The sequence below is a fragment of the Ruditapes philippinarum genome, unplaced genomic scaffold, assembly GCF_026571515.1.
Source record: "Ruditapes philippinarum isolate M1 unplaced genomic scaffold, ASM2657151v2 ctg925_1_1_1_1, whole genome shotgun sequence".
In the NCBI taxonomy this organism is placed as follows: domain Eukaryota; kingdom Metazoa; phylum Mollusca; class Bivalvia; order Venerida; family Veneridae; genus Ruditapes; species Ruditapes philippinarum.
The window spans coordinates 8,124-80,212 of NW_026855000.1; the positions used below are offsets into that span (position 1 = coordinate 8,124).

Below are 72,089 nucleotides of genomic sequence, written 5' to 3' on the forward strand. Positions count from 1 at the left end.
AATATGGTGGACTAATCATTTTGTCAATATTTCAGATTTTTTCATTACTACATTCGGATTGTTATTCATGCAAATTTTGAAGACATACATGTAAACTGTCAATATTAAATGAAATGCCAAAAAGTTCATCATATAAGGATAAGGTATGACGACTGCTCATTATAAGATCACAAAACCATTTTGCAACTGACGATTACTTATCATAATGAATGTATTCTAGGACTGTTTATCATGCCAGCATAAATACTTTGTCATTAATTATATCATTGAATGATGAAAACAACTACAAGTTATGCAACAATTTATTTCACCATAAACATATTTACATATAACATAATTGAGATCAATAAAAAGTACTGTTTTGTCATGAATATCAATAGTCAAGCTTTATGCACAAAAGTTGTCTTCGCTGGAATGAAATCACGGAAATAGAATTCAAAAAAATATTCCTATTTGAATTGTAATAGTCATTACTCGTCGCTGACTTTGACAGCTTCAAATATCTATTTAAGCTCTTATTTTTTTATTTATTTTTTTTTTTGTAAATTTTTGATGTTTTACATATATTACTAGAGTACATTAAATTTGTAATTGTATTTATAATTAACATCATATCTACATATTGGACCACTTTCTGTCTTTACAAATAAAATTTTTGTGACATACCAGTATGGAGCAATTCAGCCTCTACCCTCAGAACATAAATTAATATGTTCTGAGCAGCATTAGCTAAATCACTGTTGTGCCAACTTAGCGTGCCTGTCCAAATATGTGTCTATACTGTTGCAAGTTAAAGCTTGTCGTACTTTATAGTTCCACACTCATAGATAATTCATCGGCATTTCAATCCCATTTTATAAAGTGGCGATCTTTAATGAGATACTTTATCTAACTATATTCATAGTAAATTAAATTTTATTTGTAAATTGTATATCTTTTATGAATTTGAATATCGCAGTGCGAACTTTACCAGCTATTTCAAACGGCAGATCCAAGAGTATTTTTTTATTTATTGATACTATTCCAAGTTTTAGTAAGCATGATTCCAATTCTTTGCGTTGCACGGAATGACACAATTTTTTCAAGTTGCATAATCTTATCGATCAGTCAAGCTCATTTTTATTTTTCTCCATGATGCATATAATGGTCTCATTGGCCTCCCGTGCATCAAAATTGTATCATCACAAAAATCGACTCGCATACATATTTAGTATCATTCAGTGAATTACTGAATTCAAAATTTATAGGTAACCTTTTGGTTGATAGTAACATTTAAGGACATGAATAGTGACATGTCCGGGGTCCGTACTCTCAGTGCCTGAAAGGGCGGATGGACCCTCATTAAGCCTAGAATACATACATACATACCGGTCGGTCTATTTACCCCAAGACACCCCAAGACTACCCCAAGACACCCCAAGACTACCCCAAGACACCTCAAGACTACCCCAAGACAATCCCAAGACTACCCCAAGACACCCCAAGACTACCCCAAGACACCCCAAAACTACCCCAAAACTACCCCAAGACACCCCAAGAATACCTCAAGACACCCAAAGAATACCCCAAGACACCCAAAGACTACCCCAAGACACTATGTTTAACTGATATGTAATTACGATCTTATTTTACATTGTTCACGGGAGGTAACTATGCGATTCACAAGTACATATAATAAGTAACAATTGAAATGAGAATTTCAGAAAATATGGAATTCGGTACAGATGATGAAAAAGCCCTTACTAAGGCAATTAAAGAAGTGTTTCCATCAGCTGATAGATATTTGTGTACCAAGCATCTAAAAGACAATGTTAAACATTACCTTCAAAACAAAATCGGCGTTGAAATTAAACAAAAAAACATATTAATGAATGATTTGTTTGGTAGCGGGGGCTTGATAGATGCAGACTCCATTTTGGATTTTGAAACTAAGGCCTCAGAGTTTGAGGAAAAAATTGACAAAGAACGATTCACTAAAAACGTATTTCTGTAATAACCTTAAACCAAGACTGTTAGAATTTGTCTTCAAACCGAGTCGAAAAACAAATGGCTTTAAGAATTGGACAAACAACAACGCAGGGTGTCTTGGGGTGTCTTGGGGTAGTCTTGGGGTGTCTTGTGATAGTCTTGGGGTAGTCTTAGGGTGTCTTGGGATAGTCTTGGGGTGTCTTGGGGTAGTCTTAGGGTGTCTTGGGATAGTCTTGGGGTGTCTTAGGGTGTCTTGGATAGTCTTATATATAATACTATTTCACGTTTAAAATACATCGACCTCGCTTTGAGGCTTTGCCTTTTTCATATTAAACTAAATCAGCTGCTGATATAAAATATCTCAAGTAATAAGTTCGGTTATCAGCTGTAATAAAAAAAATATTTTCTTACGATACGCGCAAAACGATTAATAATATTAGAGGTATTAAACCTCAATTTCACATGAAAGTTTTACAGTGTGTAGTTCTAACAGCCACCGTTTTAAATTCGTAAATATTAAATATAGACGTTTTGTATATTTGTTGTTATTAATAAGGTAATGTTTTAAGTGATTTGTATATAGAATTATCCATAAAACCTTTATACATAAAATGGCAATCGTTTCGATTATAGAAATGACAGAGAGGCAGGACATTTAATATTTTGGGTGCTTTTCGGACAAAGAACATTTCGGATATGATGATTAATTCGAGGTAGGACAAAAGCCCCCCCCCCGGACGAACCCCCCCCCCCCGTCTAAAAATGACAAGGTGGACAAAAGCCCCCCCCATGAATTTTCCACATAGGACAAAAGCCCCCCCCCATAAAAAGTAAAGGTAGGACAAAGATTCCCCCCCCCCCCAAAAAAAAAATACAGTAATATGGTGTAAATGAATTAATGAAAATGAATGAATTTGTTTTAATGTTTATTGATAATGTATATATTTACTTTTTTATGGGGGGGCTTTTGTCCTATGTGAAAATTCATGGGGGGGCTTTTGTCCACCTTGTCATTTTTAGACAGGGGGCTTTCTTCGGGGGGGGGGGGGGAGGGGGAGGGCTTTTGTCCGTATCCCGATAATTCACAAATGCTATAATTAACTACATGATACTAAATCTAAAAGGAACATCACTAAACTGTTGTCATTATCAATTTCACTGCAATAATGTGTTTCATCATGTAACAGGTCTTTCTGCTGGCAGTTCACAGAGATAGATTTATAATTATAGACTTTTAGTGATATGAAAGTAGAAATAGAAATATCCTGGAGTGATCAGTTTTTCTATGCTGGGCCATAAAAAATTGTTTTACCTGTGACATATCAAATCACATTATAGTACTATACAACCTGTTTTATCTAACTAACTTAGCCCTAACCTTTATAACATAGATACATTAAAGCTGCTATTTCAGTTTATTTTTATCAGGGCAGCCATAGTTTCAATCCACCTGGAAGCGGCTTAACACACAGCACTGAAGTATTTAGGCATTATCAGTGACTTACACTCTAAATGCATGAGTACATCTTAGTTTATGTAACCAATAAAACTGTGCTATGTGTTGTTGCGGAATTTTATTTCAAATGGTAGTGTGATACCCTCACTAACTAGTCCAAATATTTAGATGTAACCGCAGATTTGAAGCTATTTTTAGTCCTCTACCGGTTTAACCGGAGGGGACTTTAGGTTTACCCTCCGTCCGTCTGTCTGTCTATCTGTCAGTCCGTCCACAAAACTGGATCCCTCGATACGCAAAAGTACTATAAGTTCTTTATTTCTTAAGATGTTTACTTCGAACTTTAAATATAATTTTCTGGTCATCAACCACATCATCTTTGACATGGTTTACAACTCTAGCACAAAAATTATCAGAATTACCTCCCTTGAACTTAGAATTTTTATGAAAAAAATGTTGTCTTTTTTAATAACTTCTTTATTTCTTAATGTATCTACTTCAAACTTCATAGATATGTTTCTAATTATCACTCAACATTTGTGAGAATGTTAAATACTCTAGCAAGACTATTTCTAGAATTATGTCCCCCTTGAACTTAGATTTTTTTCGAGAAATTGGTATTGTTTACTCCAACTTCTTCATTCCTTATAGGATTTACTTTAAAATCCCACATCATAATAATATGACAAGGTTTATAAATCTAGATCCAGATTTCCAGAATTATCTCCTTCTTAAACTTTGATTTTTTCTTATTTATTCTTTAACTTTGTTATTTCTTCATGGATTTTCTTCAAGTTCAAAATTCAAAACATTCATTATCAACACCTACATTATATTTTTGTTTTTAATTTTCATCTTTGTTACTTACTATACATTATCAGTCTATAGTTAATGCTATATTTGAAAAAAGTTATTTTTTTTACTTATCTTCTTTGTGACTATAAATGGTATCTTTAAACTTAAAGTAAAACTCACATCAATGTTCATAAATCTAGCATTGTTATTTCAAGAGTTATCTCCTCTTGAAAAGTTTAAGAATTTTGTACTAAAATATGTTGTATTTTGGTAACAGTGATGTTTAAAAAAAAACAACTTAAGAGTCTCCTTCAGTCTGTCTGTCTGTCTGTTCATAAAAACTGTTTTTTGAGATCACTTTTAAAGATTTTTTCCAACAAATTTACATGGGTCAAATCCGCTTGGCATTTTCCTATAAACGTCAAACTGTAAAAAAAGAAAATGCGATGTCTTTCAATGAAGGACTACTCCCTAACTAGAGACAAAAAGACCAAAAATTAATATCAAGCTTTATAAATTATATCGATATCAAATTTGAGGATGAAAACATTTATTATGGACAATAATTTAGAAATTTTAGGTTGCGTCCCCCCCCCCCCAAAAAAAAAAAATCAAACAAAAAAATCCTGTTTAGTGTTTTCTCTATGTCAAAAATTTTGGGGGTCTTATTTGACCTTTTTGTTAAAAAATCGAGGGATATTTACAAATAAAAAGGGTCATGAAAATATATTTTCAAATTAAACAATAACTTCACTTAAACTTAATATAGGCAAAAATGTACAAGGTATTGTGAGTCCTGTGCAGCCTTATGCTGATATGATGCAACATGCCTTTTAAATGTCGAAACTCTAAAATTTGTGCATCCCGATGTGAATGGATGGTCTTTATTTTCAGTAATACAAACTGTGCAAGTCATTTTATTACCGTCATAACGCAATTAAAAATTGCTTTCAAGTCACTCTGTACGAAAAACTCGCTTCGGAGCATTATCATTTTGCTTGGATTACTCAGTTGTTTCAGCATTTGCCGATTGATTTGGTTGGGAAACCTCATTTTGTATAGGCCCAGAGTTGTTTAAGGTAGATTCTGTCGCCCCATCAACGTTAACATTGTCTTTATTGAAGAATGAAGTCAATCTTCGCTGCTTTTTTTCGAAGCAGACATTGTGAATTTACCAGGATAATGACATCACAATCTGAAGCATCTGAGTGCTTTTAACATGTAATAATCACTAAAGCGTCTTAAGATAAATCATGTGACCGATCAGCTGATGAAAATCATGCTATTTATAGGAAAAATATATACTACGACGTTCGCAAAAATATGCGTCACTGAAAATGCATGGCAATAATATTACCGCATTAATTGCAAAAGAACTGCGTCAAAAAAGCAGAAAAACTCTCTAAAGAAAACACTGCTTGTTACTATTCATATAGTAACTCAAGAAATATAGTGATATACATGTATGCAGCAAAATCAGCCATTTATGATAATCACATATAAGAATTACCACATATAACATGCAATCTTGAATCTTTTTACTTTTCTTCTATCTTAGTTAATTTTTACATGTTTGATTTTAAAAAATAAATAAATAATTTAGCTCATGTGAAGGCATGGGTCATCAATCTTTAGTGCCCTGGCCTTTAACATGTGTGCCCTGCCCTGTTTTCATGCTAGATAAAAAAGTAAACATTGCTTGAATATTTGATTATTTGTTTTGCCAACTCATAAACATTTACATGTAACTTGTCTCTGAAATTTATTTAATTTCACATTAAGTGTAAGAAATATTTGCTTGCGATTTTTATTATGCCCCCACAATGTGGGAGCATATAGCGTTGCACTTGTCCGTCCGTCCGTCCGTCTGTCCGTACGTCCCGAAATCTTGTGAACGCAACTCCTCTTAAACCAGATGGCAGATTTTGCTTAAACTTACAGGATGAACAACCTTAATGTGTAGATCGGTAGTAAAGGAAGCAATTTTCGCTGCGACCAATTTAACAAATTATGGCCCTTTGTTGATTTTTCACTAGATTACTATGTAGAAATTTTGTGAACGCAACTCCTCTTAAACCAGATGGCAGATTTGCTTAAACTTCCAGGGATGAACAACCTTAATGTGTAGATGGTAGTAAAGGAAGGAATTTTGCTGCGACAAATTTAACAGATTATGGCCCTTTGTTGATTTTTTCACTATATACTATGTAGAAATTTTGTGAACGCAACTCCTCTTAAACCGGATGGCAATTTGCTTAAACTTACAGGGATGAACAACCTTCAGGTGTAGATGGCAGTAAAGGAAGGAATTTTTGCTCGACCAAATTTTACAGAATTATGGCCCTTTGTTTGATTTTTCACTATATACTATGTAGAAATTTTGTGAATGCAACTCCTCTTAAACCGGATGGCAGATTTTGCTTAAACTTCCAGGGATGAACAACCTTTATGTGTAGATTGTAGTAAAGAAAGGAATTTTTGCTGCAACCAAATTTAACAGAATTATGGCCCTTTTTTGATTTTTTCATTATATACAAATTTAACAGAATTATGGCCCTTTGTTGATTTTTAGTTTTCAACTTGTGGCACATGTAGTCCAAAAAATATTTGACCTAGAGTCATAAGATTGACAGAACAGTGGCGTGTGGGGGCATCCGTGTCCTATGGACACATTTCTAGTTGACCAAACATTGTTCAGCTCTTTTCTCATTATAAGATGTGCATTGGTTTTAATTTTTCTAATTTTTATGCCCCCACAATGTGGGAGCATATAGCGTTGCACTTGTCCGTCCGTCCGTCAGTCCGTCCGTCCGTACGTCCCGAAATCTTGTGAACGCAACTCCTCTTAAACCGGATGGCAGATTTTGCTTAAACTTACAGGGATGAACAACCTTAATGTGTAGATGGTAGTAAAGGAAGGAATTTTCGCTGCGACCACATTTAACAGAATTATGGCCCTTTGTTGATTTTTTCACTATATACTATTTAGAAATTTTGTGAACGCAACTCCTCTTAAACCGGATGGCAGATTTTGATTAAACTTACAGAGATAAACAACCTTAATGTGTAGATGGCAGTCAAGGAAGGATTTTTTGCTGCGACCAAATTTAACAGAATTATGGCTCTTTGTTGATTTTTTCACTATATACTATGTAGAAATTTTGTGAACGCAACTCCTCTTAAACCGGATGGCAGATTTTGCTTAAACTTACAGGGATTAACAACCTTAATGTGTAGATGATAGTAAAGGAAGGATTTTTTGCTGCAACCAAATTTAACAGAATTATGGCCCTTTGTTGATTTTTTCACTATATACTATGTAGAAATTTTGTGAACGCAACTCCTCTTAAACCGGATGGCAGATTTTGATTAAACTTACAGGGATGAACAACCTTAAGGTGTAGATGGTAGTTAAGGAAGGAATTTTTGCTGCGACCAAATTTTACACAATTATGGCCCTTTGTTGATTTTTTCACTATATACTCTGTAGAAATTTTGTGAATGTAACTCCTCTTAAACCGGATGGCAGATTTTGCTTATACTTCCAGGGATGAACAACCTTAATGTGTAGATGGCAGTAAAGGAAGGAATTTTTGCAGCAACCAAATTTAACAGAATTATGGCCCTATGGTGATTTTTTCAATATATACTAATAATGTAGAAATTTTGTGAACGCAACTCCTCTTAAACCGGATGGCAGATTTTACTTAAACTTCCAGGGATTAACAACCTTAATGTGTAGATGGTAGTAAAGGAAGGAATTTTTGCTGCGACCAAATTTTACAGAATTATTGCCCTTTGTTGATTTTTAGTTTTCAACTTGTGGCACATGTAGTCCAAAAAATATTTGACCTAGAGTCATAAGATTGACAGAACAGTGGCGTGTGGGGGCATCCGTGTCCTATGGACACATTTCTAGTTCATTTTATTTTTAAAATTGTTTTTTAGATTAACAATGGCTGAAGGTTATGGTGGGGCCAAACCAAAGACAAGAGGCCGGGACGGAAATGCCGGTAAAGCTAAGAAAGGAAGGGTAGACAAATCCAGTTCCGCATTTACATTGCAGAGTGTTAAAAATCATAATGCAGTGGAAAAACCTGGTGTAGCAACAGCAAGATGTTTTAGCGATAACTTAAATATGACTGATTATAAAGCAAAAAACAGTGTAGACGAGATTTATTTTCTTGAAGGAGTTGAGCAAATACAGACGAAATCTCCAAAGTTTGAAGATACTGATACAGAATTGAATAGTGCTTGCATTAATTATAATAACGTAACAAATGTAAACTCATGTAATGGATTAAAGTTTCCATTAAGTGATTGCAGTGGAGAAAAGTTTGATGGTATAAGGTTTCAGGAGTTTGGTAAACTCTCTAAAGAGAAAGAACAAGAGTATTTGTCTGCAAGGGAACGATGGAAGAAATCAGGTCTTGCGCTTAGAAAATATATCGCGGAAAAACTTGGATTTAGACAAGAGGAGAGGACTAAGAATAGCTTTGAGCGTGTAAAAAAACAAGAAAATGGCGTGAAAAGAAAATCTGAAAATATTCAGTTGGTTAAAAAGAGAAATAACCTTCAAGGGTCTGAAAGTTTTAAAGATGAATCTGTTATGCCAAGGTCAAAGTCATTTCTGAGATATTTTGGATTTGGAAAGGAAAATGGCAGTAACAGAGTAAGTCAAGGTGGGATGAAAAGTTCAAAAAGTTTTGATGCATCATCAAGTGATGCTTGGCCTGAGAGTTCAACTGACACTTGTAAGTCGACTTCTGATTGGTCGGCTGATAACACTTTAACAAATCAGAGTTCAGATAATAATATTTGGACGAATCAAAAGTGTCGAGGCACACAGACACAAAATCCAACTAATTGTAAGTGTCAGAAAGGAGCAAAGGCTAAAAAAGCACCTGAATGTAAGCATAAATCAAAATCACATAGACATTTGAAACAGCAAAAGTCAAATAAGGAGTCTACAAAGAATGACTGTTTAAAATCAGACCAATCGAAGAAGAAAACAGGGCTAGACAAAGAGAAATGGATCGGAATTCTTGATAATGAAATACCATCATCATCGGAGGGGGAGGAAGAATTTGAATATGTTTTAGGTAAGGGTCAGTAGTTCAAGTCTTAAATTACTGCCAATCCATTTTTTGATTTGCCAGCTTTTTACATTGTACTTAATGTAAATTGGTTCAATATGGTATTAAGACTTGTACATTGGTATGTAGAAAGTTAACATAAACAAAAAAAATGTATAATTAGTAACAGTGATTTTGCAGAATTTTCAAGATATAAATAAATATTTAGTTAACTAGAACTGGCTCACCTCACACATGTAAAAAAAAAAATCTTCTAATCCGGAAACCTTTCTAATCCGAACTTTTCTTCTGGTCTGGATGAGTTCGGATTAGACAGGTTCCACTGTATTTAGTTAACTACATTTTGTAGAACTGGCTTACCACAGTAGGAAGAGTGTGGGGTTTGTAATCTAGGGTTGCTGGTTTATCCAAGGGACAAGGGAAAATTTCTATGTGACATTCATCATCTTTCAGTCAGAGCTAATTCAGTCAGAGCTCCAGATGAGCTTTGACCAAAGACCAAAAGACTATTTCTTAGAAATAGCCCTAAAATTTGTCATAATTTTTTGTCAGAAGGTGTTGGACAGCCTGCATTACACTTTAGGAGCATCAATGAAAAATGACTCTTTTTTTATACAGTTTACTGTTCATTTGGATATGTGATAAATAGAATATTATGTTCGTGTAGATTCAATACTAAATTTACTGAATTGGTTGAATAAAACAATATTATGCCCGCTTGAGGCTTGCATAATATGATTTAATTCAACATGTTTAATTAATTTAGTATTAAACCTACACTCATAGAGTATTCTGTATGTATCTAACATGCTCTAAAACCACTATTAAAATGTTATAAAATAAATTCATGTTTGCACAGGTTTGCCCCTTCGAAAGAAATGGAATTTTTTCCTTTTTTCGACGCATACTGTGTCTTTACAGGCCTTGAATTACTTGTTAAACTGTACTTGAATATTCTTCTCCTAGATCCAGAGTATGGTGAAATAGTAAGAAGAGCCAAATCACGGAAACCACGTTCATCCAGTGGTCAAAGTAATTCCAAAAGCACCGATACAGGTATTTGGTATTTTTATTAAAAACTTCTGTAAATTCAAATAATTATTTTACACTGTAGAATCTGGTGATTAAAGCAATTTCCAGAACACCAATAAAGGTATTGGATATATTTACGTGCCAGAAAACCGAACAATTTCGGCATATAATGTTATGCTCCTGTTTGTCAGTCTGCCCTGCCATCTGTTAGCGGGTTTTTTTTGTCCAGTCTGTATGTTTTGATTTGCCCGATTGAAGGAAATTGAAATTACTTGGCAGAAATGTTAACCATAATGGAGACAATGTGTAGAGCACAGGTTTGGGTTTCCTTGGGTTAAGGTCACATTCAAAGTTTTGTGACAGTTCTGTACCTTTTAAACTGATTGTAGGAAATTTAAAATATTTGGAGGAAATCTTAATATTACTTTGACGATATGCAGAGTAGTTTTGGGCTGCCTAAGATCAAAGGCCACACTGACTCATTCAAAATCCTTGATGTATAAGTTTATATATCTTACAAAGGGAGATTACAATGTATGTTGCCTCCCTTTATTTACTAAAATCTATTACTGCATCATGTTTTTTTTGTTTGTTTTTTTATCAGTTTTTATATTTTTAGTATTTTCTGTTAACAGTATAATTATTGAGGAGATCGTAGGTTTAAACAATTTAATTTTTTAGAAATAAGACAATCTTACTGAAACTAAAAAATGTAAATTTAGTAATTTATAACAACAAATTGTAATTGATATGTATAAAATTTTAAAGGGAGACATATGCAAAATTTATATTTCTTCATTTTGAATTTTGTATTAACATTGTCAGACTCACTTATGAAATTGATAATGATATTTTATCTCATACGCGTGCATATTTTGCAACTCTGTAAAAATAGTATTGCAAGGCCGTGCATATATTTTGAAGTGACATGACATTAGCGCTATGCAAACATAGTGTAAAGACGCGCTAAACGTTAGCGTTATACTATAGGCGCTTCAATGAAAAATGACTCTTATTTCACTGTCTCTATTTTGGGTATGTGATAAATAGAATATTAAAATCTAATAAGTTCATTACTAAATTTATTGACAATGACAAAATATTATGCTTGCCATAGGCTCGTATAATATAATTTTATTCAACTCATGCAATAAATTCAGTATTGAACTTACATTTGTACACTCATTCAATATCCTTTTATTGTAACTCATCAATTTTATTTTGACGTATTCAGGTTCAAGAGGTAGTCAAGAAATAAGAGACTCGACATACGAGGCTTTGTTAACTCTACATCATGCTATCCCATACCTTCCCGAGAGTTTTAGAAACAGGCTTCAAAGTACGTCTGCTGACCAAGGGCAGACAAGTCATGATACCACTAATTCCAATAGTTCAGTGGAGGTCACTCTAAACAATACAGGGGAGGTCACTCTAAACAATACAAAGGTGAAAGCATCGAGGGAAAAAAATACTGAATTAGGTTATTCAATAACTGGAGACAAACATTTACAGTCATCTAAAAATAGTTTGGTAGAAAAACGAAAACAAACCCAAAGAGATGAAAAGAACCTTAAGAAATTTAATAAAGACAAAAGTAATTGGAAAAGAAGGCTTGAGGAAAGTGATAAAAGTGGTATTGATAAAAGATATGAGTCGTATGATATGGTAGAAGATTTTGAGAACACCTTGGAAGATCCGTTTATTGTGAAATCCGATTCAAAAATAGATCTATGTTCTGGCTTGATGGATTTAGTTAGAGAGATCGACATTCCATTTATAGATGAAGACGGTGAAACTAAATTTGATAACATTGGAAAGGAGAGGAGCGCTAGGCAAAGAGATGTTACAGACAATTATAGTGGTGTTATGCCTGATATATGTGATACAAGTGGATTTAGCCCTGATGTAAGAATACCTCTGAATTGCCATGAAGGGACCAGTGCCGGTGATAATTCAGAAAGACTTAGTAGAAACTGTATTGGAATGCTGAACTGTAGTTCAGGAACAAGGGAAGCCAGGACCAATCGGGTTGAAGATAAAGATTTTTACGGGAATATAGTTGGTTCCTCGGAGACGAGTTTTGAAGATGACCCAGATTACCCGGGTATGAGGACACTAAATGACAGCTTTAACCGTCTCCTTGGCGACGATGATACTGACACAAGTGTAAGCTATAAAATTCTTTATTTTACTTAATCTCCCTGAAATTTTCAAGTAGATCATACTGTATAAGTAGATATTTCCATGTGTTGAAAAGTAAGCAAATTTCAAATTCCAGACATTTCGTGTGACAAAATATAAGTGAATCATGGAATTTCCGAAGGGTAGAATTTAATGACAGATTGGTTGATATTTTTAATCCTTTGTAATGCATTCAATGATACGTGATTAAGCAATGAAAATTAATGGAAATTGTCAGTAAATTCGGATAGTCGCTAAATCGGATAAGAGTAAACACTAAACAACAATTGACAAATGCTGGTACGAATATTTAATCATGTCTCGGCCTCCTGTTTAACATCGTTGGTTAACTTACCCTTTAGGGCATAATATTTTTGCTTATTTATTTATTAGTCCCCTACCGGTTTACCGGAGGGGACTTTAGGTTTACCCTCCGTCCGTCTGTCCGTCCGTCCGTCCGTCCGAGCCAACATTTGATTATTATGAGCTTCATTCCGTAGTTAAATAAAGAACATAAACTCATAAAATTTAAAATTAAGAGTTTTTTTTTGTTTTTATGAGCTTATTTTGCTTATGGACATTGGTCCAGGTGGTGTTTATGAGCTCATTTGCCTCATAAACATCAAATTTTGGTACGTCCGTCCGTCTGTCCGTCCGTCAGTCCGTCCGTCCACAAAACTGGATCCCGCGATAACGCAAAAAGTACTGAAAATATTTTAATGAAACTTGATATATGGATAGCTGGCAGTATGGAGATTATGCACGTCTTTTTCTTTTCTTCCTATGTTGAAAATTCTGGTTGCTATGGCAACAAATAGACTGAAAATATGGCAAATTTTACACATAATCTGGATCCCATTATAACGCAAAAAGTACTGAAAATATTTTTATGAAACTTGATATATGAATAGATGGCAGTATGGAGATAATGCACGTCTTTTTCTTTTCTTCCTATGTTGAAAATTCTGGTTGCTATGGCAACAAATACACTGAAAATATGGCAAATTTTACACATAACCTGGATCCAGTGATAACACAAAAATTACTGAAAATATGTTTATGAAACTTGACATATGGGTAGATGGCAGTATGGAAATTATGCACATCCTTTCCTTATCTTCCTATGTTGAAAATTCTGGTTGCTATGGCAACAAATAGACTGAATTTCAAGATTTCTGATTCTAGTTTTTAAGTTTTTTCACTATAAGTTCTTTATTTCTTAAGGTATTTTCTTCAAACTTTAAATATAAGTTGCTTGTCATCAACCACATCATATGTGACAAGGTTTACAACTCTAGCACAAAATTTATCAGAATTACCTCCCTTGAACTTAAAATTTTCATGAAAAAAAAACATTGTTTTTTTTAATAACTTCTTTTTCTGAATGTATCTACTTCAAACTTCATATAAATGTTTCTTATTGTCACTCAACATTTGTGAGTGTTTAATACTCTAGCAAGACTATTTCCAGAATTATGCCACTTTTGAACTTAGACTTTTTTTTGAGAAATTGGTAATTTTTACTCCAACTTCTTCAATCATGATAGGATTTTAAAAATGTTATATTTTGATAACAGGGATGTTTAAAAAATAACTTTAGAGTGTCCTTCAGTCTGTCTGTCTGTACATAAAAACTGTTTCCTGTGATCACTTTTAAAGAACTTTTTCAACAAATTTACTTAAAATAGGAACCTTAGTGAATGGCCCTTCAGAATGTTGCTTGGGCTCTTACCGGTAGGGGACTTATGTATTGCTTGCAATACTATGATAATTGCTTGTTTATCTTTATTTCTTTATTTTTGCATTCACATGTAATAAAATGAACAATAAGAGACTGCAAAAATAAAATATCTAAATTGCAATTTCAAATGCATTCCCGTTTTCTTTCTTTAAACTATTTTGCAAATACATGTAACATGAAAAAACATGTAAAAAAACCTTCTAATTCGGAAACCTTTCTAATCTGGAAACCTTTCTAATCCGAACTTTTCTTCTGGTCCGGATGAGTTCGGATTAGAGGTTCCACTGTAGTAATATGCAGTTTGTCCATCCTTTCTAACTACCCGTCAGGGACTTTGGATTATTTCATGTGAGGAAGCTATCCAGCTAGATTATGGAACGTCAGTGGTTCTACTCAGGTGCCCGTTCGTGCCTGAAATAATGCACGGAAGGGCACCTGAGGTCTTCCTCCACCAGTAAAGCTGGAACGTCGCTAAATGACCTATACTGTGTCAGTGTGAGGTAAAACCCATTTAATCAATTCTAACTACACTGCACTAAATATACTTACTTATAATAATTATTACTCATATCGCCATAAATCCATGTACATGAATTATCAGTACATGAATTATAGCTGTTAAGGGGAGATCTGCGGCCAAGTGGTTAATGTCATTGACTTCAAACCACTTGCCCCTCTCTGCTGTGGGTTTGAGTGTTTTATAAAGTTGTAATAATAGATTAGGACGTGTGAGACTCTAATAACATGGAGAAAATAACGTTGAATATGAAATAGTTTGTGATAAAGGTAGCAAAATGTAAACAAAGGGATATCTTGATTTCAATACATAATACTACAATGTACATTTGTACATAATTGAAAAAACGTAAGATTGCACAGCCTTATGGCACATGAGAATCATTTTAATAGTCGTTATAGGACATTTTAATTAATTTGAGAAAAAAAAATATATTTACATTTCTAAGCTTAAGGGGGTCTTTAAAACTAACATGGGAAAGAATTAGTTGTAAAATGTTGGAAAAAATATAATATACTGTGAATTCACTATTTCTTTGGGATGAAATTTCATGGTTTTGTCACAAAGAACATTTTCATGCCAGGGTTCTTAAATATGTGGCCTGTTTGTTTCTCAAAAAGGTAAAATATAAGTAATGTGATGCAAAATAATTTTACAGCAGACAAAATGAAATTTCATTGGCTCTTCATGGATTGACATATCCATGAAAACCATGAAAATTAGTGCTCCACAATTGATAATGATTTTGCAGTAATCAATTAAAGATACTGTAACACAATTTTCTTATGGTTTAAATCATAAATATGATGCTCAAGTTAAGATTTATCAATATTGTAGGTTCCATAAAGCATTATTTATAAAGATATTACAGAATTAAATGTTTCATGTAAATAAAGGGAGGTAATTAAAAATTTATTTTCTATAAAGTTTATGTCAAATTTTACAATAAGAAATGAATGCATATATTTTTTAATGATTACGTATAATATGCACACATATTTGCGGTACATATTTTACATATTATTCAATGTTTGAAAATTGTTTTATTTGCATAATAATGTTTTGCATAATAATATATAATTTCACTGAGTGTGGTAAACCACTTTGATCACAACATACAGGATCTTTAATTAAAATATTCTTTTATTTTCTCTTTAGACTGACAGTTCTGTACTTCCAAATTTCATGCAAAGGTCATCAAGGTCAGATGAATCTGGGTCAAGGTCAAAGTCATCAGATGATAGCATAGAGGCAGATGATGAGTTTGAGTGTGAATGTGAACATTGTCAGTTGCTACGGCAACACAGTTATGGCACCAGTAACCTTGACCTTTTGCCCCCAAGGTTATACACAGAGGATATGGGATTTCCATATGACCTAGAAAGTTCAGCTTCAGGTCAAACTGATACGGAGTCTAGTACAGGATTCAGGTATGTTTAGTGTTTAGTTTTTATCAGTCCAAGAGAGAAGGAATCATGGGAGGGAGATAAGGTTGATGGGAGATGTAGTTGTAGGGTACAAAGATATTAGTTAAGGCATTTTGGAAGGGAAAATTTGGAAGCAAAAAGGTACATCGTTTTAAAATAAGTTGGGAACAAATATGGATTTGTATGTTGGAATATTGGTTTTAGATATTTGAATATAGATGTACTAGTATCCAATATTAATTTTCAAGAAGTTTTTCTGAATCAAACTTGTCTGCTTTCTCTTACATCATGTCCAAAAATGTTAGTGTATAAATACTGTTCTATTTCAATAGAATTAGAATATCCAATGTCTAAAGTTATAAATAATTAATTGTTGAAAGTTGACTACAGTGATTTTATTTTGTTTATTGAATGAATATCAACATTTATGTATATGGCCAACAAAATATGACTTTGACTTATATTTTTAGCTCACCTGTCACAAAGTGACAGGGTGAGCTTTTGTGATCGCTTTTCGTCCGGCGTCCGTCCGTCCGTCCGTCCGTCGTCCGTCCGTCGTCCGTCGTCCGTCCGTAAACTTTTGCTTTAAATGACATCTCCTCATAAACCACTGAGCCAATTTCATCCAAACTTCACAGGAATGTTCCTTTGGTGGTCACCTTTAAAAATTGTTCAAAGAATTTAATTCCATGCAGAACTCTGGTTGCCATGGCAACCGAAAGAAAAATCTTTAAATATCTTCTTTTAAACAACCCTAAGAGCTAGAGCTTAGATATTTGGCATGAAACATCTTCTAATGAGTGTCTACCAAGTTTGTTCAAATAAAAGCCCTGGGGTCAAAATTGGCCCCGCCCCCGGGGGGTCATTGATTTTCCCTATATGCATATAGTAAAAACTTAAAAGATCTTCTTTTAAAGAACTGTAAGAGCTAGAGCTAAGATTTTTGGCATGGAACATCTTCTAGTGAGTGTCTACCAAGTTTGTTCAAATAAAAGCCCTGGGGTCAAAATTGGCCCCCCTGGGGGGTCATTGATTTTTCCCTATATGCATATAGTAAACACTTAAAAAATCTTCCTTTAAAGAACTGTAAGAGCTAGAGCTTAGATATTTGGCATGAAACATCTTCTAGTGAATGTCTACCAAGTTTGTTCAAATAAAAGCCCTGGGGTCAAAATTGGCCCCGCCCCAGGGGGTCATTGATTTTCCCTATATGCATAAAGTAAAAACTTAAAAAATCTTCTTTTAAAGAACCCAAAGAGCTAGAGCTTAGATATTTGGCATGAAACATCTTCTAGTGAATGTCTACCAAGTTTGTTCAAATAAAAGCCCTGGGGTCAAAATTGGCCCCGCCCTGGGGGGTAATTGATTTTCCTATATGCATATAGTTTAAACTTAAAAAATCTTCTTTTAAAGAACTGTAAGAGCTAGAGCTTAGATATTTGGCATAAAACATCTTCTAGTAAATGTCTACCAAGTTTGTTCAAATAAAAGCCCTGGGGTCAAAATTGGCCCCGCCCCAGGGGGTCATTGATTTTCCCTATATGCATATAGTAAAAACTTAAAAAAATCTTCTTTTAAAGAACTGTAAGAGCTAAAGCTTATATATTTGGCATGAAACATCTTCTAGTGAATGTCTACCAAGTTTGTTCAAATAAAACCCCTGGGGTCCAAATTGGCCCCTCCCCAGGGGTCATTGATTTTCCTTATATGCATATAGTAAAAACTTATAAAATCTTCTTTTAAAGAACCCAAAGAGCTAGAGCTAAGATATTTAGCATGAGACATGTTCTAATGGGTGTCTACCAAGTATGTTCAAATAAAAGCCCTGGGGTCAAAACTGGCCCCGCCCCGGGGTCATTGATTTTCCTTATATACATAGCAAAAACTTAAAAATCTTCTTTGAAAAAACCCAAATAACTAGAGTTTAGATATTAAGCATGAAACATCTTTAAGTAAATATCTACAAAGTTTGTTCAAATAAAAGCCCAGGGGTCAAAACTGGCCCTGCCCGAGGGGTGTCATTGTTTTTTACTCTATGTGTATAGTAAAAACTTAAAAAAATCTTCTTTTAAAAAACCCAATGAGCTAGAACTTAGATGTTTTGCATGAAACATCTTCTTATGGGTGTCTACCAAGTCTGTTCAAATAAACAAATAAAAGTCCTTGGGTAAAAATTGGGCCGGGGGGGGGGGGGGGGGGGGGGGGGGGGGGGGGCTATATACAGGTGAGCGACCTCAGGGCCATCATGGCCCTCTTGTTTAACTTGTCAGTATGATATTTAAATATAGTGAATTTTAGGGATGGTAACCAATACCAAAACTAATACTCAAGTACTTGTTCATTTTTCCAATCAATAACTCGGTTACTCGGATGATTTCCAATGATCTTCAAAGCTTTTTTACACAATATCAACACCGTCCGCATCCTACTTTCGATTTCTATTTAAATTCATAGAATTCGTAACTATAAATAGGACTGAAAGGGAGGTCACTTGGAATAACCAATAAACAAATTAATTAAAATTAAATTAACAACAATATATTCTACAATGTTTCAGTTCATGCACAATTTAAGGTAATTTAATATCATAAGAGGTTGAGTGATGTAAGCGACATAGGTGTCCAATCCCATGCACATGATTGCCTGGTTAATTTGTAAATCATCATTTCACACTTTGCAAGGATCTTTATTTTCACAGGAGGACTTTTGTTTGCGCTGTCATTTTTGTGTCGCCTCTACGGAGTAGTGGCGACATAGAGGGATCATTTCTCCGTTGTCTGTCAGTCCATCTGTCTGTCCGTCCGTCCGTCTGTCCATCACAAAACTTGTCCGGACTACTCCTCATAAACTACTGGTGCAATTTCATCCAAACTTTACAGGAATGATCAGTACCAAGTCTAGTTGTGCATATTGTCAGCATTTTCTGGTTCAATGATTTTTGGCAGAGTTATGGCCCTTTAATAACTTTTAGCTCGACTATTCGAAGAATATGAGAGCTATTCTAGTCGCCCCGGCGTCAGCGTCCGCGTCGGCGTCTGCGTTGGTTAAAGTTTTTTGTAAAGTCAAATATCTCAATTACTGCTTGAGATATTCAATTGAAACTTACAATACTTATTTATAGTAACAAGGTACATCAGATTGACAAGTTGGATAACTCTGCCTACAATATTGACAGAATTATACCCCTTTGGAACTTAGAAATTTTGGTTAAAGTTTTTTTTGTAAAGTCAAATATCTTAATTATTGCTTGAGATATTCAATTGAAATTTAAAATACTCTTTTATAGTAACAATGTTTATCAGTTTGCAAAATTGCATAACTCTGCCTGCAATATTTGCAGAATTATTTGCCCCTTTGAAACTTAGAAATTTTGGTTAAAGGTTAAAGGTCTTCAAAGATATTTACTTGAAACTTTACACATGCACTTAGGGTCATAATTGGAGGGTCATAATTGTATGTCACTGACCAAGTTCCATAACTCTATCTTGCATTAAGGCTGATTCATATCCCCTTTTCTACTTAGTCTCTTGGTTAATGTTAACATGATAGTTTTACATATCTCAATAACTATTAAAGATATTTATTTAAAACTTCACATATGCATTTAGGGTCATAATTGTAGGTCACTGACAATGATCCATAATTCTATCTTGCATTTAGGCTGATTTTTCTCCCCTTTTTCAACTTAAAAATTCATGGTAAAGTTTTGCTTGTAAGCTTTTATCTCAATAACTACTGAAGGGTTTGTACCTTTTTGGGGACAATTTTATGCATTCTTAATAATAAAGCAGTGATTAACTTGATAAAACATCTTAATTACAAGCCTTTGTACCTTTTCTGTCAAATTTATGTATTCATAGGTAATTAGTATTATTTTACTCAATTAAACACCCTTGTGACATTACCTTCCGAATAGTCAAGCCAATACTGTATAATTAGACTCTCTCTAAGGCCTATAACATGAATTTATGAAAAAAATTAGCTCTTTTGTGAACTTAAAAAATTTAACATTATAAAGGCTCTTTTACTATCAAGCACTTAGAATAGTCGAGCGTGCTGTCCTACCGACAGCTCTTGTTATTTTTAAAGTTTGTCTGGACTACTTCTCTTATACCACTAAAGCAATTTCAATGAAACTTTACAGGATTGATCTGTAGCTCAAGTCCTTGCGCATATTGCACGGGTTTTCCGGTTGAATGATTTTTGGCCGAGTTATGGCCCTTTGATAAAAAGGTGTATTTTCTGTGTGTTGCCAGATACACAAAAGCTTGTCCGGACTACTCCTCATAAACTACTGGTGCAATTTTATCCAAACTTTACAGGAATGATCAGTACCAAGTCTAGTTGTGCACTGTCCGTCTGTCACAAACTTTGTCCCAACATGAAATTTGCCATCATGAGGCGACACATGTGATTACTGATCGCTCTTGTTAAGGGAGGGTTTTTGTCCTACACTCCATTCTTACAGATATATACCCCTGATATTGTTTCAGTCGTAAACATTGTGTATGAATAATGTGTTAATATGTTTCAGATCAGCCATGTTTCTAGAGGACTATGATTTTCTGCTGGACAGATCTAACAATGAGCTTGACTGGTTAATTGTTGATAGTCGACCATTGTCTTTGATGTTAGAGGTGAGTATTTAATGAGTGAACTGGTTAATTGTTGATAATCCACCAATGTCCATGATGTCATGGTAGGTCACCAGGATTGATCTTTAGTGAGCAATCTAGAAATCAGGGGCCATCATGGTCCTATTGTTGTTTAAATTTTTTGCTTGACTTTTCAAAGAATAATGGAAGTACATGTATTCTACATAATAAGGCATCGATGTTGGTGGTTTCTAATTTTAAGGTAATTTAGGTAATTTTCTTGATTTCGAGAACAAACATGACGTTGTCCATATAGCCAGCAGGTAAACTGGCAAAACAATCATGCCTGTTATAGATTTAGTCTATTTTTTCAGTTTATTGTTTCAATTTTTTTTTCTGTTTTACTCTCACAGGCAGCGATATTATGATATTTTGTTCAATTCCTATCTGTACAGGACGGTTTGATTGCATGGCTAAATAGCATTCTAGGAAAATCTGAATCACAGTGAAAGCAAAACAAATATGGTGGTAATCAAATCTACATGCAAGAAATAACTTAAAATAAGTAGATCTGAAATTTAATCAGATCGATCTAGGTTCAAGGTTAAGGTCACTGTTACTTAAAATAGAAATGTTTGTCACTTTTTAGAGCCTATACATGTAACTCTTGCATGGATTATGACAGAGTTATATAGTTCTTTGTGTAGTAACTGTCAATGTTTTGCATGCAACATCAATCTTCAAAACTAGGGAAAGCGTTCACATTTTTTCAGGATCATGGCTTTAGGTTATGGTCCAAATTTTGAAACTCTGGCATAGATTTATACTGAATTATGGCCTGTTTTTACTTAATTTAACTTGTCTTAAAAGTTTTAAAGCTGGTTGGGGCGTGACCTGTAAGCTGTCCAGGTAATAGAGGGTTGAAATAAATTTTTCCAATAAGAAGCTCCTTAAAGGACCTACATGTATGCTGAGGAAAGCTAAAATTTGAATTTTTACATAGATCAACAGGGACACAAAGTGACTTAAATGGAAAGATATCTAAAGCTGCATTTTATAAATATGTTAAAATATTTCTACATAGGCCAAAAAGTAAACATCTTACACAATATACTGTTACATTATCATATTTTATCATTAGGACGTGATACAGCAGATGTTGGCAGTACAACCCGAGTTATTGAGTGAACAGGCTGCACCACCGGCCCCACAGATTGTGATCGAAAACCTACCCACAATTCCTCTTACTTTATCTCATATTGGTAAGTGATATATGCATGTATAAGTGGCTGAAGTGCACATATTATCAAGATAAATCTATACTTATATATGCAGTTTTTGGCTGACAAATTGCTTTAAAGGAATGTTTGGCTCAGAAGTCTATGAAGTTTAAGTTTATTTTATGGCATGAAAATGGCTGTAGTGTCTTATGGTGGGTTTGAATCCCATATAGAGCAAGATTATTGTCCAAAACATTGTCTTACAAATTATGTGAGGCGTCTGTGGTTAAGGTTGTTTACTTTAAATCTCTAGCTCCTCACGGCTATGCCTTTGAGCCCTGTCAGGGACTTCTTAGATTCTTTCATATGAGGAAGCTATTCAGCTAGCTTACAGAATATCAGTGGTTCTACTCAGGTGCCTGTTTATGTCTGAAGTAATGCCTGGAGGGAAGCCTTAGGCCTTCCTTCACCAATAAAGTTTGGAAGTTACCATATGACCTTTAGTTAGTGTTAGCGCAACATAACCCCCCCCCCCCCCCCCAAAAAAAAATAAAAATAAAAAAATAAATTGAGGATTCCATAACCCCTCCTCACTTCTTGGTAAACATAATTGACCATGGGTAAACAGGTAAAAAGCGAAATTGAGGCGACTACCTCTCACAAAGATTCTAGCTATCATGACTGGCATAAAAGGGGGATAAAAGTGGGGATTATGTAAGCCCCAACTGTCCCTGTTATACTGAGATGATCAGCAACCCAAATCTTTAAGATAATAGTAAACCCATAATACCTATTAATGAGTAACTGTAAGGGCATGTGTTTTCTATGTATTCTTAGTTAACCTTTTCAGTGTTTTTCATTAAAACATGTAAAAATCAAAAGCCAATGTTAAATATTTCATGTACTTGATTTATTCATTTTTCAGATCAACATCCATCATGTCCGATATGTCTTTGTCTATGTGAAGTAGAGGAACTGATGACACTGTTACCATGCCAACATATATTCCATCCTATATGTATACAGGCTTGGCTTATCAAGGTATTTGTTGTTAATTCATTTTCATAATAATTTAATTTGAAGGATATTTTTTCTTTGCTCTGAATGGTTTATTGGAGAATATAGATGGCGGTTTGATGTTTTGAAGTTTCCAATGATCGCATATACCGTATTGTTTCCAATTAACGCCCTCCCCCCCCCCCCCCCCCTCTATTTAGCGCCCCCAGCACTTTTTGTTTGAAAAAACTCGTACTTTACAGATTTATAATCCATAATAAAAGAGCAGTCCAAAAAATTTCAAATATTTCTTTTTAAAAATAACAATTAATTAGACTCCAGTAAGGTAAAATGATTCAAACAAAAAATAATCATGTATTACATATTAGATAATGATATTTATAAATGAATTATATCTTTAATAAACATAATTTAAAGCACGTTGTTTTATAGAGACTAGTGTCTTTTTTCTCTCACGGCTGATATAGAAATTATATGGGATTAGTATTCAGTCCCATATGGAGATATTAGTTGTTACTGAAAAGCCGATAAGGTGGATTTACCTTCGAGGTACTACCAAAACATAAGCTTGAATTGTTGAAAAAAAGATACTGGAAAAAACAAAACTGTACTATGTAATAAAGTTTTTAAGCTCGACTTTTGGCAGAATACTTGAGCTAATGCAGTCACCCATTTGCATACATGTGAACTCTTCCACTTTAAGCGGGAGACTCCCTCTTTCTGCAGCCATATTTTCAAAGATTTTTCTTAAAATAAGGAGTATTTTCACAAATTGAATCAATCTCCAACCTTTTAATGTCAGAACTTCCTTCTTTGTTCAATGCAAATTCTAAAATCTCCCTCTTTTTGAAGAAAAATATCCCTCTTGATCATGGAAAAAAGTTCCAAATATGCATTTGTCAGTGTCTGTGTGGGCGTCTCTGAGGTTAAGTTTTTACGTGTAAGCTAGTTTCTCAATCACAACTGAGGAGAATAGATTGAAACTTCATAAGTTTGTTTTCTGTGATTATCTAACATTATTGGCACAAGTCCTTTAACTCTGATTTTCTTTTTTGCACATTTAGCCCCTTAAAATTTAATACATTTGGTGGTTGTCTTGGTTGTTTTCACAACGGATCATGGCAGTTAGCCGCATTGAATTCACCAGAGCGCAGTTTAGCCACTGCATCGTTTCATAGGCAGGCTGTTCAAGCAGTATACCAGTACTAATTGCCTTCACTTTTGCAAGAAACTGAAAACTTAAGTATATGCCAGAGCAGAAGTACAGTGAAGGATTTCTTGATCAATCACAATGAAAGAGACTTGCACCATCTGGAAATCAAACCCAGGTGACCCAATTCACAGTCCAAAGCTTTACCTTTTACTTGAGCTAACCAGACAGATTCTAATACCATTATTAAGAAAATATAGCATGTGTAAGTTTATGCTTGTTTAAGATAAACAAATAGTTATACTTCAGTCTTGTGTTAGAACTTTTGGTTATTTTTCTTTTATTTATTTTCAGTCAGGGACTTGCCCTGTGTGTAGAGCCAAACTTAACAAATGATTTCTACAACATGAAGTTCTACCATGGAGACTCAAGTGACTTACGTTTCAGTGTATAATTAAAGCAGGTCATTTGGAACTACCAAGTGTCATTCCTCGAGAACAAACGTAACATGACAGTCTGCGATGTGCAAAACACGGTGTAATATTAAAACATGTTAAACATTTTCTAGAACTGGTAAAGGTAAAATGTAAAGATGGACCATTGATAAAGTGATAGTTTCTCATCTCTTACAACAATATTACAGGATGTACAATTGTTATTTGAGCCGTGTCACGACAAAACCAACATAATGGGTTTGCGACCAGCATGGATCCAGACCAGCCTGATCAGGAGTCATGCTGTTCGCTTATGAACCCTATAACAAGTAGAGAAGTGATAGCGAACAGCATGGATCCTGATCAGACTGCGCATATGCAAACCCATTATGTTGGTTTTGTCATGACACGGCTCATTTCATTTTAAAGTATTGTTTTACAGGAGTGTGGAAGATGCCACTTGTTCATTTTTTTCTAAAAATCTAAAGATTTATTAAATGATTTTCACAACATAGTCATGAAAATGTACCGTTGTACCGATAGTAAAATGTTGTTTTCCTTCATCAGAAAAGCTGAGTTTTTTATTTTGACTTAAAGTAGTCTTACTGTAATGCTTTCCCGCCAAAAAAAATATAACATCATCCAATAAAGAAGCAAATCGGATATTTCCAGATTATTTTTTTTCAAAATCTTGGGTATTATTTATAATCACTTATCCTTTATTGCTATTAACTGACTTCCAGTTATAATCGGTTAAAATTATTGAATACCAGTGATTGTGAAAATTAACGTTCCGGAAATTACCAATTTATTACGATATTGGCTGATGTTAGAAATTTTTTGGCAGAAAAGCATTACAGTAAGACTTATACCTTCATCAATGCCATCTTTAAGGTGTCTATTTAAGACAGTTATAAAGGTTGTTGCTTCAGCAGAAATTAAATGTAGTTGGCATGACTTGAGACGCGCCATGACAAAACCAACATAGTGTGTTTGCGAACAGCATTGATCCAGTCAAGTCTGCGCATCCGCGCAGTCTGATCAGGATCCATTCTGTTCGCTTGCAAACCCTATAACAAGTAGAGAAACTGAAATCGAACAGCATGGATCCTGATCAGACTGCGCGGATGCGCAGGCTGGTCTGGATCCATGCTGGTCGCAAACCCATTATGTTGGTTTTGTCATGACACGGTTCGCTTAATTTCAACCCCCTCCTTACCCTCCGAAACCCCTTTCCCCACACCCTTAACAACATACCCCTTCATCCTGTAACATGTGTCAACATGACATTTGTGTTGTAGTACTTTTGTTGTTATGTCTGTGATAAAAAATGTTTTTAATAATTAATTTTTTTGTTATATAATATTTGTATAGTAAACCAAACAATGTTTTGTAAGGTAATGACTCGATGCTGAGAACTAGACATGGTAATGATATATGTCAAAAAATACAGAAAAACTGGATACTGAAATCAGTTTAATTCTTTATAATTAAACACATAGAAAGTTGGATACATGTATTAGACATTTAATGTGAATATATTTAAAGCATACTTTAGCATATTGTCACCTTTGTGCAATAACTGATTAACTACTAATAAATTTAGAAGGACTTTTTACGTTATTGCACTAAGGTGATGATCAATTTTGTTTATTAAGGTTCATCACATACAGTAAACTTTGACTATGAACAATATTTTTTGGACGCCCTTACAGTAAATTCATAGTTACGCCCTGAGTGGCGGCATGGCCAAGTGGTTATAATGTCAGACTGGAAATCTAAGGATTACTGGCCGTGTCATTTCCTTAAAAACGGGATAAGTAAACCTTTTAAGATGAAATGTTTATTTGGATACAGTATCTGGATTTACCAGAATATAATTATAATGATTTTTTTTGGTTTCTAAATGCACTTAATGTGTAATTATTATCAATAATTCACTTCTTAATGTATATTTCCATGTGGTAATTCCATATGCTCGCATGTGGTGATTCCATATGCTCGCATGTGGTGATTCCATATGCTCGCATGTGGTGATTCCATATGCTCGCATGTGGTGATTCCATATGCTCCCATGTGGTGATTCCATATGCTCACATGAGGTAATTCCATATGCTCGTATGTGGTGATTCCATATGCTCGCATGTGGTGATTCCATATGCTCGCATGTGGTGATTCCATATGCTCGCATGTGGTGATTTCCATATGCTCGCATGTGGTGGTGATTCCATATGCTCACATGTGGTAATTCCATATGCTCGCATGTGGTGATTCCATATGCTCGCATGTGGTGATTCCATATGCTCGCATGTGGTGATTCCATATGCTTGCATGTGGTAATTCCATATGCTCATATGTGGTAATTCCATATGCTTGCATGTGGTGATTCCATATGCTCGCATGTGGTAATTCCATATGCTCGCATGTGGTAATTCCATATGCTTGCATGTGTTAATTCCATATGCTCGCATGTGTAATTCCATATGCTCGCATGTGGTAATTCCATATGCTCGCATGTGGTGATTCCATATGCTCGCATGTGGTGATTCCATATGCTCGCATGTGGTGATTCCATATGCTCGCATGTGGTAATTCTTGCATGTGGTAATTCCATATGCTCATATGTGGTAATTCCATATGCTCATATGTGGTAATTCCATATGCTTGCATGTGGTGATTCTATATGCTCGCATGTGGTTATCCATTATGCTCACATGATGTAATTCCATATGCTCACATGTTGTAATTCCATATGCTCACATGTAGTAATTCCATATGCTCGCATGTGGTGATTCCATATGCTTGCATGTGGTAATTCCATATGCTTGCATGTGTTAATTCCATATGCTTGCATGTGGTAATTCCATATGCTCATATGTGGTAATTCCATATGCTTGCATGTGGTGATTCCATTTGCTTGCATGTGGTGATTCCATATGCTCACATGTGTTATATGTGTTTTATATGTGGCTATACACCAAAAGGCTTTACATTTATATTCAGAATGCAGCCTCTTGTCTCAAAATATCAAACATGCAGGTGTTTTCATAAACGAAGAAAACATGCTATTAAAAAACAACACGTAATATAATTAAAAGGTGAAAGAAGTGTTTCAGAAAAGAGCTGGTATGTTTTGGGGTTGATTTTTGCGATGGGACCAACTTGGTTTGGGACCAAAAGGTCCCATTTGCTATTCATATCGTGAAATGAATATATATAACAAAATGGCAAAAGTTTGGTGAGAAAAAATACGGAACAACTCCTAGATAATGATTTACTTATAGTGCTTGATACAAAATAAAAGATGTCAAGTAGACATCTAAGGACATTTTTGTTTTAACTAGTAATCAAATAAAAGGGAAATAAATACAGGTACTTTATTTTCTTTTGTCACATACCTGAAAGCATGAGATACGTTATTTGACCTGGGTGGACAGAAGCTGTGAAACCTGTACGTTATTTGACCTTTGTAAACAGAGCTAGTGGTGACATGGTCAAAGGTGCTAGTAGCATTGATTTGACCTAAAATATGTTTAACCTTGTTATTTTAGTAAATAACAAAACACCGAGAACGGACATATCCATAATTTTCGTACTCGTCTGTAACAATATAACAGTAAAAAAATATTTTTATTTTTTTATTTTTTTAATATAATGGATATTTAATTGCATAAATAACAAGGTTAAACACATTTTAGGTGAAATAAATGTCAATAGCAACCTTAGACATGGTGAGAAAAAATGGTAACCATTTAAACGGCGACCTAATAACTGTGTTAAACGTTTTAACGACAGTTCTAAACAAATCCGTAGGTTTCCAACACTTACTTTGTTTCTTTATGACAAAATATGCCATTTTGTTCGTATTTTGTTGTTCCCTAAGTGATTTCAATATTCAAATATTAACTATCTTCCGCTAGGGTCGTAACATATTCGATCAGATCTGAAAAAAATACATCGTTGAGTACAACTACAATACAAACAATTGATATATCTTGTTATAAAAAAACTAAAGTAATAGATAACTTTTTCACTCCTCCTCGGTTACCGGTTATTGAATTTTCTAGCCGGATTTTAGCTAAAAAACCGACCAAACCCGTTTAAAGAGCCCTTAACAGAGCACGTGTTTGGTTCTGGTGGGGTTTTATATCACACCAACACAGTAGAGGTCATTTGGCGACTTTCCAGCTTTACTGGTTGGGAAAGACCTCAGGCGCCTTTCCGAAGTTTCCGTGCTTTATTTCAGGACGGCCGTAATAAAAGCTGTGACCTCAGACAGGAACAGGGCCCAGAGGAGAGCCACCAATGTTCCGTTAGCTAGCTGAATCACTTCCTCACATGACAGGAAACTAAATCCCTGTCAGGATTTGAAACTAAAGTGGTGTGGGGCAATTAGTACGAAACACAGCAAGTGATAAGTGATACTTGAAACACTTAAAGAACTATAGAAAGAACTTCTTGTAAGTGCTGTTTGACATTGTTGATGAAGGTGAAACGGTACTAGAAATACTAACGACGAAATTAAGGAAACTATTAGAACCACAAATAGAACAAATCTGTATTGACATTGCTTTGATGATTGTGAAACTGAATTTTGAAAAATGCCACAGACAAAATTACATTATTGAAAAATACAATGGTCGGGAAGAAAATATACAAGGGGCTGCTAATAGATGACCTTGATTGATATGACCGTGACAGTGTTCTCTAAATGAGCCGCATCACGACAAAACCAACATAATGCGTTTGCGAGCAGCATGGATCCAGACCAGCCTGCACATCCGCGCAATCTGATCAGGATCCATGCTGTTCGCTTACAAACCCTATTACATAAATGAGAAACTGATAGCGAACAGCATGGATCCAGGTCTGGATCCATGCTGGTCGCAAACGCATTACGTTGGTTTTGTCGTGACGCGGCTCAAATGCCGATGGGGTTTCCATGAAACATATGTAACAATGCATTAATAATTTGGTTCTTAGAATCCCTGTCTACCATAAAAATCATTGTTTAAGTTCACTGAAAGATGCATTGTTTAGTCCTGTGCTTGACATTGATTTGTTGTTGCTCGAGTACATAAAATATCCTGTACGTTGTGATCAATGTGGTAAACCACACTAAGTGAAATTAATTGTATGTACTTTATTATTAAAAATTAAAACAATTTTTAAACATCGAAGAATATGTAAAATATGTACTGCAAATATTTATGCATATTATATGTAATCATTAAAATATATGCATTCATTTCTTTTTGTAAAATTTGACTTAAGGTATTAGCACCCTAATGCATTACCTCCGCTTTGAAGAGTATTCAAATAGGCTAGAATTACTGTTAACTACTGTAACATTGAAAATGAGGGCCATGGGTTCAATCCCCAGAAGGGTCAACTTTTTTCTTTCTTTCTTTTTTTCTTTTAACATTATTTATGTATCTCTCATGTCCCATATGGAAAGAAAAAGGTGTTTAATTTTGAATTTTTAATTTATATAGGTATTTATTGGCTAAATTATGCTAAATCTAGTAATAAATATGGTACCTTCAAAGTGTAATATAATCAAAACTAGACGGTAAAAAAGTATTTCATATTTTACAAGATCAACCAATATACTTTTTTAAAAATTAGGGAAACTTTGAAAACAGGCACTCATTTGGGTAAATTTTAAGATTTTTTTTAATTAGGCTCCCTAAGTAGAAAAATGGTCAGACAAGTGGTAAAAATGGGTGGGGTAGGGTAACATTTTATACAGATTTTCATAAATTTAAGTAGAAACCATAATTTTGCTTTATGTGGATTGTTAGCTGAATGGTACTATTTGTTTTTTTACCAAAAAAATCATAGGAAAACATTTTTCATTAGAATGTTATTGCAGATTATTTAAAGGTTCCTCATTTCTAAAAAAGGGCCCTCATAACATCCTAGTTTGAGTTCAGAAAAGTGGCCATAACTTGATTTCCGTACGGTAAACTTTGTTTAAATTTTGCATACAGGTGTACTTTAAGGTATACATCTGACCTATGATGTCAATTCTTTAGTTCCTGATAGTGCCCATTAGAATGTTAAATTCGGTAAAATCTTTATAAATAATGCTTTTTGGAACCTACAATTTTGATAAGTCTTAATTTGAGCATCATTTTTAGCTCGACTATACGAAGAAAAAACATTGGAAAGATTTACTTAGATCATTACCTTAAAGGGACACCACTGAGGTTTTAAAGTCTAAAACACAAGATTTGAATTTCTTACATAAATGAGCTGGGGCATTTTTAACAGAAATATTTGCAAAGACAGGTAAGAAATATACTTTGAAATAAATTGAAAATCGTATTTTTATGCTTTTCTAGCTCGATTTGAGTGAAAAGCGTTTAAACGCTTTTCATTTTGGGTCATTATTTTACAATTTGAATAATTATTCTGGAAAAAACGGAGTGCGCGAATGATTTGAAATTTTGCACAACGATTAGTGGTCTAAACCTACATCAAATGGTACATTTATCTAGAAAAATATTTTTTTCCCATCATGTCAAAAAAAACTCAGTGGAGTCCCTTTAAAAATATGATTGGAAGATCTAACTTAAAACACAAGCATGAAAAGTTCTGGTAATCTTCTTCAAGTATATAACGATTTTACGAATTTGGTGATAAAAATTATAATATAGATAAGTATAAGAAACATTGTTTTCAAAGCGCTTTCAATTGATAAAAGGAACAATTTATTAATTATAACAGAAGAAACAAAGTGTTCATGGAAATTAAATTTATTCGGAGAATAGAAAATTTACCAGGTATTTAATTTATCCAACCACAGGTCATATGATTATAATTATCATAAGGGTTTTCAATTGATAAATTAAGAGAATAAACAAAGTGTTCATGGAAATTTTATTAATTCGGAGAATAAAATTGTACGGTTTATTTATTTAATTTATGCAACAACAGGTCATATTATATATTATGACGTGTATAACACCTTTCTTAACCCTTTACCTCATATATACGCGAAACAACGCACTTTCGACCCCCCCCCCCCTTTTTTAGGCCTCAAATAGTGAAAAAATGTCTTATTTGGGCCCAAAACACATGGTTTCGTTTGAGAAATGTTGCTAAAAAATGAGCACTTTTTCGGCGCCGCCCCCACCCAAAAGATACATCAGGGGGTTGCCAGAAGGGGATTGTGCCCCCTTCTGTTAGGGGGGTCTGAAGGGGGGCGGAGTCCCCCTCATCGCTAAGAAAATTTTTGGACTTGTGAGAGGCTAAAAAATGACCCCAGGTCGATCATAATTGTAACGTGTAACCAACGATGAAAAAGCCTTTGACTCTATCTCAATCCCTTGAGAAGTTGCTAGCACTTTGAAAATAAATTTTTGATGGAAAAAATCGAGGCAAAAATTGTGAGTTTTTGGCAATTTTGAGATGTTCCCCTCGTTGCCATGGTAACAGGAATTTTAAGACTGAGCATGTCGTTACAAAAGGCAATGGTCCAGTCAACATTTTGGCCCCAAGTTTGAATTAGTATTGAAGCATTTTTCATAGTTTCATAGCAGTTTGAACTTGTAACAGGAGGCTTTTCAGTGAAAACGGTCATTTTTCACAATATGCTCATGGGGGAAAGGGTTAAGCATAAACAAAACATGTAACCAAAATAGATTACAAAACGAACATAATTTATGTTAAGTACGCTTCATTTGTGTTTAAGACTGTGCGACAATCATAACAATGCGGCTGGGACTTTTTGATGTCCCCGAGGTGTTCTAAGTGCATTCTGATAACCGCCATAATGGTATTATTATCAGATAATTACTTTTCAGTTGCTGATTTATTACAAATTTGTACTAAAAATTGGGGTATTTACGAAAAGTTATAGTAAATAAGGCGAGAGCAGCCTGCTGATACATTATCCGAAATACAGTAAAACTTATAGGCGAACACGGTTATAACGAAACTCCGGTTATAAGGGGAACAATTTAATTTTGGCCCGAATTTTGCCCATCTTTATTTAATGTAATAATATACGGTTATTAGCGGAACACGGGTTTTAAGCGCAAATTAACCTTTTGTCAAAGTTTTGGAAATCCTTAACTTAAAGCAGCCTTGAATGTGTCCTATTCATGCTAATTTTTCAACGAACATTTTGAAAATATATTTAAAAGTAAAATATTGTGAAGTGAACTAGAAAAAAAATGAACGACACATTTGCAAATTGCATTTTTCAATCCATGTAAATTACCAAAAGAGGTCAAAAGTATGCAAAAATAGCCCTTACTGCGTTAGTCACGCATTAGAAACATGGTGATAAATACTGCAAAATCAATAATTAATCAAACATAAATTGTTACTTGAATCTTAAAACTTTCTTGAAATCTTAGTACATGTACGTTTTCTTCTTATTTGATTTCTTGAAATATTTTGCCTCATCTAGCTGGAGACATGCAGCTTTAAGGAAGTTATAGTTTATCAAAACCGATATGCCAATTTGAAACAAGTACTTATGTGGAAATTATATAAGAGTAGATAAAGGAAAGAGTCCTTTTGCAATCTTTGTTCATAGTCTTAGAACTTTCCACATTTACATACCTTGTGACTAATAGAATCTATCATTGGGTTTGATAGAGGATAGGGAAATCCCAACCCGAGGGTGATCGGTTCCATCGGGAACGAGCCTTGGCGAGTTCCCGATGGAACCGATTGCCCGAGGTTGCCGGATTTCCCTATCCCCTCTATCTAACCCAATGGTTTGATTTTTTTTTCTCACTCACCTGGACACACAAATATCAGTGAATCTACTTGCTACGCGCATTACAACGTACCTAGTTTTTGAAATGGGGGCGGGGCTTAGGATTAAAAAGCATTATGTACGTTCCGAAAAAAATTTTCTGACCAAGTTTTTAAATGTGAAAAAAATTAATGAAAATAAATTTCATTTATAGGATCCCCTCATCAAAAAAGCAAGGTTGTCATCGATAAAACACATCAATATTAAAAACGGAAAGTGCCATAATATTATAAGTATTTATAAGGAATTAAGTCCATATTTCAAATGGTTGACAAAAAGCGTTTTACCGTTTGCAAAGATTTTTCTACTTTTTCGGTCATTTTGGCCGAATATTCAGTTAAAATATATCAAAATGACATTTGTCACCAAAAAGCATCGTTATCATAACAAAAAACATGAATGTTTTTCAGACAAAGTGTCATTGCTCCGCGCCCAGAGGCGCGGAGCGGAGCTATTTGTGTTTACTATTTTTTTTGTCCATGGGCCCGGATTTGAGCAATAAATCCTTTCGATTAACAGCTAAAAGTAAATCCCGCAAATTCAAGAACTCCTTTCGATTTCTATATTGCGTTTCCCCGTCGATGATTGCAGCATGCCATATTAATGAATAAGAACCGGAAAGCAGTTCTGCCTGTTACATAAATTCGAAAGCCTATTAAATGGCTATAAATGTTATACATTTGTTATTTCCCTTTTTAGTAGTACATGCAATCATAATTTGTTACATTTTGAAATACATTTTACACACAAAATATCAAGTATACTATTAGTGATTGAATTTGTCAATATAAAAGAAGATTTGAGGCTAAAGATTTTAAAACAATTTTGCTTTGATAATTATTTTTAATTTATATTTATGAAATTAAATGTTTAATAATAACATGTTGATATATTGGTTGTTTGAAATAATTAAACTTTAGTATATTTGGCTTGCATTTCGCTAGCGTCAATGGCATTTGCATATCACTTTGTGAAATTGGTACGAATGGTGAAATGTTCGGGGGTCCCGGACCCGAACAGCGAAAGCTGGATTTTGTAGCCTTGCTAGCGGATGGACACTCATTAAGGTGATGCCGCTTTTGTCAGCCAAGTTTGTTCACACAAAGTTTGAGCAAAGTGAGAGTAGGCCAAAATTCATATATCAACAAAGCTCATATTGTTAAATGATGAGCCATTTGCAATTACACTTCCATTTCTATGTTTTAAAGACTATTTTAAACAAAAATAAAAATGATAACAATAAGAAATTTACCTTGAATGGGCTACATTTCTGAAGACCAAAAACATTCTGTTGCAAAATCTTTAAATGCACATTTCATGAATGGCAAAATCCAGTTTTAGTCTATTTTAGTGCAAACAAATGGTACTTTTTGCAGAAAAACAACAAAAAACTTTTAAAAACATAAATCTTAGGATAGTAGTTAATCTGACCTTGAAAAAACATGGCCTCCATGACATGTATAAAAAAGTTAGTACCATGAAATAAACATCATTTACTATTTCTTGTGTGCATGACAAAGACACACTTTACTGTTACACATAAAAAAGGTTAGATTTTAAAGTTTGATTGTGTTTTCTTTTTAATTGTGGTTCATAAGGCTATAAATGATGATTGTTTTCTTGCACTACTTTTTTACAAAAAAATAATGGAGGCCATGTGCTTAGAAGGACATGAGATACTGTTTTTTTGGAGTTTTAAGTTTTAAAAAGATTTTAGTATTTGCTGCAAAAAAGCTTTTTGTTTGCACTTAAAACAGACTTTTAAAAGGATTTTGCAATTCATGAAATGTGCATAAAACTTTGCAACAGAATGTTTGGTCTTCAGAAATGTGGCACATTCAAGGTGAATGTTCTTATTGTTATCATTTTTTATTTTAGTTTATAATTGTCTTAAAGTATAAACCTGGAAGTGTATTTTCAAATGGTTCATCATTGTACAATAAGAGCTTTGTTGTTATATGAATTTTGGCCTACTTTCACTTTGGACAGACTTTAGTTAAAACAAACATGACTGACAAAGCTGAATCACCTTAAGCATAGGCTTATAGATTAGATTATCATGACAACAACAGAGAAACATTGATCTGCAGTTTGAACATGAAGTGTAATGGTTTTTTTATGAATGGTTTTAAAGCAATTCAACATAAAATATATATTGATCTCCCTAAAAATTAATTACCAATAGTTTTTTTTATATATTACCAATGTCAAATAGCTTTCATATCTTTGTCTCGCATGAATATGATACAAGTGAATTTCCTCATATCTACCTTAAATTCGGGTAACAGTCTTCTATTATATTGATAAATACTGTATCACCATTGTAACGCGTGTATAACAAACAAAAAAATCCTGAATTTGGTCTTTTGGAAATTCATCCCATTTTTTTCATTCCAGAGTGTGTTCTACTTTCAGTATTGAAAGAAACCATTTTTTCAATTTGACATGAAAAAAAATATATATGTAATATTACTATATTATAATATTAGTCTCTTTTGTTACTATTTGTATATTTGTTTACAATTAAACAGACTTAGATATTTCTATCATCTATCTTCTGTTTTACTGAAACAGAACACAGTACAGTCATGTCACATAACATTTACAAGTCTTGTAAGTCTTGTTTGTATTCAGTGGAATTACTTTTCTTACCAAGTAGGCATTAGTGAAAGCATTTTTTATATTAAATATTTGTCCACTCTTTTTAACGATGGACAGTTATAGACAGTGCATAAGATAAGTATAATTATGAAAAAAATGGTTTACAAAACATTCGGAAACAATCTACAATAGTACTTAATCTGAATATAACATGACCTGTGCGTATGAATAATTTGGTAAGGTATCTGTAATAAGCACATTTTTTGCGCGGAGCTTCTCAATTGCTGCATTGCAGCAACATTTGTACTTGTAATATCCGATTTTACGAAGAATGTTTCGATATTTTAAAGTGTGCTATTTTTAGTAACAGATCGTTATGGAAAAGGGCGGACCTAGGTAGAGTAGGACTCATTGCAGTGTGAAAGTTAATATCAATCTATTTTGATTCCGTAGACAATTTAATAGATTAGCTCACAAATTTTTAATACATTTTGAACTTTTGACGTTTCATTTTTGTTAAAATAGGAGTGAATCGCGTATTATTTAGAAGTGCTGCACGTTGAGTGTGAGATAAGCCCATGTGAGATAAGATTTTCCAACACCGCTATTTTTAGTAACATTTAAGGATTTTTCTATCTGGTTAGTGAGAAACAATAGTTAACCATTTGATACGCAAAGAAAAAAAAAGTGTTGGATATTTCTGTAGATACTAAAATGGAATATATCATGTCAGATAGGAATATGAACCACTCTCTAGTTAGTAAATTCATATTGCTATGCGTATGCTTTCAATTCATTGAGTGTAGAGAATGTAATTGTATTGACAGACCATTGTTTTTTAATTATTCAGCCAATTCGGACGTTTACATTTGTTCCCTTAAACCCGCGTTTGAAGAAACGGTTGCAGAACTTGGACAGGTAATCAATAAAAACAATCGTTTGATAGAATTAGAGATTACTATAGAATCTAACTCATCAGCTGCAAATAGGTCCTACACTTCTTCACTGCAATGGCTGTTACCCATCACAGACTCTGGAAAGCGTTTACTAATTTTGCCTGAAAATTACACAATACTCTCTTTAGGAACATTATCGTTTGGAATTGCCCAAATTCATCTTCACATTCACCAAGAGCCAGATGAGTGCTTAGGAAATGCTACTTCTGCCGACGTTGAAAAGCTACTACAGCACATGGTTTTGTCGCTTGCAGAACCAAACCCCCCCCAAGGTGGATACTAGAAATAAAGACAGAAAAGATACGATTTACATTTGTACTCGCACAGTAAATTCTAATGCATACTGTTGTAAACTTTCAGTGGATAAAATAAACGTAACTTGTGAATTTCCTTCAGAAAACTTTACAATTATGATACTCCTCGTATATTTTGTGTCTATAGCTTCAATTGTGCTCGTAATTCAGATTGCAAAGTTAATTCTAAAATACTTAAATGACGAGGATTGTGAAAAACATGCATTCAGTTTAAACGACGCCAGTTTTTATGTACGAGTTGCTATATCGAAAGATCGAGATACATTGAAGTATAGAAATTAGTTTGAAAAGGTTTCTGTCAGTCACAACCGACTGCTTGCTAAAGTTTCGAGAAAAGCTACTTAAATGTATTTCCGACGGCCCGTTGGATATCAGTAAAAATAAAACGCTTACTTATCGGTTAAACGCACAAATTTTTTCTTACTTAGTAGACAACAAACATCTGCAACCAGAAACTTTTCCCCTTCCATCTACATTAACATTCCTGTTTCCAGCTGCTAAGAAATTTTTGTCTTCAACATTGCCCGACAGTCTTGCAGCAGTGCTTATCTTTCTTGTAATCTTCATCTTTAATATGCCAAACCTTGTCTTTGCTTTTCTTGGCACCAATAAAGCATTGGCAGTCATTTCCCTTATTTTTATGTTAATGTCACTAATAATTACACCTTTAGTTATACTTCGCATTAAAAAGACCCTTGTTAGTGAACCATAGAACGTAAAGCGTGACAAGAATAACCATGGATTAACAGACCTTGTGTTTGTAATGTGCTTAAATGGTATTGGTGTGATGTTTTACATCCAATGCAATCTTCTAACAATGCTAGGTATAATTTTGAACTACGAGAAATGTTTTCCATACGTTATTTTGATTTTGATGTTCTTCAAGTTTGCTTTCAGCTCAGTAACCGATGCGAGACAAAATAATCATAAACTGACTATGCGGGGTTTCAAAACAATACGTGAACTTAGTGTAGAATCACAGTGTGATGTAACAAATCAAAATTATATATTACAAGAAAACTCTGGCCGTGACTGTTTTTCCAGATTTGCTGTTTGTAAAAATGGAACAGTTTCTTTCCTGACTTCTGGTCTCATGGTATTTAATACACTGATACAACCGGAAACAATTTATGTAAAGCACATACGTAAGACTTTTCTTAACGATGTCGCATCCTTGCCAGGACGATTAACTCCAGGGTCAAAGATGTTAAGCCTGGTATATAGTTCCAATAAAAATGTCCGAAAAGAAAAAAATTGACGGGTTCGCGGGTTGAGATTGTATAAAACAGGCAATTCTGTACCACTTCCATAACACTTGATGTATTGATAAGATATATATCTGCCTAAAATATAAAAAGACTGCTCCACTCATTTTATGGAGGAAAATTTCGCTATAGAAATTTCCGTTAGCCACGTGAGATATTTCTCGTTTATAAAATTGAAAGGCCACGAGGCCACGAGATAATTTACCAATCAGAATAAACTATCTATATTATGAATTTTTTAAACTTAACAACTTACTTTTACTTTTAACCTATATATAGAATTGAAATACTATCTTCACGTAAGAAACACTGAAGCTCCTGTTGGGTAAACAATATTTGGAATATTTCTTTTCAAATCAGAATCATTAGGAATGAGTCTATTTCACAAAAAAAACAAAAAAAAACACAAGAGCCACCGCCGGCAGGGAACAACGCTTGACTTTTAACTTTTTCTAAAACCAAACAAAGACACGTTTTATAATTATAATAGGTCTCTACGGTGGCACAAAAGTAACATGTGTGTATTTTTTTATCTCGTGGCCAGGAAATACTATGTCGTGGCCACGAGATACTAAGTCGTGGCCACGAAATAGCTATGTCGTGGCCACGGGTTACTTTGTCGTGGCCACGAGTTTCTTTATCGTGGCCACGAGTTACTAAGTCGTGGCCACGAGATACTAAGTCGTTGCCACGAGATAGTTATCTCGTGGTCACGAGATACAATGTCGTGGCCATGGGTTACTTAGTCGTGGCCACGAGTTACTTTATCGTAGCCCTGAGTTACTAAGTCGTGGCCACGAGATACTAACTCGTGGCCACGAGAAAGCTAAGTTGTGGCCACGAGATACTATGTCGTGGCCACGAGTTACTAAGTCGTGGCCACGAGATAGCTAAGTCTTGGCCACGAGATAATATACCAATCAGAATACACTATATATATATTATGATTTTTTTTAAACTTAACAACTTACTTTGACATGCAACATCAATCTTTGAAAATACTGAAGACATTCACTTTGAACTTGTCTTTGGGATCATATTAAAAAGTCACCTTCCACCTGATCAGTAGATGACATCTAATAATTTCGAGGTCATTGGGTCATATGGCCACGACATATAGTATCTCGTGCACACGAGATAAATAAAAACGCACACACACACACACACACACACACATGTCATCTTTGTGCCACCGCAGGTCTGTCTTGTGAAACTAGTATGAATCCTTTCCATAAATAAATGACAATAGTAAGAAAATACTATCAAAATTCAGAAAAAAATTTAGTTGTATCAATTGGTGCTAGATGGTAGTAGTACATGATGGTAGATGGTAATAGTGGAGAGTATGGTGGAGAGTAGTAGTACATGATGGTAGATGGTAATAGTGGAGAGTATGGTGGAGAATAGTAGTACATGATGGTAGATGGTAAAAGTGGAGAGTATGGTGGAGAGTAGTAGTACACGATGGTAGATGGTAATAGTGGAGAGTATGGTGGAGAGTAGTAGTACATGATGGTAGATGGTAATAGTGGAGAGTATGGTGGAGAGTAGTAGTACATGATGGTAGATGGTAATAGTGGAGAGTATGGTGGAGAGTAGTAGTACATGATGGTAGATGGTAATAGTGGAGAGTATGGTGGAGAGTAGTAGTACACGATGGTAGATGGTAATAGTGGAGAGTATGGTGGAGAGTAGTAGTACACGATGGTAGATTGTGGTAGAACATATCGACACTAACTTTTTCAGATGTGGTATGCCGGACCACTGGATCCAAAATTCAGGTGGTCCTTTCTGTACACAGGTGGTCCATCTTTTTTTTACTCATTTCTTTTTAAGGAAACTTAAGATTTAGAAGAACTACACTTAAAATTGGTGACAGAGACATATTTATTATTAGATTTATAACAACTGAAGAAAACATGCATTTTTTTTTATTTCAATCTTAGATCAGATAGTAAGTCATTGTAATCCTATTTAGTATTTATTATCTCATTGAAAAATACATGACAGTACTCATACTTCGGTTAAGTGACTTCTTCCGCAACTCAAGTTAGGGAATAGTGAAACCATTTGTGAATGACTTATTTCCTTACTGTTATTCAAATACTCATTGCTGTTTCATGGTACATCTTATAAGAATAATAATTGCTTTTTATAGATTTAAACTATTAAGTTATTATATTCTTGTCTTTGAAACAATGAAATATTAATGATAAACAGAAAAATCCCTACATTATAATTGAGCTTATTTTCCTCACAGATTTATTATACATGCTTGTTTGTTGATATTTATTTATTTTTGACAAAGTATTTATAACCTTTTAAAGTACTTTAAATAAGAAGAAAAAGTAGCCAAAGATTACTAGATATTTAATTTTTCCTTTGCCTTTGTTTGCACCATTATTCATGTGTTTATCCGATATCCCATAGTGATACAAAGTTATAAATTCAATGCAGTACTAGAGACATTTGAATGAATTTTATACTTTAATTTTTAAAATATTTTCCTACTTTTTTAACTACGCTGTAAGCGAGTTAATAAAAAGTTATGGATGTCTTCAGATCTTTTGAACAAATGAGATGAATGAACATATACATGTACCTGTACATCGGTGAAATGGTTTTAAACAACAATTATAGAGCACGTTTTTCGACCAAATAACCATTCTCCCAGATGAGCCCTGCACCATTTGGAAAAATCAAGTGGTCTAACGGACCAGTTGCCTGTAAAATCAGGTGGTCCTTGCCAAAATCAGGTGGTCACGGACCAATGGACCACCGCTGATGTCGAGGCCTGTAGAAATTAGTAGTACATGATGGTAGATTTTGCAATCCTTGTTCATGGTCATAGAACTTTCCACATTTACACACCTTGTGACACAAGAGTTAAACAAAGTGTTGGATATTTCTGTAGATACTTAAATGGAATTTATCATGTCAGATAGGAATATGAATATGAGTGCAGGGAATGTAGTTGTATTGAAAGGCCATCGTTTCTTAATTATTCAGCAAATTCGGACATTACTGTCCCCACTTAAATCGTTTTTGAACAACAAACCGATATTTTGTATGAAACATCGTATTTTGCTATGTCGGACACAACCGTGCAACCTTCCCCCACTCGATTTTCTACTTGTAAATATAAAGTATATAAAACAATTTCTAGAATTATTTTTTTACACTATCCCAACACTGTGCCGGGTCCCTTTGCACTAAACTAACAAAGTGAATTGACTTGAGAGTTATATACCGCCATAGACTCATGTTGGGCCCCAATAGTAACATGGTGAGAAAAATGTGCAATCTGACTTGGAATCAAAGCTGGAAAACATTGAATCTATTCTGCTTCTCTTACCCATTGACCTATAACCAGGTTTCATACATTCTTCTCCCCTAATTTTATACTGTGGAATCCCTACCATATTGAAATATCCCCACAATTTTTTTACAGCAGTACAAAGAACCTTTTACAGCTATGAAGTATCTACCATCATGTCCCAACATTTGGGCCAAATAACATAGGTTAAGAAAACTGTGTATTCTAGTGACCGGAATCAAACCCGGAACCCTCAGAATACTATATGGGGTTGTAACTGGCTGAGCTGTCTGGCTGTCGCACATCCCCACAATTTAAGATAACAGTTCTATACTGTAACATATTTTTTTATTTGAGCCCATATTTGCCTTTAAAACCTATTATGGTAAATCAATAAAGGTAAACACTTCAAAATGCATATATCATTAATTAACCTAGGTAGCTCCAGTTGGGCAAATATGCTAAATGGGGGATATACAGACAAACATGTAGTCTAGTTTGGATAAACACTATTATGTAGGCAATTTATCAATTGAAAAGATAGAATATGTTTTGTTGATACAGCTAGGGACTTTATTTTTATTTATTTACATATCTGGTCAGTCATGGGGAATATGTTTGGTTGATAAAGCTTGGAAATTTATTTTTATTTATTTACAGCTCTGGTCAGTTATGTGAGATCTTCAGAACTCATTTTTTCAGTTATTGATATTTTAGGTTTTAAGGGAACTTAGAATATTATTTATGCTAAATTGCTTGAAAACTGAACATTTATCTAAACAATTAATTTAAAAAAATTTTGGTGTTGTTGGTCATACTTCAACATGCTCTAGGAGGATCCCAAGTCAACTCTCTTAATATTAATAGCTTTGATTTGACTGCCCATGCAATTATTCTTTACCCTGAGTCTTAGCTAGCTAATGATTTTATGGATAATAAAGTAATTAACTTATTTGAATATTGTAAAAAGTGTCATGATTTTTTCTTTAACTTTGGGGCAGGTTTGAATTTCCTGTATTTTATATAGGCATCTGTAACTGCAACTTTCTTAGCTGCCAGGAGATCAGTAGTGTTCTAAGGGAAAGAAAATGTCTAGCAAAATATATACATGTAGTTGCAAAAATGTCATATACTGAATTATTATTTTGATTAATTCTAATATGTGCATAGATTGTAAAGTTATTTTTTGTAAAGGAGGGGCACTGGTCTCCACCTCAGGGTCCTGAACACAGCCAACCTGACCACAGAATTTTAATATAGCAGATTTTTGCATGTACTCGAATAAATTTGTGCACTTGATTTTATGGTGGCTGATTTGTGCCGTAAATTGTGCCTGCATTAAGCTTATCTGGCTTCCACAGGTCAAACTGCATCACAAGTGTGTTCAGTACCATACTTAGTTGTGCATATCGCCCGCATGTTCCTCTTCGTTGCACAAAATGGCCGCCAGAGCTAAAAATAGAAAATATCTTGTCCGACTTTCGTACGTCAAACTGCACAGGGGATTTCAATGAAACTTTAAATAAGTGATCAGTACTTTCCAAGTTATGCATACTGCCGGCACTTTCTCCTTTGCTGCACAAAATGGCCGCCAGAGCTAAAATTAGAAAAATCTTGTCCGGCTTTCATAGTTCAAATTACTGGCGGAATTTCTATGAAAGTTTGCAGAAGTGATCAGTACCATCCTTAGTTGTGCATATTGCCAGCTCATTCTGTTTGGCAGCACAAGACACCCACCAGAGCTAAAAAAAGAAAAATCTTGTCCGACATTCACAGGTCATACTGCTGGTGAGATTTCACTGAAACTTCATAGGAGTGATCAAGACTTCACATGACTCCATGAGTGATCAGTATGTATGCTGCACAAAATGGCCACAATAGCTAAAAATATAAAAAATCTTGTCTTTCTGTCAGGTCAAACTGCAGAAGGGATTTCAATTTAATTGCACAGGAGTGATCAGTACTGTCCCTTATAGTGCATATCACAGGCTCGTTGTACTTCACTGCACTAAATGGTCCTCAGGAATCATGTAACAATTATTGAATAATGAAAATATTTAAGTACATCTGAATTGATTTGATAATAGATTTCATTTTATTAATGAAATATTAAATGATAAAGTAATTAATTTGAAAATGATGAATACAGCACACAAGAATATAAATATTATTGCATCAAATTACAGTACATAAATCTGTAACATTTAAAGCTATACAAAAGGATGTACTTAAATTTGGTAATTAAGTATTGTAGGATGATTCAATTAATTGACTTTGTATAGAGTTCAAGCCAGGTCATGACTTTCATTAGATAGCATCACTGAAGACTCAATATTACTGTTTCAATATTCTATACTGCAGTCAATAAACGGCTTTCTTTAATTTTTCATCTGGCCCTAGTCTGTTGAAACATCACCTCTTCCTTGTCTCATTAATAACTTTGGAAGAAATAAGCCTTAGTTTAAGTCTCTTGTTATGGACATCAACCTTAGGCAGAAGATGACCCCTATTGATTTTGAGGTCAGTAGGTTAAAATCAACATGGCCTTGACAAAAATGGATTGTATTATCAAGCAATGTATACCTCAGTGCTTTCAGTGCTTTGATTTAAATTTTTTCTCAATATTTTTCTCAACATTGATTTTCTTGAAATATTATGGCTATTCTGGAGGCATACAGGTTAAGTACCTTTAGTATACATAATATATATATAATATATACATGTATATAAATGAAAACATTCGGATGCTTATAAATCACTTTAAAGGTGAAATGTTGATCTTCAATTAATGACAATGAGAATGTTAGTTAAGTATTTTCTTCCTTAACACTCTTTTGTTATTATAATACCTAGAAAGGTATTATATTTTCTGAAATAATAAGTTATGCGACCGAAACAGTCACTATCTGTGTAACGGTATATATATATGATCAAGGATATATCTACTTCAATAGTTTTATTTCGGTAGGAAACCGGAAAAAGCTTTTATCCTCATTATGTACATTGTTTGATAAGTGTCGAAAACTGAAACAAATATGATACATGCAATGATAATTAAAATGTTTTATACTTTCCTGTTGATCAGCTTGTAGTTTGCCGCTATATACCTAAACATGGATTAGTTTATTCTGTATACAATCATTTTAAAACATCAGTTAAATAAATTGGATAAATCCATACTAGTATATTAGTATTCTAACAACCCTCGTAATTTTGTCACTATAGACAAAGAAGAAAAAAAGGTGTTAAACTGTCAAAAAATGCATTTATTGTAGTTTAAGAGTTATAGATGTACGGTTTCGCATTGCAATCTTTGTTCATAGTCATAGAACTTTTTCACATTTAGATACCTTGTGAGACAAGAGTTAACTATTTGATACGCATAGGAAAAAAGTGTTGAATATTTCTGTTGATACTAAAATGGAATATATCATGTCAGTTTAAAAAATAACCACCCCTCTATTGAAATGATTTTTTGGTAAAATGTATTTTTCCCCTTCAGGGGGAGTGCGGGAAACACTGACCCCAATTGTTTTTTTAATTTTTTCACCCAATTCGGAAGTTTAAAAATTTTTTCCCTCAAACCCGCTCTGAAGAAACATTTGCAGGGGCGGGGACAGAATCAATAAAGAAAACCCCGGTTTGATAGAATTAAAAGTTTACTATAAAATCTAACTTTTTAAAGCGGGCAAATAGGTCCAAACCCTTTTTCAATGAATGGTTTTACCCATCCCAAAACTCGGGAAAAAGCGTTTACAAATTTTTTGGGCCTTTGAAAATTACAAAATACCCCTTTTTGGGGGAACTTTAAAGGGGTTTGGAATTTGCCCAAATTCATTTTCATATTAAACCAAAACCCCAATTTGAGTGCTTAGGAAATGCTACTTCGCCGACTTTAAAATACACTACAGCACGGGGGTTTTTGCCCACTTGCAGACACGGGGGTTTCCAAAGAAAAAAAGACAAAAAAAGAAAACGTTTTACATTTTTTGGGGCCCACAGTAAAAATCATGAGGGATACTGTTGCCCAATTTTTAAACCCGGAAAAGATAAACTTTAAATTTGGGTGAAGCTTTTGTAACAGATTTAATGTTCTTTCACCATTGTGTTGTTTGGGTGAATCCCAGTTTCATTTGCGTTCACTTTTAAATTTCTATTTTTTAATTTTCCAAAAGCCTTTTAAAAAGGGGAAAATTGAAAAAAAAAAAAACATTGATTTTAAACAACCCATTTTTTTTTTTGTACATTTGCAAATATCGAAAAAATCGTAAATACATTAAAGGGAATAGAAAAAATTTTTTGTTAAGTAAAAAAATTTTTAAAAAGGTTTTCTGTTTAACCCAAATGCTTGCAAAATTTTTCCCGAGAAAAATTTATAAAATGTTTTTTCCAAAAGGTCCGAGGGGATACAAAAAATTTTTGAAAATTTATTTTTCTTTAAACCCTCGGGAACTTTTTCGGGAAAACGAGCATCTCCCCCCCAAAAGAATTTTTTCCCCGTTCATTAAATTGACTTTTCGCTATTACTGTAAAAAAAATACCAAACGGGTTCCCCCTTATAAAAAAACCACCCTTTTTCTTCAACATAAATCCGACAGACGTGAAAGAGTTTTTTTATCTTTTTTTTAAACCCCCTCGTCTCTTGAAAGGGCCACAAATTGTCAGGGTTTTTAAAACAGTAACCGAAAAAAGCTTTATTTAAATCCTTTTTCTATTTTAGCGTTAATTCCACTAATATGCATACCTTTATCGTTACTTTTCTTTAGCCAAAGTATCAAGGAGAGCCTTCGTAAAACATTTCACACAGATTATTTAAAAGAGAATGGCGGTAAAGTATTAAAATTACCCATGAAATGTTTATTCTATTTCAGTGTTTTCCGGTTTCTTATAATTTTATTTAAAAAGGGTGATAAAACATTTAGGGCAAAACTTCGTAGTGGCCTTACAAATCTCTTCTCTTATTCTATAATAGTCTCGAGTGGCTCAACAATGGTGTTGTTTTCCCATAAAATCCCTTATTCTAAAAATTTAGGATTTTTTTAAAAAAAACAAACCAAAAAAATTTTTTTCCCCAACTTTAAATTTTAATTTTCTAAAATTTTTTTTTCGGGGTTTTGGGAAACAACCCCGGAAAACGATGCGAGACAAAAATTTCATAAACTAATTATTGGGGTTTTTCAAAAAAAACGTTGAACTTAGTGTAAAAATAAACAGTTGTTTAAACCCAAATAAAGGGATATAATTACAAGAAAACTCTGGCCGTGACGGGGGTTTTTCCAGATTTCCCGGGTTTTGGGGGAAAATGGAATTTTTCCCTTTCCTGACCTCTGGCCCTCAGGGGTTTTTAAAAAATTTGGTTTAAAAACCAAAAAATTTTTAATTAAACCCACATTCAAAGACTTTTCAACGATTTTTGCATAAACCCGGGGAAAATTTAAACCCCAGGGAAAATGAAGAAATCTTTTATAATTTTTAGAAAAGAAAAAATTTAAGAATCAAAAGTTTACTATTTTTTTATAGCAAAAATTTTTTTTAAAAACTTTTTAAAAAAGGGGATGAGGGATATATAGATTTAGTTGAAACATTTTTTTAACATTCGAACGGGGGGATTCATAAAAAGGGAAAACGTTTTGGGGTATCGGGGGAAAGCGTTTGGGTCGCCCTAATAAAAGATACTTTTAAATTTCAAAGAATTAGCCCAAAAATTTAAAATTTAAAGAAACACAAGAACATTTGCCATTGAAAAAATATGAATATTTAACTTGTATAGGTGAGAAAGATAAATTTCAAATCCAGACAAGACGTGCATTGTTTAAATTGAAATTTAGATACGGGGGAGAAGCCGGGTATGTAGTCCCAAAAAAAATGCCCGGAAGAAAAAAATTTAGGGGGTTTCGGGGTTGAGAGGGGTTTTATAAAAAATTCTGTCCCATTTCCATAACATTTTTGATATATTGAAAGATATATATTCCTCTAAAATATAAAAAGACTGCTCTATCTTTTTAAATAAAGGGAAAATTCCGCGGGGAAATTTTTATAAAAATTTTCCCTTTAAAGCCCTGATTTAGTACTTCTTTTTAATAGAATTAAAAAGGGAGAGGCCCAAAAATTTTAAACAATTGTGTTTTTTCACCGGGGGTTCATCACTAGATCCCCTTTAAATTCGCAACTGTCATTTTAAAATGTTTTTTTTTCTCGCAAACTGTTTTTTCCTCTTTTAAATTTTCTTGCAATTGATTTAATTTTTTTTTTTCGGGTCCTTTAAAAGGGAATTTAATAAAGGGGAATTTTTTTAAGAAGTTTTTTTATTTTAAATTTTTGAATCGATATAGGAAATTTTAGTAACTTTTTTTAAAACAAAATTTAACATCTAATACGCGTTAGTTTTTTATAAATATTTTAGATTGTGATTTTAAAAACGCTAAAAATTTTAAAGATTTTTTACCTTTTAAATGATTGTAGGGGACAAGACCAAAATTTTTTTTTCCCTACGAACGGAAAAACATGTAGCTGTAAGAACCATTTTTTTTCGTTTTTTTTTAATGTTTTTAAATTTCTTTTAAATCATTTCTTTTTCATATTTCTTTTGAATATTTCGTTAAACGGTACACGAGCAGCGTTTGAGCAGTACCTCTAGACGCTTGCAGAAATCATAATCACAATGTAGATGAAGTAGAAAAATATCGTTTTTTTCGCCGGTTCAAGATTACATTTTTTGCTCATGTTACTGTATAAATTGTGAAGAGGGAAAGAGTAAGATGTGTGTAAGTGCATTTCTGGTGGGTGAAAATGTATGATTTTAGCATTTAATCTTTCATGCGCTTTGTTTAGAAATTTTATTTGTTTAAACGAAATCCTATTTTGTTTAAAAGAAATGAAACACTTGTGACAGCAGAAAACTAAGTATGGATAACGATTGCATAAGAGGATGTGTATATATAATTATCATTATGTACCAGTTTTAATGCATAACAATATCATAATTATGTTGTATGTTAACATTGATATATTATAAATTTGTTTTTATTGCATGATTTATTTTTGTAAACATTTATGTACATACTTTATAAATGCTTAAAGCAGCACGCCTCTAGATTCATGCTTATTTTCATGAAATTTAAAAAAAAAAGTTTTAAAAGTAATAAAAATGAATTTGCTTAATGAAAGTAATCTACACATCACCAACATCACTCACAACCAAAAAAAAAAATACTAAAATAAGGTAAAATATTTTTAAAATAAAATTTACTGGCCCTTATTAAAAAAAATCAGTTAAAACACACAAAAACTTGGGAAATTATTTTTTTGAAAAATTTAATTTTTTTTTATTTCCCTTTAAACTTATTACATTTTTCCCAAGTTTGACTTTTTGAAATAGGTTTGGTTTTTTCTTTTTTTTTACTGGAGGGAAGCAGCTTAATAATTTCCCAACAAAAATTTTGCTTTTCATATATCGAGTAAAAACGGGATCTTATTCTGTTTGGGTTTAAACCCCACTGGGGTTTTTTAAAAGCATATTTAAGTAAGTTAGATAAAAATTTTTAAAAAGACGAAAGAAATTTTGGGGATTCTAGGGGTTTGTCATTTCATAAAGTTTTTGTAACTGTTTTTTTTTCGTTTTGTTTTTTCTAAACTTATGAAAATTGCTTTAAAATTTGGAAAGGTTTTTTTTCTAAAAAATGTACATTTAAATTTTTAAACCCAAGGGGGAAAGGGGGAATTTTTGGGATTTAACAATTGTTAAAAGGGAAAACTGAGGGGGCGGGGGGGTACGGTTTCGCTTTTTCAAATTTTAGAAAACAAAAAAAAATTTCCCCTAAAAAACTGCCAAAAATTTTAAACCCTTTTTCGAAACTCCAGAAAATGAAGCCCCCCATTTTTTCTTGGGAAATTTTTGGCGGTAAATTTTTTTTTTTTCCCCTCTTGTTTATTTATATATTTAATGTACATAATATGTAATTTTGATTTTTACACATGATACAAATTTTGTTTTCCCTGCCAAATTTTTATTTTTGTAAAAGTTTAAAGACCCTAAAAGAACTTTAAAATTTTTTAAAAAAAAAATACATGTATATATGTAAAAGATAATACTTGTTTCATAATAAATTTTAAAGGTTGGGTTTTAAAAGGGATGATAATTATGATAGAACTATATGCAAGTTTAATATTCATATGTCTGATTTCAAAATATATTCCTTCTATAGTAACACGATGTTGTTGTTGTTTATTTAGTTGTTGGTGTGGAAAGCCTTCATAACAGCAAGGCTTTAGTGGTTGAGCGTATTTTTCCTCATAAAGCAATAGAAATTGCTTCAGATTTGGTTTTTTCTCTCTTATTTGTTAAATAGGGCTACAGAAATAAATAACAATTAAGCTTGACGGAAACTGTAATTATACTTGACGGAAACTGTATGTAGATCTACTCCGTGTTGGAATTGATATTTGACAGTAAAAAATATTATTCATCTTCATTGAGGTTTAGGTTTCCTTAAATGAACATAAGGGATCAAAATACCGGGGAAAATAAAGGTGAGAAAATCCTTTGGGTTAACACTGCACGGAATACCGGCAGGTCAATCGGGAAAATCCTCTGCCTTAAAGTGATGAGACAAACTCAATTACCCCTTTGGGGTACGTTTAAAGAAAAATTGTTTTCCCTGAAAAAAATTAGAAAAACCATTTCCCCCAATCGGGGAAAGTCCGAAAAGTTGCCCATTTGCCTTTCAAAAATCTGAAAAAAATTCCCTAAAAAGGGGTCGAACTTCCGTGTGGACGCCAATTATTGTAGAATAACTTTTGCAATCGGAACACCCTCGGCTATTATCTATAGTCCTTATTTATCCGAAGACTGACGGAAAAAGGGCCCCAAAAGTTTTTCGATTTAAAACTTTTGCACCCCTTATAAATTTCCCAGGATTTTTTATATGTTAAAAATCTTTTTTACATGATATTCCCACCAGAATTTTCGGGATTTTTACTGAACAGCTTTCCCCCAAATATCTTTCTTCAAAAACACGAGGGTAAAACCCAAACTTTAAATTAATTTTGGGAAATCCAAAACTCTAATTAACACCCCTTAAAAAACCGAGGGAAATTTCATTGGGTTAAAGAACAATTTTTTCTTGGGATTTTAAAATAATGTCCGGGAATGAATAAGCGCGGTTTTCCTTTTTAAATCAAACAGTTTTTAGAAAATATAAACCCCTAAAAATTTCTGACCCTATTTTTTATGACAATGAAAATCGAAAGAAATTTTTTTAAATTTTTTTTTTTTATTCCTTTTTAAAAACAGTGCAGTTGTTTCAAAATAAACATGTAAATCCGGGGATTTTTTTAAACCCGGGGTTTTAAAAGTTTTGCTGTTATGTTCGGGTTCGGTAATTTTGAAATTTTTAAATTTTTTGAAAAAATTAATTTTTACAGACGCCCTTTTTCTGGTTTTTACTTTTAAACTTGTGGCCTAGTTTAAAAATTTTTAAAAGAAAAAACTAACGATTCTACCCGGGTTTTTGTATTTAAAAACGGTGGCCTAGTGGTTAAGGTGACTGGCTCTAAAAAGGGACATGGGTTCGAGCCCCGATCGGGGCAGGCCATGTTTTTCTTAAACACCAGTACGGTTTGTTCCAGGGGAAACGGCCTGGGAAATGATAAGGGAAAATATGTTGGGAGAGAACTTGGTTTTTGCAAACGAACACCTTTTGAACCAATAAAAATGCCCCTTGTCAAAAAGCAGTCATAACCAAATCCAAAATTCATCAAAATACCCCTTTTGTTAAAACCTAAACCCCCGGGACCCGCAAATTTTTTTCCCAAATTAACATTTAAAACTGAAAAGTAAAGTGGTTTATTTAAAGAAAATTTAAAGATTTTATCCCAAAAATGTGATTTTTTCGGGTCAAAAAAAACACTGTTTGGAGTTTCCGGGAAAGCGGGGAATTTTAAAACACGAAAGGGGGTATTTCGAGTGACATAATAATGCGGGAAACCGAACAGGGATTTCATAAACGATAAAATTCACCGATTTGGAATATTATTTTTGATTCTAACACGATATTCAAAAAAAAGCTGCCCTAAAAGTGATATTAAGGGTTAAAAATTTCGGCGAATTTTTTTTCGAAAACTTTTTTTAACCCACGTCGAAATTTTTAAGGGGTTAGGGTCCCCCATGTCAAATATAAAGTCAAAAATTTGGTTTAAAAATTGCATAATAAACCACAAAACTTTCGGTTCTTTATGTTAAATTTGGGAAAAAATGGGGGGCCCGTTTTAAAGAATATGTAATTTAGTTTAAATAGGAAACGGCTTTCATTTATTGGGTTGATGTCGTTTTTAGAACCCAAAAATAATAATCGAAAATGTTTTGAATAACTCACTTTTTGGTCCTGGAAATAACCCTGGGGAAAATCCGAAACCCAAAAATAAATTTTTAAATTAAAACCGATAAAATCACATTTTGGGGATTTTAAAATTGTAAAATTATTTTTTTAAATCAAAATTTAAAGCAGTTTAAACTGTCGACTTTCCCGGGGACAGATTTTAAATACAATTAAAAAGATGTCCATTTTTTTTCCCAAACCCCGGGCCGGGCCTTTAGGAAATTTTAGGAAGAGAGAACCACAGGGTTTAAAAAATTTAAACGCCCAAAAAGGTGTCCTCCCGGGAATCCACCCGGGAAAAACTATCTTAAATATAGAATTAAAATTCAAAATCTTCATATAAAAAACCTAAAAAGCTCCGGTTGGGTAAAAATTTTTGGGAAATATTTTTTTTTAAACCAAAAAACCCTTGGGAAAAAGAAAAAAAAAAGACCCCCTTTTTCAAAAGAAAACAAAAAAATCTTTTTGAACAAATCTTAACATTTCCTGTTTAAAATTTTTAATGGGGCCCTGTCTTGTCAAACAAATTTTTGGTAAAGTTTGAACTTTCTATAAACTAAATAATAATGTTAAGAAAATATTATCCAAAAATTTAAAAAAAAAAAATATAAAGTAGTTCAAAAGGTTGGGTAGATAAGTAGTCAATAAAATTTGGGGAGATATAGTAGTACCCTGAGGTAGATTTGTAGTGTCATGATGGAAGATAGTAGAAGTAAAATGATGGTAGATTTGTAGTAGTACATGGGTGGTAATGTAAGTATTTCATTATGGTAGATAAATAGTAGTAAAATGATGGGAGATAGTAAATAGGGACAGTTTGGAGACAGTAGTTTGTACAAGAGGTAGATAAGTAGAATTTAAGATGGAGATAGTAAATAGTACAAAAGGATGGTAATAGTAGAAGTACAAAGATGGGGAAAATAGTAGTAGTTTTTAACATGGGGGTAATTTGTAAATAAATATATTTATGGGAGATTTGTAATTTGTACATTTATGGTAGATATATTTACCCTGATGGGAAAATAGTATAAATACATTTATTTGGGAGAAAAGTTTGTAGTATAATTTATGGTTAAAATGTAGTTAAAATTAAAAGGGGGGGTTTTGATAGTAGTAGTATATGATGGGAATAGTAAATAGTACAGGTGGTAGATAGAGTATTATGATGGTAGATAGTGTAGTTAATTTATGGAAAAAAGTAGTAGTATAATTATGGTAGATTAAATAGTAGTAATGATGGTAGAAGTATAGTAATATGGGGGTAGATTGTAAAATAATTATATGGTGAAAAAAGTAGTAGTAAAATGAGGGAGATAGTAATAGTATAGAGGTAAAATAGTAGTAATAATGATGGTAGATAGAAATAAATAAGGGTGGTAGATTGTAGTAGTATATGATTGGGAAAAATAGAGTAATACATTTATGGTAAAAATAGTAAAAAGTACATAAAGGTAGATAGTAGTAGTACATGATGGTAGGGTAGTAGAAGTTCCCTGGGTGGAAGATATAGTAGTATAATGGTGGGAATAGTAGTGTACATGATTTAAGAAGTAGTAAAAATGATGGAGGGTAGTAGCAGTTTCATTAGGAAAATATATAGTAAAATTTAAAGGGAGAAGAGTAGAAACAGGGAAAGGTAGATATAGTGTAAAATGATGGTAGAAAATACCCGTACATGATTGGGAGATAGTAGTAGTACATGAGGGAGATAGTTAGTAGTACATGATGGTAGATAATATTTGTACATGATGGTAGATAGTTTTGTTAGTACAATGATGGTAGATAGTAGTAGTACATGATGGTAGATTGTAGTAGTATATGATGGTAGATAGAAGTAGTACATGATGGTAGATGGGAGTAAATATAAAGAGGTAGATAGAAGTAGTAAATGATGGTAGATAGTAGTAGTAGATGATGGTAGATAGTAGTAGTAAAATGATGGTAGATTAGTAAGTAGTAATGGGTGGTAGATAGTAGTAGTACATGGTGGTAAGATAATAGAAGTACATGGTGGGAGATGGGAGTAGTACATGATGGTAGATAGTCGTAGTACATGATGGTAGATACTAGTAGTACATTGGTTCGTAGATAGTTTGTTAAATACATGATGGTAGATAGTAGTAGTACATGGTGGGAGATAGTAGTAGTCATAATGGTAGATAGTAGTAGTAAATGATGGTAGAATGGTAGTAGTAAATGGTGGTAGATGAGATAGTACATGATGGTAGAGTAGTAGTAAAGTGATGGTAGATAGTAGTAGTAATTTATGGTAGTAGTAGTAGTACATGATGGTAGACAGTAGTAGTAAAATGATGGTAGATAGTAGAAGTAATGATGGTAGATAGTAGTAGTACATGATGGTAGATATGAAATAATTATATGATGGTAGAAAGTAGTAGTTTTGATGGTAGATAGTAGTAAGTACATGATGGTAGATAGTAGTAGTATATGTGGTAGATTGGGAGTAAGTACATGATGGTAGTTAGTAAATAGTATATGATGGTAGATAGTAGTAGTACATGATGGTAGATAGTAGTAGTACATGATGGTAGATAGTAGTAGTATTTTGATGGAGATTGTAGTAGTACATGTTGGTAGATAGTAGTAGTACATGATGGTAGATGGTAGTAGTAATGATGGTAGAAAAGTAGTGGTATAGATGGTAGATGTAGTAGTACATGTGGTAGATAGTAGTAGTACATTTTAAATTTTAGATAGTAGTAGTACATGGCGAAAATAGTAGTTAGTAGTACATGATGGTTAGATAGTAGTAAGTAAATGATGGTAAGATAGTAGTAGTAAATGATGGGAGATTGTAGTAGTACATATGGTAGAATAGTATAATGATGGTAGATAGTGTAGTAATGATGGTAGATAGTATGTACATATGGTAGATAGTAAGTATATGATGGTAGATGTAGTAGACATGTTGTAGATAGTATGTCATGATGGTAGATTAGTAGACATGAGTGTAGATAGTAGTAGTATATGATGTAGATAGTAGTAGTACATGATGGTAGATAGTAAGTCTGATTAATAGTAGTAGTAATGGCGATAGATGTAGTAGTAGTACATGATGTAGATGGTAGTTACATGAGTTAGATAGTAGCAGTCATGAGTGGGAATAGTAGTATACATGTGGTAGATAGTAAGTTCATGATGGTAGATATAGTAGTACTGATGAGATTAGTAGTACAGATTAGATAGTATTAAATGATGGTAATATAAAGACATGATGGTAGATAGTATTAGTACTGATGGTAGACGTAGTAGTACATGATGTAGTAGTAGTTTCATGATGTAATGTAGTAGTATAGATGGTAGATAGTAGTAGTACATGATGGTAGATGATAGTAGAACATGAGTGGTAGATAGTAGTAGTACATCCTGGTAGATGGTAGTAGTACAAGATGGTAGATAGTAATAGTACATGATGGTAGATTGTAGTAGTACATGATGGTAGATGGTAGAAGTAAATGATGGTAGATAGTAGTAGTACATGATAGTAGATAGTAGTAGTACATGATGGTAGATAGTAGTAGTAAATGATGGTAGATGGTAGTAGTTAATTATGGTAGATAGTAGAAGTATATGACGGTAGATAGTAGTAGTACATGATAGTAATAGTAGTACATGATGGTAGTAGTAGTCAGTACAATCGGATGGGCCTAGATGGTGAGTAGTAAACTGATGGTAGATGGCATAGTAGTACATGATCGGTAGATAGTAGTAGTACGTGATGTAAGATTAGTAGTAGTCACATGAATGGTAGTAGTACATGATGGTAGATAGCAGTATACATGATGGTAAGATTCGTAGTTAGTACATGATGGTAGATAGTAGTAGTACATGATAGTGGAACAGATGTAGATGTAGTAGACTACATGATAGGTAGTACATGATGTAGTAGTAGTGTACATGATGGTAGATAGTAGTAGTTACATGATTGGTAGATAGTAGTAGTACATGTGATGGTTAGTAGAAAGTGGTAGATATAGTAGTACATGATGGTAGATAGTAGTAGTACATGATGGTAGATAGTAGTAGTACATGATGGTAGATAGTAGTAGTATATGATGGTAGATAGTAGTAGTACATGATGGTAGATGGTAGTAGTACATGATGGTAGATAGTAGTAGTACATGATGGTAGATAGTAGTAGTACATGATGGTAGATAGTAGTAGTACATGATGGTAGATAGTAGTAGTACATGATGGTAGATAGTAGTAGTACATGATGGTAGATAGTAGTAGTACATGATGGTAGATAGTAGTAGTACATGATGGTAGATAGTAGTAGTACATGATGGTAGATAGTAGTAGTACATGGTGGTAGATAGTAGTAGTATATGATGGTAGATAGTAGTAGTACATGATGGTAGATAGGTAGTAGTATACTGATGTAGATTGTAGTTAGTACCATGATGGTAGATAGTAGTAGTATATGATGGTAGATAGTAGTAGTATATGATGGTATATAGTAGTAGTACCATGATGGTACGATAGTGTAGTATATGATGGTAGATAGTAGTAGTACATGGAGATAGATAGTAGTAGTAGTACATGATGGTAGATGGTAGTAGTACATGAGTGGTAGATAGTAGCAGTACATGATGGTAGATAGTAGTAGTACATGATGGTAGATAGTAGTAGTACATGATGGTAGATAGTAGAATCAATGATGGAAGATATAGTAGTATATGGTGGTAGATAGTAGTAGTACATGATGGTAGATAGTGTGAAATGGGTAGATAGTAGTATACATGAGGTAGAAAATGCAGTACTGAGGAGATAGTAGTAGTAATGATGGTAGATTGTAGTAGTACATGATGGGGAGTAGTAGTACCCAAATGGTAGTTTTGTTTATATAAAAATGATGGTAGATGGATAGTAAATGGGGTAGATGGCAAGTAATAATATGGTAGATAGTAGTAGTACGTGATGGGGAGAATTATTGACTGAAGGTAGATTAGAAATACATGAGGGAGAGTGGTACATGATGGTAAAGAGTATTTTCATGATGGTAGCATTTGTAGTACATATGGTAATATAAAAGTACGATGGTAGATAGTATATTTCATGATGGTAATTGAAAATTTTTATATTTATGGTAGAAAAATTAGTATAATGATGGTAGATAGTGTAGTACATGATGGTAGATGTGAAGTAATGATGGTAATTGTAGTAGTAAGATGGTAGATATAGTAGAAAAAGATGGTAAAAGTAGTTTGTACATATTTTGGTGAAAAAGTAGTAGACATTTAGGTAGATTTTAGTAGTATAATGATGGTAGATTGTAGTAGACATGTTGGTAGATAGTAGTAGTAAAGATGGGGAATTTGGGTTTAGTTAATTGAGTGGTAGACGTAGTGGTATACGAGGTAGAAAGTAGTATACATGAGGGGAATAGTACGTAGTACTTTTATGGTGAAGTAGTATAAGGGATAATGGGAGTATAGTACATGATTGGGAATGTAGTAGTACATGATGGTAGATAGTAGAGTATATGTGGTAGATTGTAGTAGTACCCTGATGGTAGATATAGTATTAATGAGGAAATGTAGTAGTACATGAGGAATTAGTAGTAATGATGGAGATAGTGTAGTATATGTGGTAGATTTAGTAGTACATTTGGGGAGAAGTTGAGTACATGAAAGGTAGATGTAAGTAGTACTGAGTGGAGATATTATATGATGGGGGATAGTAGTAGTCATGTGGGAAGATGTGAGTCATGATGGTAGATAGTTGTAGTTTCATGGGATAGATAGAGTAGTAGTACATGATGGGGATGGTAGTGTACAGAGTGGTAGATAGTAGCAGTACATGAGTGGTAGATAGTAGTATAATTTTTTGGTAGATAGTAAGAAGTTTTATGATGGGGATGTAGTAGTAATGATGGTAATAGTAGTAGTAATGATGGAAAATAGTAGTAGTCATGATTTTGGGAGTAGTAGAATAATGATGGGGAATAGTATTAGTACATATGGGAGATCGTAGTAGTAACATGATTTGGGAGATGTAGTGAATGATGGGTAGATGTATAGTATTGATGGTAGATAGTAGTAGTACATGAATGGTAGATAGTGTAGTACATGATGGTAGATGGTAGTAGTACATGATGGTAGATAGTAGTAGTACATCCATGGTAGATGGTTTAGGTAGTCAATGATGGTAGATAGGAGCAGTACATTGTGGTAGATTTAGTACTAGTAGTACATGATGGTAAGATAGTAGTGTAACATGATTGGATAGATGGGTAGTAGATAAATGATGGTAGATGCGTCAGTAGTAGATGTTTTTGTTAAATGTTTGTAGAGGATCAGTAGTACATTGATTGGTTAGTTATGTGGTACATGATGGTAGTAGTTAGTTAGTACATGTTGGTAGATGGTAGTAGTACATTATTAGTAGATTGTGGTGGTGGTGGAAGTAGTAGTAGTAGTAGTAGTCATTAAATAAGGAGAGATGACCCATTAATTGGAATACTTTTACCTCGTTCTTAAAGACCCGTTATGTCCATTAAGATATGCATATTTTTACAGACTGACATCATTTAGAAGAATAATGAGAAGATAAATTTACAATAGCATCTATTTTAAACAATCAATTTTCACAAGAACAAACAGGACAACCCAAAGCATCAGTTTTATATCCGTTATTACAAATTATTGCGCAGTCGAAAATTCCCGGACAAGAGGTCACGTGGTCAGTCACGATTGGTGCGCTACTTGTGGTAGGAGGAGTTAAGTGAAACTTTCCAAGATGATCAGTCTGATCACTTAAAAAAGGAGAAAAAGAGTACGTGTATTACCAGGACACGTATGACTTTCTATACATCTACTGTTTAGAGGTTGAATAGATTCAAAATATTAAAATTAGTTTTAATTTGAACAAAAACGTTTGAAGCTGCATGCCTCGATCTAGATGAGCCATTTTTTTAAAAATTCAGACTTGAGAAAAAAGTTTTTATAATACTTTAAGAAAAAGAAAAAATATTTAAAATTAAAGTACTAATTTACTTTATTGATGACTGATTTAGCAGACTTTATCACCCATTTCTTTACGGCGTGACTATTTTTGCATTATTTAACCTATTTGTTTACGTAGACTATTAAATGTCATAGCTATATGTAACTTTTTTCCTGTTATCACTTCCCAAAAGTTTACTTTTAAATACATTTACAATTTTTTTAAGAATATAAGCATGATTGATAAAGGCATACTGCTTTAATAAAAATGTTTAATATAGTTTAATAGAAAAAAATTTAATTGAAAAATATAGAACGGCTTACATATTTCTCCCATAAATCACTACTTAATTGTGGACTTAAAGCATGATTTTTGAAGGAGAATTTCATGTAAAAAGCTCTTCATAGTACCTCATTTCTTATTATAAGATGATTTTGTTTATCAGTTTTTGTCTAAAGTATATATGTGATTCAATTTATTAAACAAACTCTTGCACCTTATGTCTAATACATTTGTAACCGCTTTCTTGGATTATTCCGATATTTTGGTCATTCGTAATGGTGAAACATCGGATGTGACCCGAAATGCTCGATACTCTAAACCTAGAGAAAGGTGGATGTTCCATGACCACTTGGGCACCCGTCAACCCTTTACGCTTTTGCCGGACCAATAGCAAACAAAACTATTAGAAAATGTCATTTACCTAACCGGGCAAATCTACCAATTTATGGTATCTAACATTCACAAGCGGAACAACTTGTCTGAGTCCTTGCACGGTAACCGATATCAACATATCATATAGTGCAATAGAACGTCTCCAAGCAAGACTTGAATTCTATTTGGTTCGGTTTCAGGGCGCCATGGTAACTGTTTACCGTTGATTTGCTTGGTGCAATTCGTAGTTGACGTGCTTGTGGACAATGTTTTCCTGAAGACGGATTGTGTTTTTGACCATTCAGGCCTTGTACGTATGCTACGACCTTTTCTGTTAACACAGGCAAATCGATATTCAAGTTTATCGAAAAATAGACTTGTATTTTAAGAAGTTATAAAACAAAATAATTCAAATTAATATATAAGATATGCTTTGTATTAAGGTATTTAGATAATAGAATAAATGCTTTGTCATCCGGCATTCTTAGTACTCCAAGGGGAATGCTCTCCACATATAAAATTATACGTCACTCATTGATTCTTGCTTAAACAGTAACAGGTTTTGGTTCGTTACTCATCCTGCTTATACGCAATGTTTTAGATATAGAAATACGGAAATGGCCGACAGTCTACACATGTACGGAAAGTAGCGAAAAAATTGCACGACAGTTCACGATGACTTAGAAAAGGACTTTTACATGATCTAAATGTTTTCATGATACGGAATGTAACGGAAAAAAAAATGATCGAAAATTAACAAGATATTCAATTCGAATGACTTTACTTTTTTTAATTAATACTTAACAATTATACTGACCTTTACCACACAGACATTTTTAATACCATCCATTACGTCTGCAATCCGCTCACACCAAGGCTGGGGAACCGGGCATGTAGTTGGTGCGGGAGAGCAAGCTGTTTGTCCTTGTTTTTGGACATTTCCAGTCATTGGGGAACTTCCCCCTGTTAAACCAGGAAACATCTGTGACATTTGATTCATGGGGTTCATTCCCATTGGATTCATTCCCCCGCTCATTGGATTCATTCCCCCACTCATTGGATTTATTCCCCCGCTCATTGGATTAATACCACCCATTGGTCGCATACCTGGAAGTTAAAGGTACAAGCGTACATGTAGTTTTCTAAAAACCGTTTTATTTTCGTTTTTATAATTATGTTTACCTTTTTTGAAAGCATTTGCCTTTGCGATTCGCTAGCTGAAACGCAAGATTTTGATTTTAATAACATTTTTAAGAGTGAATCTTAAAGTTAAAAGTGTGTAGCAAGCTAGCATTTAGAAATTGTTACCAACATGTGTATATCATATTTATAGTCGAATAATTTATTTGAACCATAGTTATGAAAATGTACGGTCCCTCGATAATATATTTATAACTTTTGGCCCCACCGCTTTGTACATTTACATTAATGTATTTATGTTTAATTAATTATGTTTTATTGTGAAATTTTGTGTATGTATATGTATACAATAAAATATGCTTTATCTAAACTACTTGGCAAACACAGCTTTAATAAGACAATTTTACAATACGATATTTTCTTAGAAACGGAAGAAACATTTCGCGCATGCGCATCTGCGTAGGGCAAAAATCAATACCTGAAGAATAGATTTTATCACTATTCAACAATTTTATAAACAATTTCATCTAGTTAAGAAGTACTTTGATAAATATACAATACAACGGGGAATATATAGAGGATATTCGAGTTTCTTTCATAAATACAGGATTTATTTTCATCGAATGGTATGAAAATAAATATTTCACGAGTGGCAGTAGCCACGAGAAAAATATGGTAATTTTCATACCACAAGATGAAAATAAATCCTGTATTAATAGAAAACAACTTACATTTTCTGCCTATTATACGCTTTTTCTTTTTTTTATACCCTTATGAATAGGAAGAATTCCCTTTTAATTTTGTATATTGGCTGAATTTAGAAGAAAGTAGTCCGGCAAGACACCAGTGAAAATACGAAAATATATTTCACAGCAGTAAAACATTTTCTTTACTGTGAAAATACGGAAAAGAAAAATACATTTTTTTCATCAATATTTCTCAATATTTCATTTATAAGTATATAATAAATAAGTTTCATTGGAATATCATTGCATTTAAGCATGATGCGCTCGATTCTGACATAAGAACCTTTGTATACAAACATTTGTATTAAATAATCTCTTGCATTTAAGTGTTTTTTTTTTGTAAATGAGAGACTTTATATATATTTGCTTTGCTGTAAATTTTTGATTATATGGCACTCAGCTCTTTGATCATATGACTCTCAGCTCTTTGTTTAAATGGCCCTTAGCTCTCATTCTAATAGAGTTTGTGAGATTCAAACTTAAATACATCCAATTTGCTATTATTCCTTATACAAATTTAGACATTCATTAGTTTAAATGGGACAAACCTCCGTTCTGACAACTGCACACCATGCAACCGTTTGCATCCAGACTTTTGCTGCACCACGGAGCACATGAATTTATTCTAGTTCCGCATCCGGTGGCATTGTTTGTGCTTCCGGTTCCGGTGTTCATCATTGCAGAAAATGGATTTTGGAACTGTGCTGAAAAGAAAGCTTAAATATGCAACATTTTAACTCAAATACGAGTTATTTTATCAAAATACGTTAGAGAGTTCGCTAGGATAAGTAGGCGATATTACACATTCACTTTAGAGTTGTGGTCACCGGCCAAAGAAAGAAAATAGCAAGAAACTATAGATAATCATCGCAGACTTTGATCCTCATACAGGTTAAAGGTAAGTATTCGATAAGTTATGTAAATGTCACAATACCTTTCACGCGACCCCAACAAATTTAGTAAATATATTGTAGTGCCATAAGCGACTAGCTAACTGGCAAAAATATGGGAAACCGAAGGTAAAAGTTATTTGAAGGTGTCTTTTTAGGACACATTTTATATAGCTCTGTGAATGGTAAAGTCAGATAAGATCACAAAAAAAGTATAAACCAATTTTTTTTCACCTGTTACAATTCCAAATGCAGATATTGCGAAAATTCCTACTAAATTCTCCATCACTTTATTCTGTTATAAATGTCTATGACTGCGTTTATCATTAACAATGGTTGGTTCCCATGGCATATTTAAGATAAACATGACCTCTTGACCAAAATTCACACCTGCTCTTTTGCCTCGAGTTATGGACGTCTCATATCAATCACCTGACTGCTTACGTCTTAAAGATTACGAACACTTAATGAATGGGTAATCTTTATATCGCCTTAAGTCGGAACATATCGATATAAATCCGAAGCCGCTCATGCGTTTTCGGCTTTTCCCGTCAAACTTCAGTTAAAACGGTACTTTGGTTTAGCCAAAACTTAAACTTCTATCAAAACTTACAGGAATATTCCTCCGTTAGTTACGATGCAGCAATATGGAAATAAAATCTTGTCCCTGTGTTCCTCTCATATTTTACATCAAAACAAGAAGAAAAAACCTGACCATTATGATTTTAATTCACGAAATTACGATTTCAGTTGACGATTTTATGTTCATGAATTCATAATTCCAACATTGTGAATTCAGCAAATTCAGCTTCATAAATTGACAACTTTAAATAAAACATTATAGATCTACCGTACTGTTAACCTTATTTAGCATAACTAACATAGTTTTGCAATGAGTAAGATAAGAAAGTTTCCTTTCTTAGAAAACGCACACATGGTTAAAATATTGTAATTAAAAACAAGGTTAGCTTTTAAAAAAGCAAGTAGCGACTCGCTTCGTAATTTTTTCCAAGGGGTGAGTTTAAATGTAACAAGAGCGATCAGTGATCACATGTGTCGCCTCATGATAGCCAATTTCATGTTGGGACAAGTTTTGTGACAGACGGACAGACAGACGGACAGTGCACAACTAGATTTGGTACTTATTATTCCTGTAAAGTTTGGATAAAATTGCACCAGTAGTTTATGAGGAGTAGTCCGGACAAGCTTTTGTGTATCTGGCAACACACAGAAAAAAACACCTTTTTATCAAAAGGCCATGACTCGGCCAAAAATCCTTCAACCAAAAAACCCGTGCAATATGCGCAAGGACTTGAGCTACAGATCAATCCTGTAAAGTTTCATTGAAATTGCATTAATGGTATAAGAGAAGTAGTCCGGACAAACTTTAAAAATAAAAATTATCAAAGGGCCATAACTCTCACAAAAATCATTAAAACGGAAAATGCTGACAATATGCACAACAAGACTTGGTACTGATCATTCCTGTAAAGTTTGGATGAAATTGCACCAGTAAATTATGAGGAGTAGTCCGGACAAGTTTTGTGACGGACGGACAGACGTCCATTCTTACCAGAGCTACATTATGGGGTTTTCTTTTGTTATTTCTTTTGTTCTTTTTAACTCCACAATGCAGAAAATAACCCCACAAGAGAAACGGAATGAATGACATCAAAGACATCTATTGTTTTGAGAACAATAGACCAAACCCCATAATGTAGCTCTGGTTTGTACGGACTGACAGACGGACAGTCAGACGACGGAGAAGTGATCCCAATATGTCGTCACTACTCCGTAGAGGCGACACAAAAATGACGGCTCTGTTAGCTGAAGAGACTTCAGCGAACATCAAAATAAAAGTGACATATAAAGTTATGGAAGCCATTTCTCTCACTTTAACAAAGAGGAATATGAGTACATATGAATATGCATGTAGACAGAGTAAATGCATACACTAAATACCGGTGGGGGGAAATCCCGGGATCGCCTACAGAAAAGCCTGGATCTGGATCGTATTAAACATATAGTAATCCGGGGAATTGACCACCTGTTCTCGGTGTCATCGACACTACGGGGGAGGAAGTGTTACACGAAGGATGGAGTTCTTATGATAACTTGTTTGGAGTTCTTATGATAACTGTCAAGGAGTTCCTGGAAAACGTTACGGATTTCTGTGGAAAACTTTTCCATATACTTGGAGAACTCGCTTAAAAACGGTTATTTTTAACTTTAAATGGGGAGTTTGAGGTGCTAAATTAAACTTTGATAATTAAGCTTGCCCTACATATTGTATTATGTTTCAGAAAAAAATATTTTACTCCATATTTCGTCGCCGTTTTAAAAAAATCTGGTAGTTTTGAGAAAAATTTCCAAATTACTTGCTAATTCGTGCATATTGACCTTTTCATTTGTGATCTTCTTCGTTGCTATACATAATCACCTAATTATAGTGGAGAGTTGCAAACATAAAGCCCGGGCTAATAAAAGTATACCCGGTTTTTCAAATGTTACGGAGTTCTTGTGATAACTCAAAATATGTCCTGGAGTTCTTATGATAATCTTTGTTACTGCCAGTGTGTTTCTTGTGCTTAATCACGGCACGTTTTTAAAAGCGTATTGTATTAGTCAATTAGTGTGTAAATCATTATGAAGCATAGTACGCTTATCATTTGCACAAAAATTTGGTTATATAACGTAGGTTTTGATCGTGTTTTAGTTCCTAATTAAATTTGTGCGAAATCATATTGACATTATAAAACCCAACGAATGCACTAAATGTTTCTGTGTATACTGTTCGTCAACAAAAGTTTTATGTCATAAGTTTCCGCAAATGCAACATTGAGGCCATGTGGCAAAATTAAAACACGATCATTCAATATATCTGGAGAAGACATGAAACTGCTTTGGTGTACAGTCTACATAGGATAAACAGGTGCTAAGCTATCTTCAGGAACGACCGCCTCCGTGGTCGAGGGGTTTGAGTCGATGACTTCTAATCCAGTTACCTCTCTGGCGTGGGTTCGATCCCCGGGAGATGCTTTGGTAGTTTAGCACGGAGGAAGGTAGTCTAGTACTGGTGTAACTCTCCAGGAACGATGGTTAGGAAACTACCCGCCCATATGACTGAAATACTGTTGGGAAAAGGCGTAAAATGAAACAAACAAACAAACAAAAATCTTCAGGAAAACCTGAATCAGCGGTCACCTGTATTCAGCAGTAACATGGCTTAAACCGCCAAGGAAAAATTGTTTAAAACTTACACTTTTTTCTCAGTTACATGTTTTAAGCAACCACCTTTCTAAAGCAGACAATAAGTAGTTGGGCTTCCCTCAAGAAGCGGCTAAGTAAATTGTATCATTATATACCATGTATCGTATTTAACCGGGATACCCTTCACACCCATGCACCCGAAATGTATGCAGTAATTTTCCGAAATATGGAGATTGTTGTACGTCACGTGATGCTACATTAGATTTAATAGAGAAAGAAACAAGGTTGATAAACGGCATGAACCTTACGGTGACTCACATATCTTATTGAAGACTTACTTTCTATCGTCATATCATTGTCATAGAACTTTATACGTTTCTATGACAAAAAACTGATTCGTTTAGAAATTGAAATACCCGTTGAATACATAAAGACGACACCCACCTCATTAAATTTAGATAATTTAAAGGTAGTGCATACTACCTCCTATTTTGCTGAAAATCATTTGTAAACACCGATAGCATAGTTACTTAATGTTCTCTAAAACTGCAAGGAATAATGTATATATGAAGAAATCATGCTTGAGTATTAAATTCAAAGCGTATTCCAATAAAATAAAAAAACACACACAAAAAGACCAAAACAAACACAAAAAAACACAAGAAACGGAGGTAAGAAAAATATCTCTTGAACTGAAAAACACGATCAAAACCAACGTTATATAACCAAATTTTTGTGCAAATGATAAGCGTACTATGCTTCATAATGATTTACACACTAATTGACTAATAAAATACGCTTAAACGTGCCGTGATTACGCACAAAAACACACTGGCAGTAACAAAAGTTATCATAAGAACTCCAGGACATATTTTGAGTTATCACAAGAACTCCGTAACATTTGAAAAATCGGGTAAACATTTATTAGCCCGGGCTTTATGTTTGCAACTCTCCATAATAATTAGGTAATTATGTATAGCAACGAAGAAGATCTCAAATGAAAAGGTCAATATGTACGAATTAGCAAGTAATTTGGAAATTTTTCTCAAAACTACCAGATTTTTTTTAAAACGGCGACGAAATATGGACTAAAAGAGTTTTTCTGAAACATAATACAATATGTAGGGCAAGCTTAATTATCAAAGTTTAATTTAGCACCTCAAACTCCTCATTTAAAGTTAAAAATAACCATTTTTTACGCAAGTTCTCCAAGTATATGGAAAAGTTTTCCACAGAAATCCGTAACATTTTCCAGAAACTCCTTGACAGTTATCATAAGAACTCCAAACAAGTTATCATAAGAACTCCATCCTTCGTGTAACACTTCCTCCCCCGTGGACACAGAATCAGACTTGTAATGTTCAAATAATTTTACTCCTATCAATATATGAGTATATTGTACCTTTAAAAATATTAAAACAAACGTTTCAATAGGACAGATTATCATTTTCCCTATGAAATCATTACGATACGTGTACAATATTTTAAACATCTTTGATCTAAGAAAAGCCGGGAATTAGACACTACCATGTAATATTCAGAAAAGCCGGGATCGTATTAACCCATTACGCGATATACACGCCTTTAACGCCTTTTTCATCACCTTTTTTGTTGTCTCAAATGGTGAAAAAATGCCTTATTTAGGCCCCAACACTTGTTTTTGGTTGAGAAATGTTGTTTAAAAAAGTGACCACTTTTTCGGCGCGGCCCCCAACCAAAAGATACATCAGGGGGTTGCCAGAAGGGGGATGTGCCCTCTTCTGTTTGGGGGGGGGGGTTGAAGGGGACGGCAGTCCCCCTCATCGCCAAGAAAATTTTGGACTTGTGACAGGCTAAAAATGACCCCAGATCGATCATAAGGTAACGTGTAACCAACGCTGAAAAGCATTAATTTTGACTCTATTTCAATCCATTAAGAAGTTGCAGCACTTTGAAATCAATTTTGATGGAAAAAATCTTTTTTGTTATCAATTATGTTAAGTATATCTTATGATCTTTTCTAAAAATAATATTTAAATACATGAACATAAAATTTAGCCAAATATTATATTAACAAAAACTTTGATTTTATTCAATTAGGCATATAATTACAAGTATTGCCATTTCCGCATTTTAAGTTTGTTAATAAAAAGCTCTAAGTATATTTAAATCTTAAGTTAAATTTATTTACCATTCATTACATACAATAAAAAATAAAAAGTTATCGTTTAATCGCCTTTCATTACGACAAAATTCAACACAAATATAGATTATTCCTTTTCCCTATATATCTAATACTATTCCGGATCCCCACTAAATACCGGAAAGGATAAAATGACCGGAAAAAAAGAAAAAGAAAAAAATGCACAGAACCAGATGTACACTTATGTTAATTAACCAAACGAAAACTTAATACAGAGAAAACAGGTGAAATCGCTAAATCAAAAGTCAGTGTAAATATGATTTATTGAAAACAAACATTTTAATCATCATTATATCTTTGCGCTCAAAGCAGTTGCTGCTCATCTGTCAGCTAATGGGGAATCCATAAAGCATTAATCATTTTCATTTTTTAAAACATGTTTGAGAATGACATGTATCTTGCATCGGTGTTAACCATTTCTTTCACTTTAGCAACCATCTTGACAGTTGTTGCTGTTTAAGCCCAACAGGCATTGGGCTCATCTTCAGTCGCAATCAATCCACATTTTAATTTATTTTTCCAACGAATAAGTGTTGAAGAAGACATTTCCTAGTGTCCATATACAGATTTCAACAAACTGCTTAATAATTTCACTGAACTTGTTACCGTGCAATCAAAAAAACAAACAACATTTAATAACCATTATTATTGTAAACTTATATCTTTTCAAACGTTATTTTTACAAAGAATGTCATTAGGATATTCTAACAAAATAATAGTTGAAGGAAATATGTGCATAGAATTCTAAGTGATTTATAATTAGTATGAACATTCATATGATGAAAACATGTAATAACATTTTGTTTTAGAACAATATACATTTATTTTCAGCTATATAAATATATGTTATATGGAATTATGTATCTCACATTTGCCAACGTATTAATATATGATATTTTTGTGCTTGTTGCTATGTCTGATGCAAATTGCTAACACCGTAACTGTATATTAGATAACATACCTTAAAATATAGACACATTCACTTTGATTACATGTACAAGTACTGTAAATCTCTCATGTGAAGTGAAAATTATATACTAAATTATAGGCCTTAAAATATAGTCAAATTCCCTTTGATTACACGTACAAGCACTTCAAATCTATCATGTGATAAATTCCAATTTACAATTTCATTTATAAGTAGCTTCTATTTTTTCGAAAGGTGTTTATTTCTTATCATGGATGTCATTTTGATCAATGGGTCTCTTTGGTCTAAACGTTTCTTTTGTTTTAATTTACATCTTACCGACTTCGGTGCTTTTTTTCAATTTCTGAAGTATTCTGGCATATATTGCTACAAATTGACTGGACTAGACGATATTGGATGAAAATGGGCACTAAAGAATTTACTTGTTACTTATCTGATTTGCATATTGCGTGTAGATCTTAAAGTAAATTGAATTGCAAATCATTGCCTGAAGAGAATGATTGTCGCTGGGGAATATTTGCAAATTTTGTGCAGGATAGAAAAGTAATTGGTTTAGTCTACAACAAAGGATGTTTTTTTTTCAGATATAGGTAGAGGATAAAATGTGTAATCCAGAGGTCGCGTGTTTTCAGTCCGAAGTTTTACCATGACAAGAAGTGGCCATTTGTCTCGACACCGACCGCCGGAATATTACCCAAAAATAAGTGTAAAATCAAAATGTGTAAAACAAACTCATATAAGATCGGATTTACAGCGACCCAGTTTTGTTTGAGTGTGCTTTGACCAACGAACAATAAGTTCTTGAATACATTGTACTTGTTGGAGTTGTTCCATTCTTTTTTTGATTTTTTTTATCTCAGTTGTTGTCACAAAAAGACGTTAAGTAATTGTATAAATAAATGTAAACTTTTATATTTAGTCTATCCTGTACTTGCTCAATGTATTTGATTCAACAAACATTAAAAGTTTGGTAAAAAAGATCTGAAAAAAATGTCGCTGCATATTGATAAAAAACTGGTGTAGCACAAATAATAGGATAGGATAGGATCAAATCTAGCTATATATAGAGTCCATAACATGTTGTATTTGGATTTCTAAATGAACATAGCTCGTTGTGTAGGTTTTGTATCATTATTGTAACGAACAAGCACCAAGCTCATTGATAATTATTCTTTTGAATTGCCTCATGAATAAATAAATGTCGTAGACTTTTTATTATAAACAATATAGATCTACATATAACTTGGACACTGTCATATTTAGCTGCTCTACATTGATATAGCTTTTCTTTGGTAGAGTTCACAGCCTATAGAAGACGAACCTGTTACCCTTCCAGACGTGGCCTATTGACGAAGATTATCCAGAATATTTACGAACTTAACTGTATTTGATATGAAATCAAAATAAATTATTTGACTGTGTACTTTTATTTCAGGTTTTGTGTTCTGTTTTACCCTTGTAGGTTCGATTTTTATTAATAATCCACGTGTGTTCGAGAAGACCTCGCGTCTTTGAAATTGAGGCGTGTTTGCGAGGCACACCCCGACTGCGTTTCATTATTAACTCATGGAATATGGAATACAGATTGATTACATCCGCCGCTAGCCGTCACGTGTTATATTTCGGAAATATGTAAATACCTCCAGTATTAAAGGGGTGTATATACTGAGCACTTTTAAGAAACAATTCCTTGTTCATCGAAACAGGACTCATATTCCATGAAAAAGCTTTGGTTTAAACATATTTATTTAAGCTCGGTTGCGAAACAAGTTCATACAACTTATATTAATCACCTTCGAGTCCGCTTCCTCGAACCAACCAGTACTGGTGTCATATGAAGAAACATGGTCGTGACCCGAGTAGGGCTCGACCCCATGATCTCTGTGTTGAGGGGCAGACACCTTAACCACTAGGCCACCGCTCCCCTTAAAAAGCTCGGTATATACGTTCTTGAGTTCTGTATAAAGGACGATGATTTTTTTAAAAGAAATATTTCAAATTCAACAGCCTGTCCAAGAAGGTGTGTAAATGTAAGATATTGTTTTGTTTTGTTACAGTTACTTGAATTTTTCAGCTCATTGCAGGGTTTGTTTGCGATAAGATAAATAATACATAGGTTTGTGTGTTACAGTAATCATATCATCTATATCAACACCTCGGGCAACAGCAGTTACTAAGAATATCAACAGAGTAAGTTTCATTAGCAATGAAAACAAAAGAAAGTAAGAAATCACAAAAGACGGTCCCTAACAATAAATAAAGACTCGCATACAGTCTAAGGTTCCCTGACCTTACACTTTTTAACGGTATATAAGTGGAAGGGCTACGATTACGAACAAAACAATATCTATACCCAATGTTTTATTATAATGTTAATACAGGCCTTATCAATAATTTTAAATGATTGGATAAACCAAAAAATGATCAAACTAAATTAACAACAACACTTTAGGTGATAACAAATCAATCTTATTGAAATCATATCCTAACTGTCGCTCCATTTCCCTACGTTCGTAGCGAAGAGTAACAGAGCGACAACGATGATCTGATTTTAAGATTGGATAACAAAAGTACTGATCACAGAGTAATATAATATAACGGATGAAGTAAAAACATTATAATAGACTTAGTTACAAAGCGAAACGTGTAAGAAAGAAATATGCTAGTTTGTTAACTTGCCTGTAACGATTTACTCATTCCTTAACAAATTTTACATATTGATTTAAACATATTTTATTGCCAAAAATAAGACATATACATACATGTAGACTGTTACAATACAATGACATGACATATTTGGCAAAAGGGTTGACCCACAAGTTCTCTCAACATTAGCAACGGGTCTTCCCTGATGCAATAAATTACAATAACTTATTTTACAAGAATGAAAAATTTTACATATAATATAAATTGCAATGAAAATTTATAGTGCAATATTATCAAATTTTATGTCATTTCAATTTCTAATCTGTATATAAAAACAAATAAAATATTAAAAAATGTTTAATATTTTTGATACATTTAATGTATGCAACTCTCTACAATGTACTATAGAAAATTGTTCAAACTACAGACTCAGACTCATCTGTTTTCTCACTTTGCTTTTTGCAAAAGAATGACTCGACAATACCAGGATA

At 33.6% G+C, this 72,089-nt stretch overlaps 3 protein-coding genes across 3 annotated transcripts; 1 reads left to right on the forward strand and 2 right to left on the reverse strand.

The window, feature by feature from the left end:
• Window positions 1-2,441: 2,441 nt before the first annotated feature.
• Window positions 2,442-25,192, forward strand: LOC132741761 (uncharacterized). The gene is made up of 9 exons (XM_060730019.1): window positions 2,442-2,524; window positions 8,168-9,321; window positions 10,282-10,371; window positions 11,582-12,513; window positions 15,945-16,216; window positions 20,748-20,850; window positions 21,950-22,070; window positions 22,954-23,069; window positions 24,550-25,192. Exons 2-9 carry the CDS (start codon window positions 8,175-8,177, stop codon window positions 24,589-24,591), a joined length of 2,823 nt encoding a protein of 940 aa, XP_060586002.1. The 5' UTR covers window positions 2,442-2,524; window positions 8,168-8,174; the 3' UTR covers window positions 24,592-25,192.
• A 14,611-nt stretch (window positions 25,193-39,803) lies between these two features.
• On the reverse strand, window positions 39,804-40,148 carry LOC132741763 (uncharacterized). The gene has a single exon (XM_060730021.1). The coding sequence runs from the start codon at window positions 40,146-40,148 to the stop codon at window positions 39,804-39,806; it is 345 nt and encodes a 114-aa protein (XP_060586004.1).
• Window positions 40,149-59,996: 19,848 nt separating this feature from the next.
• Window positions 59,997-62,982, reverse strand: LOC132741764 (uncharacterized). Its single transcript, XM_060730022.1, has 4 exons — window positions 62,867-62,982; window positions 62,291-62,446; window positions 60,700-60,963; window positions 59,997-60,187 (listed from the first exon to the last, which is right to left on the reverse strand). Exons 1-4 carry the CDS (start codon window positions 62,916-62,918, stop codon window positions 59,997-59,999), a joined length of 663 nt encoding a protein of 220 aa, XP_060586005.1. The 5' UTR covers window positions 62,919-62,982.
• Window positions 62,983-72,089: the final 9,107 nt, after the last annotated feature.

Coding starts and splice junctions, on each gene's coding strand:
- LOC132741761 (XM_060730019.1), top strand. CDS start 8,175: ATGGCTGAAGGTTATGGTGGGGCCAAACCAAAGACAAGAGGCCGGGAC. Junction 12,514..15,944: donor ACGATGATACTGACACAAGT/GTAAGCTATAAA, acceptor TTTTCTCTTTAG/ACTGACAGTTCTGTACTTCC. Junction 16,217..20,747: donor GAGTCTAGTACAGGATTCAG/GTATGTTTAGTG, acceptor AATATGTTTCAG/ATCAGCCATGTTTCTAGAGG.
- LOC132741763 (XM_060730021.1), bottom strand. CDS start 40,148: ATGTACTACTACTCTCCACCATACTCTCCACTATTACCATCTACCATC.
- LOC132741764 (XM_060730022.1), bottom strand. CDS start 62,918: ATGGAGAATTTAGTAGGAATTTTCGCAATATCTGCATTTGGAATTGTA. Junction 62,447..62,866: donor TGCATTTGGAATTGTAACAG/GTGAAAAAAAAT, acceptor CTTTCTTTTCAG/CACAGTTCCAAAATCCATTT. Junction 60,188..60,699: donor GATTGCAGACGTAATGGATG/GTATTAAAAATG, acceptor CTGTGTTAACAG/AAAAGGTCGTAGCATACGTA.